This window comes from Electrona antarctica (genome assembly GCF_951216825.1).
Source record: "Electrona antarctica genome assembly, chromosome: 14".
NCBI classification, from domain to species: domain Eukaryota; kingdom Metazoa; phylum Chordata; class Actinopteri; order Myctophiformes; family Myctophidae; genus Electrona; species Electrona antarctica.
Window position 1 is genome coordinate 9,183,608 of NC_136795.1, and position 72,089 is coordinate 9,255,696.

At 44.7% G+C, this 72,089-nt stretch overlaps 2 protein-coding genes across 2 annotated transcripts in view; both read right to left on the reverse strand.

The window, feature by feature from the left end:
• Positions 1–5,712: 5,712 nt before the first annotated feature.
• On the reverse strand, positions 5,713–35,492 carry LOC306936983 (uncharacterized protein). The gene is given in 21 exon segments (XM_079520650.1): positions 5,713–9,788; positions 10,601–10,739; positions 11,280–13,553; positions 14,811–14,948; positions 16,494–16,622; positions 17,245–17,468; positions 17,470–17,608; positions 17,765–17,807; positions 18,440–18,506; positions 18,836–18,947; positions 19,227–19,378; positions 21,534–21,713; positions 23,566–23,669; positions 24,045–24,226; positions 24,447–24,592; positions 24,705–24,801; positions 24,965–25,053; positions 26,938–26,982; positions 29,833–29,878; positions 32,218–32,323; positions 34,722–35,492. Coding segments are annotated over 21 exon segments (7,449 nt in total). The 5' UTR covers positions 34,888–35,492; the 3' UTR covers positions 5,713–6,917.
• Positions 35,493–60,681: 25,189 nt separating this feature from the next.
• The window catches only part of LOC306936315 (voltage-dependent calcium channel gamma-3 subunit-like), a gene marked incomplete at both ends in the record, with an annotated part of 25,185 nt that continues 13,777 nt past the window's right edge, over positions 60,682–72,089 (reverse strand). The window contains 4 exons of the mRNA XM_079519804.1: positions 60,682–61,211; positions 66,599–66,739; positions 69,995–70,078; positions 70,425–70,462. Of these exons, the coding sequence (XP_079375930.1) occupies positions 60,682–61,211; positions 66,599–66,739; positions 69,995–70,078; positions 70,425–70,462 (793 nt within the window). The remainder of the gene's footprint in view (positions 61,212–66,598; positions 66,740–69,994; positions 70,079–70,424; positions 70,463–72,089) is intronic.

Here is a 72,089-nt window from a genome sequence, read left to right on the forward strand (position 1 = left end):
TGGTAATTTTAACGTGTCGGACGGCTGATTCGAACTAGGAACCTTCCGGTATCAAGACCGCGCCGCTATCCGTTCGGCCACCGCTGCCAATCTTAAAGTTACATTGTGGGCGTTTTCTGATTTTTCTTTGCAATCATCCCCACAACTCTAGATAGAATCAGAGGGAAGATGACAATACCATGCATTATGACTGCAGCCATATTGTCAATATAGAAATGAAAGCTCAAACTGACCAAATGTGTTCAAATTGCTTAAAAAGCAGACTTTTTGCCATAACGGTCAACTGTCACTGTAAAAGTCACAGTAAAACTCATTTTTGTGTGGCGTCCATCTTGGAAATATGCAAATTAGGGGTCCAGACACACCCAATCATAAAGGTAAGCATTCCATTGAGTTTCCCATGCTCATAAATTATGAAATAGACACCAAGTTTACATTTCTATTCCATCTGGTTCAAAAGTTATTGCCAAAGCTACTGTACTCTGATAGGGGCCAATATTGAGGCGGCCATATTGGATTTCCAGCAGCAAGTTGACTGGTTTGTCCATATAGGTTGTGTTCCTACTGGTTCATAGATATTATTTCTGGTGGCCAACCTTTTATAGCAGGGCAAATGAAGAAATCTAAAAAAGGGGGTTACCCAAGGTGGGTATTTTGCATTTTTACATGATATATCATGAAAGAAATGGCAACAAACATTTTCTGATTCGGCTATAAGGTTTCCAAAAATATATAGTTTTAAAAATCTTCGTCTTCAGCCTACAAAATTACATAAGGAACCGTGTCACCACACGTCTGAAATGAAATGATTACTATATTTACCCAGGGTATCTGGGCTAAGCTCAAGAACTTGTTTCCAGCCAGGCCCTGCTCATAGAACATTTCATCGTAGTGGTTCAATGCCTTGTTCAAGGGCACTTCAGCGGTGGTCATTTTAACGTGTCGGACCGCTGATTCGAACTGGCGACCTTCCGGTATCAAGACCGCTCTGCAATCCGTTCGGCCACCGCTGTCTCATATTTGCTATCGACAATGAAAGGAGAAATTAGGTCAAATGTCCACCAAATGTAAATTTGTGGCAACAGGCATTCTGATTGGCCAGTATATCTTGAGATGATGTATAATGATAAGAGAGCCCCTCACTTCACATGGGTGTGATTTTGTAAACTGAAACAGGGCATCACAGACGCAGTAAAATACAGCCCAATAAAACCACTGTGCTTGAATATTCACTTTTGAAATTTTCACTTTCACACAAATTCACAGTAGGCTGGCCCTATTTGAAAGTAGAAAGTAGCTTTAGTAGATGCAGTCGAATTATCTTTATTTTGTATATGTGAGTGCAGCGTGCATGGTTTTTGATATGCTTTAATGCTTGTTAATTGCCGACTGCTCTCAAGGCTTGAGAGCAGTCGGCAATTGAGTACTCAATTAACAAGCATTTTATGGTTTTAAAAAAGAGATCTTTTTTAAAACCATAAAATCAGTATCAGCTGTGGACCAACAACGTGTTGACAGGCGTGACTAAAATGTATTTTAATATAAGATAAAGTTGTGTTTCTGAAACAACTTTCTCCACACAATAGGCTACATTTTAGTATTGTATTGTTTTTGCTACTCGTAGCGGTAAAAAGACAGCTCACCCATTTTGCACCTCCAAGTGAGTTGTCCGAACATCTCACCCCGAAAGTCCGGAAAACTCCGGACAACTCACCAGACATCTCACCCCGGGCTGCCATCTCACCCCCGTGAGATGTCTGCCCCAGCGGAAAGTACAGACAACTCACCCCACCATGTCAGAAAGTGAAGACAACTCACCGGGGTGAGATGTCCAGTATTCCTAGTAGCTACTAAAAACGCACAGGCCTACCTAATTAGCTTCTAATTGACCGCTAATTTGTGATTCAAATAGTAAGACTAAGTTGATAAAATACTTTGTCTTACTAGAATTACTAAAATTACTAGGTTAGGTTTCTGGTTTAGGTTTATTCTAAGTGGGGAACAAAGAACCCTTTTTGCATGGTGGGCCCTTTTTCTTCTTTTTGAGTACTCCTACAACTGGCTTTGTTAGTGCAGAAAAAATGAGCATGGTTGCTATGTTCACCCTGTTCACCCGGGTGTGATTTCAATTTCATACAACTGGCTTTGTTAGTGCAGAAAAAATGAGCATGGTTGCTATGTTCACCCTGTTCACCCGGGTGTGATTTCATTACGTCAGACATGATTTCATTACGTCAGACAGGCCTTACACCACTCAGTTCACACGGGTGTGATTTTCACCCGGTTTGATGCAACTTTGCAATAAGCGTCCAAAAAGGGTTATTTTTTTAAATATATTTTTTATGATTTAATTTGATATTAACCATTTATTTAACTTTATTTAAAAGTAGCCTACATGCTTCACACCATTGTAATTTGGACTTTGGAAAATCTATACGATAGAGAAAATAGGCAGACCTACAAGGTCTACATGCTCATACAGGTCATACAAAGATGTTTGATTAAATCTCCTTCTTTCTTTGTAAAACACAACATATTTGCATGCAATCTCCTTGCAGTTATGAAGCCACAATTTCAAACAAATGTTTGCAGCTGCCACTGGCCCCAAACAAACCAATCTGCATATTCCAACACACACACACACACACACACACACACACACACACACACACACACACACACACACACACACACACACACACACACACACACACACACACACACACACACACACACACACACACACACACACACACACACACAGACAGACAGACAGACAGACAGACAGACAGACAGACAGACAGACAGACAGAGACACACACACACACACACACACACACACACACACACACACACACACACACACACACACACACACACACACACACACACACACACACACACACACACACACACACACACACACACACACACACACACACACACACACACACACACACACACACACACACACACACACGACAACATAGGGCTGGGTGGTAATCGGGCAGCATTGGCACAGTGCCCTGAATGAGAATCTAATGCACATCACTGGCACACAAAAGGAAACCCAGATGAAGCAAGGAGAGAGAGAGAGAGAGACAGAGAGAGAGAGAACAAAGCGAAGCAGATGGAGGAAAAAGGAGAAATAAAGATGGAGAAAGCATACCTCTTCTGAGCTGCGCATCATCATGGGAAGCGTCTTCTTATAGTTTACTTCACTCACAAGTGATGGATGTCATTAATTTGTCCGTCTCTGAGTTTAATCAGTCTGTACGTGCCTGTCTGCAAAATTCGGACCCTCTAGGTCTACCTCTTTCTGTCTGTAATGCATCAATTTGAGCCCATATTTGCATCACTGTATGTCTGTATCCTGTTTGTCTCTCTATAACAGACTAGAATGTGTTCATGTGGTTCTCCCTGCTTGAGTCTGTCTGTCTGTCTGTCTGTCTAGCCAGTAGAGGCAGCAACACAAACATACACATGGGCAGACACCCAGACAGCCAACCATGTTGGGGTGAAATGCGCCACACCAGTCAGACATGTGCGTGGGTGTGTGGTACTGTGGTACATGTTCTTAATCATGTGTCAAACAGCTAAATGTCCCCACTATTGACCCCCAGTCTGCCCATCCAAACTGACCCCCAGTCTGCCCATCCAAACTGACCCCCAGTCTGCCCATCCAAACTGACATATACATTCTACAATAGACCATATAGATCAGTGGTTCCCAAACTTTTTCATGTCAAGGACCCCCAAATTGACACTAATTAGCCCGCGCACCCCCATTTGAAAAGACACACAGGGACCCCTATGAGACCCCTATTTGTACGGCCATAGCAGTGATTCTCAACCCGTTTGGACCTCCAGTTTGACATGTGCATTAGTCTACGGACCCCCATTTAATGGCATTTCTATCTCTGGGACCCCCAATTTATATTGTAAAATCAACGTGTCCATTTGGTTCCATTTGTACACTCTCAGAGTTAGACCCATAAGGGTCCATTTGGTTCCAAACTATCATTTAGCTGGGGACCCCCTGGAACTCCCTCAGGGACCCCTGGGGGTCCCCAGACCCCACTTTGGGAACCACTGATATAGATCATATGCCTATGTCATATTTTGCCAAGGTACCCCCGCCCGGCGCCCCCAACACACACACCTCCCATTCCATTCTCGAAATTCAGTCCCATCGTGCCTCAGTTCAACAATGGCTGGCAGTGTTTGCAGCCACAACACAGCTACTGTAATGAACAGAGATGGAGAGACACAGAAAGAGATTGGAGGAAGACAAGACAGAAAGAAAAGGGGGAGAGAGAGAGAGACACACATAGACAGAGAGAGAAAGGCTGGATCTTTGCCATATCCTTCCTGTTGTGAGCTAATGAAGCAAGCAAAGGTTTGGACCTACTTCAAGCACCAACGCGCACACACACACACCCCTGTAACCAGTTCTGGCAGTGTGCCTATAGTGCACGTGCTTTGTGACGACTTCTAACGTGTACACACCTCCCACACAATACAAACCCCATGCCCCCGCCAAAAGCACATAGGCCTATCGTTGCTATCGGGACTAGATATCAGTGCTATTGAACACACTTTACGTTGTGTGTTGTTTCGAAAATATTGAACCAATACCTCAACTCCATTGGACCCTCAAATTGTCTGCTAAAACAGCTAACTCTACCACCTCCCCCCTCTCATGCAAGTAATTGACAATATATAAAGTCACAACACCAACTTTGATGAGGCAGTATTGATTTTTTTTCAAAATATAAGGTTTTCTTCATTTCCTGAAAGTTTCATATTTTTCATTTTCTGAAAAATGAACATTTTGGAGTTGGGTGGTTTCTTCCAGACAGCAGAGACATGCCAAATTGAAGCCTTTCACCTGGTCCTGTGTGTTGTGGGTTCACAGGCAGACTTCTGTATAAAAGGGGTGTCGAGGAGAAAAGGGAAAAGGAAGGCAATGAAGAGAGCATGAGAAACTAGAAAAAGTGCCCTTCTGGGCACAGGTCTCCACCAGGAGGATAGGATTGTGTGTGATGTTTGGCAAAATGTTTAGGAGTAATATAAACTTTTTTTTTGGTTTGTTAGTTTTTTGCAACAATTTTCTTCATTTTGTTGAGGAAATGCAGAGTGCCTTGTGTTTTACAAAAGTCAGCCTCCTGGTGGCGCTATAAAAGGCAGATGCGGAAAATGCAGGTCAAAGATTTGTCCTTGGCCTCTAGGGAGTGTGCATGCAACGTTTCACGCAGATCGGTGCAGTTTGAAAATCTGCCTCATGGTGGCGCTATAACAGGCCGTTCTGGAAAATGTGGGGCAGAGGTTCATCGTTGGCATCCAGGGAGTGTGTGTGCAAAGTTTGGCATCGACCGGGTTAACGGTGCCGGAGATTAGCTGGTAACAGACGGACGGAAGGACGGACGGACACACGGACACACACACGGACACACACACACACACACGGACGGAGTGCAAAACATACTCTCTCCCCATGCCTTCGGCCTGGTGGAGACAATGAGAGAGGTGATGGCAGGACAGAAGAGGAAGATAGAGGTGGTGGTAAGATGTGAGAGAGGAAGAGGGATGAGACAGCCAGAGGTGGTGGAGAGAGGATGAGACAATATGGAGGAAATGGTGGAAAAATATAGATACAGGTTCTATGATATTCTACTGAAGATTCTGGAGGAAAATTAACACATGTTTGGGGAGGGCTGACGTTTCTTTATTATCATTACCTTCAAAACAAAGAGAAACTAAAATTGCCCACCAGTAAACTACTCATCCACTCAGATACGTCATTTTTAAATTAAATTACATAAGCAAATTTGAAAATAAAAAATGCAACACTGAGGGCTAAGGGAGACATTCAGTCACAAACCCCTTTTTTTAGTTTCCAAAAACATGTTTATGTGTCCCTTCATACTCCAGTGTGAATTCACCCAGTTGGCATTTCATAAGTAAGCAGGTTTCATTCTTTTCAAGATGGAATATCAGGATGGCAGGTTCAGTTCCGCAGCCCTGAGGGAGGTTTCTCCAAGAACTTCAAAGCACCCACACCAGACATGGCTTTGATCTGTTCCAAGGTGTTTGTGTGGGTGTGAGACACCGGTACTTTGAACCATTCAGGAAACCTAAGCCCAGTGTTCACATTCATTTCCATAGTATTTATAAAGTGCTTTCCCCATTTTGTCTTTATTTTATCCAACCTGGTCAAAAGCAGGTATGATGTGCAAGGTGACCGTAAGGCACTGCAAAGCGAGCCCAACAACCAGCTTAGAGAGAAAAGAAACCAAAAGACATCAGGCAGATTTGTTTTGGGGCACCAAAGGAAGGAAAAGAAAAGAAAAATAAAAGAAAAAAATAAATCATTCAAGTAATTTTTTTAAGTGCTAAAAAGCTCAAGCATCTCAGCTCAGTAAGAGCTAAGAAAAAAGGCTTGCGCTTTACATCAGCAGTGGGCACCATACTACTGTATTATACAACTCAGATTTTCTCTTTGACATGAAGTCAATTCCTATATGCTTTTCAAGTAAGATTAGATGGAACCGATGTAGGTCCAATGTCTGAAAGGATTTTATATATTACATTTCTATTATATTAATTGTGTAATGCTCGGGCTCATTTCATGGCATCATTCATTGTAAACATTGCTAAGGCTGACCTCTCTGAGGCAAAGAAATATCTAACTCCTCTCCACTTCAAGTACATTAAGCGATGGCAGTGCTTGTCAAATGAAATGGTCGATAACAGATGACAGCTGACAGGTCTGTTTGCCTGCCAGGGCGGGGGCCAATGGCATCGATCCGTCGCCGGCTCAACCAGTACTCTAACAACTAATTTAGTGAACTTCACTGTGATTGGTCAGTTGTCATCTTGGTAGAGTTGAGAAAGGACGAGTGGACCGAAAATGATCAGACAAATTCCCTCTGAACGCGCTGTCTCTCTCTGTCTCTTAGTGACGCGGGTCCTCCAGAGGTCTGTCTCTCTCTGTCTCTTAGTGACGCGGGTCCTCCAGAGGTCTGAAGCTTTCTGTAATCCTCTTTCCAACCATCCTCCTCCTCCTCCTCCTCTCCTTCATCTTTGTTTTTCAGCAATTTCTTCCTCTTATGTTTGTGTGTCTTCATCTCTCCCTCCTCCAGGCTCTTCTGCTTCTTATGCTTCTTGTGTTTAGTCTTTTCCCTCGTGCCGTCCTGGCTGGTGGGTGACCTCTCTCCCTCCTCCATCTCTCCCTCTCCAACAGCCTCTCTTCTGCCTCCGCTCCAGTCTCTCCCTTTGTCCCAATGGTCACCTCTCTGCCAGCCCTCTCCTTTGCCTGGCTTGGGTCTTTCTCCGGCCAGTTCCTCCTCCTCCTCCTCACTTTGGCTGAGGTCGGGTAGGAACGCTGCGATGTCCATCGCTCTCACAGGCTGTGACACAGCTCTCTCCAGGCTCCCCTCCGTCTTTCTATCCCTCTCCCTCTCTCTGCCCTTTGACCTCCCTCTATCTTGGTCCGCCTCCTTCGCCCTGTCCCTCCCTTTGTCTCGCTCTGTTCCTGGGGCCCCAGTTCTGTCTGTGTTCATCAACGTGCGTGTGTCTGAGCTCTGGGGGCTGGCAACACTCCCAAAAATCCTGTCCCAAGATCTCCAGGGATCTTCCTGATCATCTTCCCTGCCCGCACGCGAGGCTTTTACCCAGTGGTTGTCTCGCCCGGCTGACCCCTGTCTCACCCGGTCTTCCTCCACTTTATTATTCTTTATTACGATCTGTGTTGAAGACCACCCGGGCCTGCTCTCTCTGGGCTGGTTGGGTTCTGGCCGTCCCTGGAGACCCGTGGGGGACTTGAAAGGGAGCAGGTCTCTCTCCCTACTCGTGCTATAGGAGGGGGGCAGTAGGGAGTTGTGGGCTGAGCGAAGGGTACCGGGAAGTCCATCAGGAGGTGTGTGATGGATTTTATGATCTTGATGAGGAGGAGGATAGTTATGACGATTGCGGTATTTCTGGCCTTCCTCTGGGTCTACGGGTTTGTCGTAGTGAACGTCCGGAGTAATGTAATGAGGAACTGGTTTGGATTCAGCAGAATGTCGAGGAGAGGAGTCTGCATACGAGGAGGAAGAGGAGGAGGAGGAGGAGGAAGAGGACGATGACGACGACGACGACGAGGAAGAGGAGGAGGTGGAGGAGCAGCGTTCCTTCTTGCTGGCTCGGTCAATCCATTGATCCTGAGCGCCCTCTTCCTCTCTCCTCTTTTGCTCCGAGCAGGTCGAAGAGGAGGAGTAGTGAGAGGAGGAAGGAGCTTTTATGTGTCGGTCGGGGGCCATTTTGCTGCTCTCCCTCTCCCTGTCGCTCTCCTTCCCTCTGTCGCTGCTGCTGCAGCACTCTCTATCCCTTGTTCCGTCTTTGAACCACTCTCTGTCCTTTTCCTTGGCTCCGTCTTGCTCCCTCTCCGCCGTTCTCTCCCTCTCTTGTTCGATGGCTTTCTCCCTCCCTCTGCCAGCAGGGGAGGAGCTGGCTTTAGACCCTTTACCGTCAGGTCTACATTTATTGTCAGATCTAATTTTACAGTCAGGCCTGTCTTTGCTGTCTGACCTAGTTTTGCAGTCAGGCCTGTCTTTACCGTCTGATCTAGTTTTACTGTCAGGTCCAGCTTTACTGTGAGATCTATCTTTACCGTCAGGTCCGTCTTTGGCGTCAGATCTAGACCTACTGTCAGGTCTTTCTTTACCGTCAGATGTCATTTTACTGTGAGCTCTGTCTTTGCTGTCAGGTCCAGTTTTATAGTCCGTTGTATCTTTAGGATCGGATCTAGTTTTACTGGCAAGTCTATCAGTACTGTCTGGTCTAGTTTTGTAGTCAGTTGTATCTTTAGGATCAGGTCTAATTTTTCTGTCAGGCCTTTCCTTACTGACAGGTCTATCTTTACTGACAGGTCTATCTTTACTGACAGGTCTATCTTTGCTGTCGGGTCTATCTTTGCTGTCGGGTCTATCTTTATTGACAGGTCTATCTTTGCTGTCGGGTCTATCTTTACTGTCGGGTCTATCTTTGCTGTCGGGTCTATCTTTGCTGTCGGGTCTATCTTTGCTGTCGGGTCTATCTTTGCTCTCAGGTCTATCTTTACTGTCGGGTATATCTTTACTGTCGGGTCTATCTTTGCTCTCAGGTCTATCTTTACTGTCGGGTATATCTTTACTGTCGGGTCTATCTTTGCTCTCGGGTCTATCTTTGCTGTCGGGTCTATCTTTACTGTCGGGTCTATCTTTGCTGTCGGGTCTATCTTTACTGTCGGGTATATCTTTGCTGTCGGGTCTATCTTTACTGTCGGGTCTATCTTTACTGTCGGGTCTATCTTTACTGTCGGGTCTATCTTTGCTGTCGGGTCTATCTTTACTGTCGGGTCTATCTTTGCTGTCGGGTCTATCTTTGCTGTCGGGTCTATCTTTACTGTCGGGTCTATCTTTGCTCTCGGCTCCATCTTTGCTCTCGGCTCCATCATTGCTGTCGGGTCCAGTTTTAGTGTCAGTTTTAGTTTTATTGTCAGATCCATCTCTGCCACCAGAGGGAGCCAGAGTCCTGTCTGAGTGCAATAGAGGGGCGGACCTCTTCTCTTTCTCCCTCTCTGGCCTCTCCCTGATCTTATGTCTCTCCTGCGTAGTCGTCGTCTCCGTCTGTCTCTTGGCCTCACCCTCCCTGACCTTTGCCATGGGGACGGATAAGGGAGGGGCCATGAGGCCACTGGGCTGAGCTCTGATCTCCCCCTCTTCCTCTTCATCAGATTCTTCTCTATCCCACTTGGAACGGGGCATCTAGGGGAGGGGGGGTGGAGAGATATGGATAGGGGAAAATTGGTGTGATTTAGACAGGGCTGACCATTCTGTTGCCCCACGCATGATATGTTTGTGCTGCCCACATCGCCCCACCCCACCCCCCCTTCCACCCAAATTTGTTTGTGCTGCCCCCTCCCGACGAGAGCACCGTGTTTCTGCATGCAGATCGACTACTTTTGCCGCTAGATGCCGTTTTGTCCTAATGTTGGTACTAAATAACCAGGGCTGCACACAACTTTTTTGGTCTAGTACTCAGAGGAGCCTGTGTGCAGCCCTGTAAATAACACTTAAAGCCAAATTCCAATACCTAAAATCTCGGCCACTCACTCACCTCACACTCCATTATGGCGGTGTTACAGTGAAATTGGTGACCTGCCAAAATATGTGACCATCTTGTGGACTTCACATACACTTACACGGAGGTCTTTAAATACGTACGTTTTACGTTCGTGGTTTACGTTCGTGATCGTGTAGACACGTAGATCACATAACTGACGTTATGTGATGTCTACACGATTGTCACATATTTCAGCAGGTCACCAATTTCACCGTAACACCGCCATGCAGGAGTGACCAAGTGTGAGTGAGTGAGTGGCCGAGATTTGGGGTATTGGAATTTGGCTCTTAACTCACTGCCCGACCGAACGGGGAGGAGGGGCCGCTTCAGCTCTGAGCAGATCCACATGGGCACGCATGCAATTCGAGGACGCACGCACGGGCAGAGAACATTATTATGAGGATTTAGACATTGCTCACTAAGAGCAAAAGGAATGGAAAGTGTGGTAATTCACCTGTACAATAACTATTTCGTCCTCAGCAGATCTGTCTTGGGAGTATTCATCCAGAGTCTTCACCACTGTCTTCCTGTGCTGGTGTTCCTCCCCGATCACGCCTCCTCGACGCACTGGACTGCCCCCTGTGGAGCTGGTGCTGCATCACATGCCAGGCAGACAGGAAGAATAGGAGGAGGACGCAACGGAAGGCGTTATTAATTGTGAAAAACATTAGTACAACCTGAGCTCATTCACACTGAACTTATTCTGATAAAATGTTTTGGTGTGAATGACCGGGCCAAAAGATCGGATTTGAGAAAAATAAATCTGATTTGAATTGGATTTGACTTTATGTGACTGCAGTCTAAAGCCAGCCTAAGTTGTCTAATTACAGTATATACATCATCTCTGTCGGGTGGAAACCTCATATATCCTAAACTTAGGGATGTGTAAAAGTGACCAAAATGAAAATCGATTGATATATTTATAATAATTATATATATATATATTTCTAATTATTATTCGAATAATTGACAGAGTAATTGATTAATCAAATAGACAGACTAATGGATTATTTAATTATTCCTCGTTAGCCAGTAATAAATGAATGATAGTTAACCTCATGAATCCTAGCCTCCCTGGTCTGGGCATGTAACAGACGAAGAGTTGACGAAAACAATTCAATGAGGACCCTGACCTGGCATAGTCCACTATGTGGTCTTCTGGACCCTTTTCTGGGTCTGGATCCCTCTGGTGACTCCTGCTCCTCGGTGCCTTGGACTCATATGACATATTAGACTCCTCCCCTCTGCTCCTCTTCCTCCTCTCAGCTCCCGCCATCTTCTTTCCTTTTCGTTTGGACTCCATCACCATCTCCTCCTCTCCCCAGGCCCTCTGTCTCCTCTCTCCCTCCTCCTCCTCCTCCTCCTCCTCACGCGCTTCACCAGCTCTAGGTTTTGATCCTTCCTTCTCTTGTCCTTCAAATTCCTCCCTTCCCCTCTTCTCTCCTTCCTCCTCTCCTCCAGGGCCTCTGCTCCTCCTGCTGTCCTCTCCCCTCTCCTGCTTTTCAGTCTTGTCCAAAACACTCTCCTCTGTTGCTCTGGTACTTTTGTTCTTTTGTCCGCCTCCGATAAAGGAACTGGCCCATAAATCAAGGTCTTCGTCCCCGAAAATATTGACTTCAAAACTCTCTCTTTTCACTTCTTCCTCCGCCTCCTTTATATTGATGCCCCCACGCATGGGTCTCTCCTGTCCCCAGCTAGATCTCTCACTCTTCTTTCCTGCCGTCTCTCCTTTGGGCATTTCTTCAAACATGGTCTCCTGTTCTCTGGCCACCTCCCTCTTTTTATCGCTTTTGAGCTCCCGTTCTCCTCCTCTGCTCTCCTTCTCCCATTCCTCTCCTGCAATGGTATTCTCCTTCACTTCTCCGCCTCCTCCTCCTCCTCCTGCCGAGGTCTTCCTCTTGTCCCCCCGTCTCTCGCTGTCATCCTGCTTTTTTAGTTTCTCCTCCGGCCGCCTCCCGTCCAGGTTGATGTTGATGCTTATTTTCTTCTTCTGAGGCGTCACCATCACCCCTCCCTCCCAGATCTCTCTCTCCGTCAGGGGCTGGGCCTTCACCCACTCTTTCTTCTTCTCCTTCTTTCGTTTCTCTCTGTTCGGTGGACTCGAGGAGAGACTCTGGAGGGGTTCCGCCTCCTCGTTCAGAGACTTGTCATGGCAGATCTCCTCGGAGACACTCATCTCTTTCTCCCTGCTTTCCCCCTCCTCTTCTCTCGTCCTTTTCTTACGCTCGGGCCTACTAGGTTCCGGAGCTTGGCTACCACCAGGCAGTCGGTCAGCATCTCTACCCACCCTGCCTGCCTCTGTCCTGGGCGTGTCTCGCCTCACCGTCTCCCTGCCATGCATCGAGTCAGGACGTTCTCTCGTCATTCTCTGTCTGTGCTCTCCCTCACCGTCCTGTCCCATTTGTCTGTCCTCTTTTTGTCTGTCCTCCACCGGTTTGACGGGAGGAAGGGCTGAGGCATCGTTGGTGATCGGTTCATCACACAGCGGAGTGCTGCCGCCATGGCTGACTCGTCCAGCGGTATCAATCCTCTCCTCCTCATGGACGTTGTCATTCGACTCTGAGGCACTGGGGAATGACGACGAAGACGACTCCTCTTCTCCGGCCCCTCGCCCGTTCTCCTCCTTCGTCCTCCTCATGTGCTTCTTGCGTTGCTGGGCCTCGAGGTCAGCGGTTGTCTCGTCGGTAACAGTCACAGAGTGTTTCGTGACCGGCAGGCTGCCGTACTTTGCGGCGCACCTCTGCTGGTAAGTGGTCGTCGGCCTGGTCATGTCTCTGGGAGGCGGGGAGGAACTGCGTCTGCTTCTAGACGAACGGGCATGCGGCGGGGAGGGGGTGTGCCTCCTCTTGGTACGCCTGTGGCCAGATCTGTGGCGGGAGGAGCGCGACGGGGACGGGGGGCTGCATCTCCTTTCTCCCCGAGCCTCCCTCCTATCGGGGGGAGGAGGCGGCGGCGGCATGGGAAAGAGCGGCGTGAGGTGCTGCAGGTGGCTGAAGTACCTCTCGTACCACTCCCTGTACTCCCGCTCCCACTGCCTGTGTCGGTCGTGATCCCTTCCGTCGGAGTAGTGGTGGTTAGCGGCCGCTTTCACGTTCCTATAGGAACCTCCCGCAGAGGGCCTCTGCTGTTCCGCGTCCTGCCAGCTGCCTGGTGGGGGTCTCCTGCTAGGAGGCTGCTGCTGCTGCTGGTGGTGGTGTTTGTCGTGGCGTTTGTTGCCAGAGTGCGCTGCCGCCGCCGGCAGCGGTGGTGATTTAGACCTGGAGTGGTAGCTGCCCCGCTGGGACGACGAGGAGGAGGCCGTCGGGGAGCGTGACCGCCGGTAGCCGCGGGGAGGAGGAGCGGGGCGACCGCCGCCGCCGCGTGGAGCTCGGCTGGCGTGCGTCCGCTGACGGGAGCGAGATCTGGGCCTGAAAGGAGACCACGATAAAGTAAAAAAAAAGAAACAACATTATATTTATTATTTATTTATATGAATTCATAGAAAAAATATATTGAAAATATGCAGTATAATGTAGAGCTCTTCACCGGGTCCCCCCGACTCCGAAAATACCAGAGTGGACCCGAGACCCGCTCGGGTCGGAGCCGTGTTTTATCGTAATCACGCGGGCAGGGTCGGAATCGGTCGTATCCCCTAAATCACACCCGTGTGAACTGAGTGGTGCAAGGTCTTATATAGCCTGATCAGCTGTGGTCTAACGTAATGTCAGTGACCATAGTAACCATGCTAATTTTTTTGGGTCCCACGTACAGGTACACACACGTACAGGTACACGGGTACATACACGGGTACAGACAAAGCTGGTTGTTGGAGTGGTTTGCACCACTCAAAAACCTGAAAAGTGTGATAATTTAGGCTGACCTAGGATCAGGTTAGTGTTTCAGCGACATCACTTGTGTGATGATTATGCTGGTTTAGGATCAGCAGCGCAAGGCAAGCCTCGTCCTGGTTTGCCTTGCGCTGATTTGAATGAAAACACTGGCGTGCAATTATACTTTATATCACGATCACAGATCCCGACAACAGTGTTGACCTCAACGAGGTGAAAGCAAACTAGCAAAGCTCAAATCAAATTAATATATTGGGTTAAAGCAAGTAAGCAACCATGACAACTCTCCTGTGTATCCCCACACGTGGATTAAGAAGAGAGCAAAGTAGGAGCTGTTTATAAGTGCATTGAGTGTCGTGCCTTGTTAATTCACCGGTATATGCACCTGCTAAAACTGAGGAGAAGAGAAGAGACAAGTCTCTCTCTCTACGTTTCGGTCAAAGACCTTCTTCAGGCGTGGATGCCTTAAGAAGGTCTTTGACCGAAACGTTGCCTTTAAATAAAGTTTGTATTGCAAGTGCAGACGGTGTGCGGGTCTTTGTGCACTTCATGTGCATTCTTCTGAGTATATTGAGCCCTGCCTAGGCACCCGCTTCAGAGCATATAGGTGTGCATAAGACTTTGTTGCCTATATGAGATGAGATGACATGACCTCTAGCCTAAGGGACAATATACTGTATCATTGCAACCCCCCTCCACGAGATTTGGCAGGAGCGGTGTTTGAAATTAGGCAACAGCATAAATAAAGCATGCAGACACTCATGAATGTGTGTTATTCTGATGATACATGGCACTTGGCCTTCAACAGAAGAAAAAAAAATGAAGTTGCCATAACACCTGCATCTGGTGGTCCTGCCATGGGATGGTGAAGGAGATCTAGAGCGGCTGTAGGAACGGGAGCGGGAACGAGAGGAGCTGGAGCCCGAGTACGAACGGGAGGATGAGCTGCTGCGGGACGGACCTCGATGTGGTGACCTGTGAGAGAGAGGGGGAGAGAGAGGGGGAGAGAGAGAGAGAGAGAGGGGGAGAGAGAGGGAGAGGGAGATGGAGAAGAGCAAGAGAGAGAGAGAGAGAGCGAGGGAGAGAGAGAGGGAGGGAGGGAGAAGAGCAAGAGAGAGAGAGAGAGAGAGAGAGAGAGAGAGAGAGAGAGAGAGAGAGAGAGAGAGAGAGAGAGAGAGAGAGAGAGAGAGAGAGAGAGACGAGCAAGAGAGAAAGAGAGGGAGAGGGAGAAGAGCAAGAGAGAGAGAGAGAGAGAGGGAGAGGGAGAAGAGAAAGAGAGAGAGAGAGAGAGAGAGAAGAGCAAGAGAGAGAGAGAGAGAGAGAGAGAGAGAGAGAGAGAGAGAGAGAGAGAGAGAGAGGGAGAGGGAGAGGGGGAGAAGAGCAAGAGCGAGAGAGAGAGAGAGAGAGAGAGAGAGAGAGAGAGAGAGAGAGAGAGAGAGAGAGAGAGAGAGAGGGAGAGGGAGAGGGAGAAGAGCAAGAGAGAGAGAGAGAGAGAGAGAGGAGGAGGGAGAAGAGCAAGAGAGAGAGAGGGAGAGAGAGAGGGAGAGAGGGAGAAGAGCAAGAGAGAGAGAGAGAGAGAGAGGGAGAGGGAGAAGAGCAAGAGAGAGAGAGAGAGAGAGGGAGAGAGAGAGAGGGAGAAGAGCAAGAGAGAGAGAGAGAGAGAGAGGGAGAGAGAGAGAGGGAGAAGAGCAAGAGAGAGGAGGTAAAAAGAGAGAAATGCGTCAGCAGCTAGACCAGCATTTTTGAGACACATTCCCTGCCATGTATTAATTAATTAATTAGTCACCCCTGCCGATGACTTTTTTCTTGAGGCAAAAATTACCCCAGGTCATAAACTGGACGTTAGCTCCAAGATAAGCAAACCTATCCTATTGCGACCGTGGACCACCCGAGGCATGATTTTTTTAACCGCGATCAGAATCTGCCGTAAATAAAGCTTGTTTTAGAATCGGAATCTGGGATTAGAATCCGAGATAAAAGGGTGTTAAGATTTTGACGAGGGGGAACCTTTTTACTGACTGACCAACCACTTCCGGTTTATCGCCTAGACACGAAACCCTGATAGACGGTAGTATGGTGTGATCTAAAACGGACTCAATATAAAACATTAAAAGACGAGTTATCTCGTCCTTAGCAGTCAATGTGTTATACTGTATGTAATATGGTATGCCTGCCAGGTTTTTCTAGCATATTCAATATGTCAGTGCAAGGCATGGAGTTGCACTGCTCGTCACAGTGCTCTTTACAACCAACAGCCAACAGGCTAGAAACTACGTGCATATCTTGAGCAAGGATTCCCAACATCCATAGAAATATGTACCTAGCTTCACCAGTAAGTGGCAGTGCATAATTATAAATAAGCTAATATGGGTAATTAAGCTGGTTATTACTTTGACATCCCTGCTTTGCAGTTTATGAAAAAGGCACAGTGGTAGGCTCAATTTCCATAAGGTTGCAATGTACAGTATGATAATGTCAACCATTTCATTAAAGCGATTCAGACTGAGAGATATTGTGTACCTGGAGTAGGAGCGTCGTCTCTCCTTCTGGAGATTCCTGTATTCCAGCAGCTCTTTGGCAAAGTCGTTGGTCATGTCCTCCAGCTTGGATTTTTGCCTTGGCACACGGCTGGAAGGATGGCTGGAAGGACTGAAAGACACACGTACACCAATACAATTGAATTGAATTTGCTGTAGAGTACACGTTTCACACAACTGAGGTGACAAATGTGAACATGCATAAAACATACGTGAACACGAGAATTCTAAAACCAACTTTCTGCCACAGATGCTTAACCGATGGCCCGATAGCAATGGCAATATGGTAGTGAAATAATACAATATTTGGACAACAATAGCCTTGCATTCCTATCTAATCCAGGGGTTCTCAACGTTTTTGGCCGGGGACCCCCGGAAATGCTTTGGCAATGTCTCGGGACCCCCGCCCCGCCCCCTCCCGACCCCCAATATAAATTGACTGCTACAATAACCTTAAACCATTTTGGGCGGGAACCCCTTTTGGTGTTTTAAGCATTGTTATAATTTAGCTATTGAAAAATAGCAGATCTACAAGCTCATAGCGCGCCACCGAGTGGCGCGCTACAAGCTTGTAGGTCTGCTATTTTTGAAAAAAAGTGAAAATAAAATTTAAAAATAAATCTTTTTTTTTTTAAATAATTTGGGGAACCCCTAAAATAATTTGGCGACCCCCCGAGGGGTCGCGACCCACGGGTTGAGAACCCCTGATCTAATCTAATGACACCTCCATTCACCTTTCCTTCAGCCTCCGCTGGTGTCTGTAGAGCTCCTCCTTCGGGATGAGGGGACGAATGTTAGAGGTGGGACCAGCGGAGGACAGTGAACCTCGGAAGGGGGTCGCGGCGGGAGTCGGGGGCGCCCACGGGGTCACCATAGGGGGTGGGTAGCTGGTCAGAGGAGGCTGATGTCCTCCGGGGGGATAGGAGGGGAAGGTGGAAGGGAAAAAGATGGGTGGAGGGGGAAAGGAAGGAGGATGGGCAAGGAGGGGAGCTGGGGAGGAGGAGGCGGAGGAGGAGGGGGGGGGCGTGGGGGGGAGGGAGGCGGTGGTCATCAGAGTGGGTCCAGCTACGGACGGGGTGGTCCGTGGTGGAGGAGGAGCTGTGGAGAGACCAGACAGAATACATCAGAAAGGAAAGAGGTTGGGTACATACTGTATGGAAGACAAATACCTGAACACGCACACACAGTTACACACACACACACACACACACACACACACGCGCACATACGGCGCACGTGCACACAAACACAAACCTCTCCCAGGTGGGTGGTGGGCCAGACTGTCTGAGAGGTGGACCTGTGCATTCAGAAGAGAAAAAGAAAATGGTTGAATAAAAACCTTCCCTCATAATCATCTTCATTTTATTGATAGTATCAAGTGAAAGAGGGAGAGAGAAATGCAGCAAAGGTCGTCATGAACGGGACTCGAACACGCGACACGCTGTCAGGCCAAAGCCTCTATGTGGCATGCGCCTGGACCACTTGGCCAGCGGGCGCCCCTATGTGGCATGTGCCTGGACCACTTGGCCAGCGGGCGCCTGGACCACATGGCCAGCGGGCTCCCCTATATGTGGCATGCGCCTGGACCACTTGGCCAGCGGGCGCCCCTATCATTGTTTCTTCCAAGACTAAAGGAATGTGGATTGTTTGGCCACCGTGTTCACTTCCTATTGCTTTCTGTCGGTTGTAATGTCATTGAGCTATGCAAATAAGCTTCTTCTATGGTTGCAGATGTGATCCTCCAGAGGCAAGTGGATTTAGCGCCTGAGCTATACTTGGTTGTGCATTGTGTCATGCACCAAAAATAGCAAATCTGCCCGCTCACAACGTGTGCATGCCGCTACATGTTGCGAGCTTGTAGATCAGATATTTTGAACCACACACTGCTTGTATGTGGTTCGTCGGTGGTTTGGTCAGTCGTTATCTCACCTGATGTTGACGGCTGTAGGTTCAGACCGGTAGACTGGGGTTGGCCTGCCATTGGAACTTGGTAACCCTAGGAAAACAAGAAAAAAAAACATTTAAAAGAACGGACCACACAGACGTAGACACTGTACGAATCAAAGTCTGAAAACAGACTGCATTTATGCAACTACAATTTTTAAAAACGAAAATTGTGGAAGTGTATTTATAGAAGCAGTGACTGCTGCAATACTAATGGAGCACAGATAAGAGATGCTGCATACATTACAAAAAGCATGGACTGCTAGAAAAGGTACCACTGCAGTGTGATAATATCCAATATATATTGTATCTGACTGTGTGCACATTGTACGGTGTATTTTGTGTGTGTGTGTGTGTGTGTGTGAGTGTGTGTGTACTTACCACAGGTAGAAGTGGTGAGGAGGCGGCACTGGGTGCGTCTGTAGCAGAGACCACGACAGATGGGACAGTGGCAGCGGTAGCCATAGTAACAGCTGTCTCCGCCTCAGCATCTCTGGAGAAACATTGCACCGACACAATTAACAGTCACACTTTCACTGTGTCCAGATCCGTGTGAATTCATACGGCCACAGATTGCATGGCAATACAGAACATGTGTCAAATACAAAGGAAAGATTATTCTCTCCATGGGATGTTCTCACAGGGTTATTGTGTTGTGGGGTATATACATTATATGGTTTTATTGTAATTTTAGTCTAATTCATTCTGTAATTCATTATACACACATGTGTGCATGCTGTGTGTGTGTGTGTGTGTGTGTGTGTGCACATACATGGCAGGTGTATCCAGGTGATTGTGCTGGTGCTGAGGGGAGGCCACAGGTGTGCTGTAGGAGGAGGAGGGGCCTGTTGCTATGGGTGGAGTTTCACCCATCTGAGCCAGGGGAGGGGTGTCTGAGGGTGGTGGGCGGGGCATTAGAGGGTCCTGAGGACGGAATAGAATGTGTTATAGAATATGTTATGCCACTGATGACACTCAACTGTTTTTCTCCTTTCCCCACTCTGCCACTCGGGTTGAAGAGCATTTCGCTGCATCGCTGCACAGTGGATGTCTTCCCACCACCTCAAGCTGAACGCAGATAAGACCTGTAGGGCTTCTCTTCTTCCCAGGTAAGTTCTGCCTGCCCCATCTCACTATTTCCATGGACAACTCTCTGGTGGCTTCTGTTCCAACTGCCAAGAGCCTGGGACTTGTCCAGAGGGCAGTCAGCTCTCATTCAAGGCATACATTGCTTCGGTTATTCGCTCCTGTAGTTTAACACATTGTTTTTTTGTTTGTTTTTTTACACATTGTTGTCTCCACCAGGCTGAAGGCATGGGGAGAGAGTATGTTTTGCACTCCGTTCGTTCGTTCGTCCGTGTGTGTGTCCGTCCGTCCGTCAGTTTACAGCTCATCTCCGGCCTGTGGCTCGGCAGATGCTAACACACACTGCACACACACTCCCTGGATGCCAACGACGAACCTCTGCCCTAAATTCTTCAGAACGGCCTGTTATAGCACCACCATGACTCGTACACATTTTAACCATACATCACGCAAATCAGTATACACTATCTCTATAGTCATGTGATCAACACGGATCTGTACCATTTCCCATATTCCATCCCGATTGGCTAAGATTGCCTTCCAAAGCTTGCAGGATTGATCCGTTTCGAACAAAATGCCACAAATCATGAACACAGTGTGCAATTTCTGTGAAATTATACATGCACGTTCATGGCAGAGGATGAAATGCCACTTTCTTTTCTTCAAATCAGCCTCATGGTGGCGCTATAACAGGCCAATTCCTGTTTTTACCTATAACTGCACACATCTGTGTACAACTTTGTATGCGCACTCCCTAGAGGCCAAGCAACTACCTTTGCCCTGGATTTTTCGCATCTGCCTGATCATACCATGAGGCCGATTTCTTTACATTACTCGTACAGATTTTATCCATCACAAACACTCCTATCCTCCTGGTGGAGTCCTGTGACCCGAGGGGCACTTTTTCTAGTTGACATTGGCAAGATTAGACCCTTCTGTCTACCCAGCTCCTCATCCAGGCCTCAGTCATCTCAGAACTTGACAACTGTACTAACTCCCTCCTTACTGGTATCGAAAAACCACTACAAAACTACAAGGAGACGTGCACGCGGCACCCGGCTTCAGAATGCAGCATGCCTGGTCTTCAATCAGCAAACATAACTCAATTGACCGTCAGTAATAAAACTTCGATACACATATGCGTCTCCTCACTTTCGTGTTCTGACTTTTGACCTCTGACCTTTAGATCACCCACCATTTTGAATTATATGAAAAACAGTTCAAATCGATCTCCTCCCGGGATCTTTGTTCAAAATGCACGAAAGTTTCTACATGTCAACTTTGGACGTATATCGCCAAAAAATCAGGAGTACATTTTTTTTCGAGTAATAATTACGCTTTTATGAGCTAATGAATATTGCTATAATAAAATTACATGCCCAAGTTACACAAGTTTTAAGTGGTTAATTCCTTCATCGCTCTTTTTTGTTAAGATTTGTTACACATTCAAACAGCTGCTAATATTTAACCGTTTCCGTCCGTAGGACGGCTCCACGCGTCCTAGGGAACCCAATCGACGCGTACATAGGACGCATCCTCAATGATATCAGGCGAGAGAAGAATATTCTGAATTCTTTCCTTTTTTTTTCTTTTTCAGTCCGACTCTCGGCCACCGTCCTTCGCGCTCTAGGGTCATATTAGCTTACCGTTCGATTAGCTGTTAGCGCGGCAGAAAGAATGCCTCGTCCAGGGCGCTCTCCGTGGTTTTGATCTGATGGATATACTACGCGCTTCATTTCTGACTTCAACATGCCTCTCGTTCAAAATATGAATGCTTTGGAGCTTCTAGCGATATAATAGACTCGAGACCAAGGTAAGCTAACAAAATATTTCTCGGGTTTTCTTCCGGATTGTTTCACACTGTAATTATTTCTCAACAGCTTCAATGACATGGGTCTGAGGCTGTTATTCTTTGTCGCAATCTAATCCTCCTGCCAAACCCAAACCTCAAACATTGTCATTAGAAGCCTCTAAGTGTTATTGTGACATTAACCTGCTGGCTGCGGGTTGGCTGGTAGGCCCTCGGGGTTCGCAACTGTGAGGACGAAGGCGGGGTAGGGGCAGGGCTCGGCGTGGGAGTCAGGTTGGGCGTTGTGGTTTGGGACTGGGAGTTACTAGCTGGTTTCTTCTGGTTCTTGGCATAACCGCCTTCATTCTTGTAGTTGTTCACGGTCTGTGAGGGAATAGATGGCAAAACAAGGATATTAGAATGGATTTAGGTTCAAAAGCTCAACCCAGCAGCTAGCAAATGTGGGCTTTAAGAGGTTCTAAATGCCAAGTCAGTTTCAGTTTATTTTCATTTATAGTGCAACATCACCCCAAGGGGTCTCTGTGCACTTCACAGCAAACACACAAGACACATCAAAAACACAAAAACATAGCAAGAAAACACAGTAAAACGTAGTAAAATGTGCATATCTGTAAATCATCAATAAAAGAAAGAGAAAAGAAAAATTACAGTATTTTAAAATCACAGGCAAGACAAGGTGAACATAATAGTTTCAATGAAACTAGAGAGAACCGTAGTGTAGGGAGAAAAGATGGGTTTTTAGCCTAGATTTAAAAATAGCCAGAAAAATATCCAGTCAAAACAATCCATCAATCCACCTTTCCTTCCATTCATCCAGGGTCCAAATTTAACTTTTTGGCCCAAATGCCAAAGGAAGGAAATCTGAGATTTACCAGCAAAAAATATATTTGAATGGCCATAAATGCAATTATGTGTGAGCAAGTTAATCTGCAGCCTATACACTAAATTATAAATTATCCAATTAAGATTGGATTCATTAAACATTTATTTTAAACTTGAAGCATCATAGTGGTGCCACGATCTCGGGGCTTCAGAGTTGTTGGAATGCAGACCTCCTCTGTGATTCTTTTGTCTCCTTTTTTCCTTTTGATGTATTCCAAATAAAATAAAGATGTTACTGGGAATCTCATCCAGGGGGGAAAGTGGGCCGGAAAGGGCCGGTACAGCATTCCGCTAAAAGGTGATGTGCCAGTAGGCCGGTAAGAAGAGGGGACTGTCAAAAGTCCATATTATAACCTGCCACGAGCGCATGTCCAGCAACAAAACAGTGGTACTAACATTAGTTCAACATAAGTGTTGTAGTAAGTTTTCTTATAAAGTGCTATCTAGTAACTCTGGCGGGCCGCAGGCCCGCAACGTTGAGTGAGCATGCATGCACGACTAGACTGGACTTTATTTTATTTTAAATGTGCTATACAAATAACCTTTGCCTTACCTCTGTTGTACGTATACTCCATTGTGTGAGAGTGCCAGTTGCCAAAATATATAAGCTAACAACTCGTAATATTTTTGACAGTACGTTAGTTCTTTTTGGCAAGCAACACCGGTGACCATTGCACTATGGAGAATAAATTAGATTTTAGTCCTCACTCCTCACTACTAGACTCAAACTGTCTTGTACTTCTGTCTAGACTGTAGATGGTTGAGAATACATGACTTTAGCTGCGATTGATCGGTCAGCTGCAATATCATAAGTCAGGGGTTTGCACCCTTACTTAGAATCAACCTGGGGACCACTGCTGTGTTGCTATGCATCCCATGTGTATACTTCCCACTGTTTCTCAACCAGTGGTCCATTGATGACTACTACTAATTTCCTAATAATAATAACGAAATTAATTTTTTGACCTCCGACTACATGGACGGTCATCATAGGTCATTCACTTCACGGTTTCGCAACTAGTTGAAAGAAAATGAAACAACAAATCCCACATTACTAAATGCATGGTCAGGGGCCACATGCAATACCTTCACAGACCACCAGTGGTCCACAGACCACCTGTTGAAAACCCCTGTCCTGGGTGGTGTAAATCTACAAGCTCACCTTGATTTGATTCACATCATTATGCCGTTATCGTTCGGATGAGTATGTTTTCTTTTTGCCCATGTTTGGCTCTTAGTGGCGGGTGTCAATTTTGCACCCCGCTTTCATCCAAACGCCGTCCCATTTACGAGTCCAGCCAACCATCCAACTATCCACTCATCTCTCGCTCACCTGTCGAAGAAACTTATTGGCTATGAGGGAATCAGGGGAGACATCCGATTGGCCACATGTGGGGCAGACATGCTCATCAGACTCCAGCAAGGCGGTACGGATACCTGTGGGGTGGGAGAGAGACAGAGGTGGACACACAGAGACAGAGAGTGAGAGAGATATAGCAGGGGAGAATATGTTGGGTTGACAGTTTTAAAACAGAAGGACTGAGATCGCAGAATCTGTGGCCCCTTTTCCATCAAAAGAACTTTGGTTGTAGAACTGGTTACGTTCTAGATTCTTGGAACCATGGTGCTTTCACGGAACCGGACGCCATGTTTTTGGTTCCAGGTCTGAACCAACTTGTAGGGTTCTGAACCAAATCATTTTCAGTGGAAACACTCTGAACTGGTTCAGTATTAGGCGGGGAAAAAAAGAACCGAACCGGTTCAACGCCGGTGGAAAGGGGGTGTGAGAGAGGGTGGGGGCGTCAGACTCACATTCATCACAGTAGCTGTTCTCACAGCAGGGGCTGACCACGGCGTCGGTCAGCGTCTCCCTACAGATCAGACACAGCAGTTCCTCTGGGATGGGTTCCCCTTCGTCCTCCTCTTCCTCAATCTCGGCCTGTGGCACAGGGACGAATGGAGGCCTCTCCTTCTTCCCCACAGCATAGGCCTCACTACGCCACACACACACACACACACACACACACACACACAGGGATCATTCACAACCACACAATAAAATGCACACACGGAAAGTACATACAGAAACCAATTACAGACAAGAAAATAATATCAAATGATCTTTGGACTACATTGTGGAAATCTCTAGTTCATGTCTGAAGGGGAGTGTCTCTCACACACACACACACACACAACCCCCCACCCAGTACTCACGCGTCTCTAGGGTTGATAGCATAGCGCCCAGTGCTGGTGAGCATGGCTCCTCTCACACTGGGGTCATCCACTTCCACCATGAAGGAACGAGGGATGCCTGAACTTTTCTTTATCTTGTTAGTTGCCTCATAGGTTTTATCCTGATGCTACACACACACACACACACACACACACATTTTATTGCAACTGGTTTCCAACCTACAAATACTTGAATGCAGGCGACTTTAACAGTGTAATGACGAGAAGTCTTCATCTTACCACGTGGGTGGGACAGTTCTTGATGTGGTGTCCGACCTTCCCGCAGCGATAACAAGTGTAGTTGGCAGACAACACAGGAAACCCCTTCTTAACATAACTAGACATGGCGACAGAGAGAGATAGAGAGACAGATGGAGGAACAGATTGAGAAAGAAAAGGATGGCAAAGAAATGAAAACAGAGGAGAAGGGAGTAAGATAAAGGACTGAACTAAATTATGTCAGGGTTTAAAGTTCACACGGGGTCTCGATTTGAACTCACTTTATGGGGTCGTATTCGTGGTTGGACTGAGACATCATGGCTCTGATCTTGTCGTCCTCTGACCCAACAGCCTCTGCCAAATTAGCAGTCTACACACACACACACACAGTACACACAGTACACAAACGTCAAAAGGGCCTACGTCCATGGTCATAGATATAATAAAGCAATGGCTGTATCTCAAATCTCTCTCACACACACACACACACACACACACACACACACACAATCCTAGCAGCAACCGATGCCTTGGCAGTTCTTTTGCTAGCGGACAGTCGAACAAAGAACACTGTGTTGGTTGTACTGGAGGGTCAGACAATGCCTTACGACAGATAAATACTGGCAGAGAAGCCAGTTCACATTGCACTTTACCCACAGAATAAGGCTCATTTGTTTCCTGCCTTTCTGCTAAGAAAAAAAAAAGACTACAGACTGACAGCCTGCAAAGCATCTACTGTAGTACAATATATACACAATCCCCAGTCAACCACTGACCAAGGCTGGTTGCTCCTGCTATACCCAACCTCCAAACAATCATGTCAAAGATCTACCATTATAACCCAGTCCAGGATGCCTATTCTGGGGCAAAGATTTGGTCCAAGTAGTCAGGCTACAACTACATGATAAAAAAAAAAAAAGAGGAGTGGCCAAGTATGGTCCCCTGGGGGACTCTGGTTAATGAAACATGTAATGTTTAAGTGGATAATAGCAACAAAAAAAATCCCACCCAATTGATGAGTAGCAATTCAACTACACATGGCCAGTATTTCTAAAGGTGCATGACTTAATTAACTTTAAAAGCATGATGACGACTTGAAATAGAAGGGCAAGAGCTAACCAAGTATGTTCAACTTCAAATAAGAATAACTTGTAGCCAAAGCGATGCAACTGAGCTCTGGGGTTGATTCAGTGATTAGAAGAGGAATCCTTGGAACAATGCTATGAGATCAGTCCACATGCTATGAGATCAGATATGAGATCAGTCCACACATGTTCTAAAACATTTGCCAAGTTTTATTGACCAAAACAAGTACATAAACATTACATAACAGAGAAAGCAAAACAATCTTTAATTTGAAAAGCACAAGCCGTTTGTACAAAGCAGCCTTTTGGAGCCCACTTCGACAAACAAACATACAATGTCCACTAATGACTTTTGATAACAGAATAGATTTATTTCACATCCATAACATTTCAACTAGAGCTCATTTAAAAATGGCTACAGTTTCTGACACGGAGAAGACAAACACAAAATCTACAGAAACGATAGCTTTTTCAGATTTAACACATGAACTGTTAAAATGAACAACATTGGACAAACAGTACAGTGTAAACATTCCAAACTGACCAAGTTGTATTAGAAAACACACGCATACTGTAGTTTAGTCACCCACAACATAGGCACCTGAAATGAGGTGTCACACAGCACACACACACACACACACACACACACCTAAATGTTAGTCAGACATTTGTACACTTTCTGAGTTAACCACATGAACCCTATTGTCCCTATTCTGGGAATGTCAGCATAGGCGAACATTCCACTAAAATAGGAGAACATTAATAGCAGATGTACCATTTTATTTAGATTATATTATTAGATTACTACTTTTGGCTAAGAGATACATTGTAGAGGGGTCAACAAGGTATATCAGGTTTAAGTGGTTAACCCCTTTTGGTGTTAGCATTATGTTATGCTTTAGCTATTGAAAAATAGCAGATCTACAAGCTCATAGCGCGCCACCGAGTGGCGCGCTACGAGCTTGTAGGTCTGCTATTTTTTTTAAATCGAAGAACGACTGACATAGAAACATAGCTTTTTCAGAATCTGATCTCAGGTCAAAATGGGTTAAACTAACACTGAGGTATAGTAGGAAAAGGAGAATGGCTGTAATTGGATCCAAAAGGAAACACATTCTCATTAACAACTATGTTCGAACTAAATTTAGCAAAGAAAATGAAGAGTATACCTTTGACAGAATAGCCAGAGATGTTGAGGCGGTGTGATCATTTGCCTGTTTGAATTAAGGATAAAAAGAAAAATATAAGTTTCACTGATGCAGCAATCAATCATTAGCAATGCAGCAATCATTACCATTACATATCACACACAGATTTCCCATTGGAAATATAATCTTAATAAGGACCTCCAGCGTTGAAACATTAGCACACAGCGACAGATGTTCTGACCCCTCCTGTCCTCACAAAAACACATTAGTTCAAACACACAGATTGTACTTGGGTCTTTGCTTGAATGACCACTGCCCCCTTTAGCCGACACCATGCTTTCATGAACAGCTTCCACATGAAACGCTGCACTGCATTTTAGACGCGTGGGAGGTGAACTCATGCATTTATCATACTTCTACAGTGCCACGGTCTTAGTGAGAGAACATTAACTGAACCATCTGGTGATGGTATTTACAGAAATGATGGCACTACAACTAAATGATACTACTAATGTTAAAAGCCAACATACATAACCCCCCTAAAAAGACAAAATAAAGCACATCAAAGGATACGAATCTTCCTTTTCACTCAGGTGTCAGGCAGCATATGCTTGTGAGTCTATGAGTGGGTTCAGCAATAACATTTGCATCACTGACAAATTCTCCTCGACCAATTAACCCATTTTAACACAAATGTTCTCTTCTGTGGGTACCTGGCAAAAGATATTTTCAGATGAGGGTCCGCGGCCAAACAATTTGGGGCTGATCTACATGAAGATACTATTTGTGTAAAGCAGTGTAATACAATAATGGGTATGCGCATGCATAAAGTGAGTGGCAAATTGAGTGGCAAAGTGAGTTTAACGAAGTTTAATGCAATCAGATAGGACCTTTCTGTTTGCATGTATGGGCTGTCAAGGCCAAAAAGTAGTTTGACACCCAGTCAGTATGCGTTCCCACATAACTTCCGGGTATGATGAGGTTGTCACGCGCATACCCTCTAGTCTATACTGTATACTCAAAAACACAACAGAAAGCTGCTTTCTCTACTCCTGTAGCCTCTGTACTCCTGTCACTCAAAGCCAGGGAACGTGGGAAACGCTTTTGGCTACAGTCTGTAAGATGTATGCCCTCTCATGACAGAGAGGTAATTGCATTGCAGCATTGTCTGAAGTACAATAACGATGGCGGCGTCACATCTAGTGTCCAATATGGTGCGCCATCTGCTTCAAATAACTTTATGCCCAGTTGTGTCCTACCCAGTTGTGAATAAAAGAGTAGGGACTTGGAGACCATCTGCAACCATGGCAGATGTGCTAGCTCAGGCGCGGAAAGTTCTTATAACGGCAGTGGGTGCCCTCCCGCCCCCCAGTGCGGGAGCGCACTCGCCTTATTAGTTTGCATTGCTCAGTGCGCTATTTCCGAACACGCCCATTGTGTCAGTGGGTGCTTCAGCCCTCAAGCACCCCCGGACTCGACGCCGCTGTGCTAGCTACAGTATAGTGCAGTAACACGCTACCATACAGATTGGTTAAAAGAACACATTAGATTCATTACAATAATTCCAGGATTGTAGCTTACATAATGTCACACGTTATCTACACAGTAAAATGTTAATTTAACTGAGAATCTTACTGTGAGTCAATATTGGTATCTCTTCAAATGGAAGACATTTTGACTTTCACTGTGTAAGGGCATCCACTTATCAAAAGATAAACACATTGCTCATACACAACATATTTTATTGGTTTGAAACAATTATATATTAAAAACGTTATGTAATGTCCAACAACTCAATAGATTCATAATCGAATCAAGACATCAAACAAGTGTGTTCAGATGGTTCTTTAACGAGAACTAAGATTAGATTATTGCATAGAGAACCATTTTGTCTATTGAGTAGCACTTTTAGCAAGAGTGCAATTCAATACGAAACAACCAAAGACCTACAGTACAAGATTAGAGAAATAAGACAACCTCTGCACTCTATCTGCAAAGTTAGCAAGTCTAAAGTTGCTCTCATGTTGAGAGTCTTGAGACATGAGCAAGTGATGACAAGCCTTGTGTTGTGTGTGAGCTCAATAGAATGAACCTGATCTGTCTGCTGACATGGCACTCTATGACAGTTGGTTTATCAGTTCTCATAGCTCATCTGTGTCAAACACGACAATGTGATATGAGTCGTTCCACCCCAATCGGTTATCAGCTCTCACAGGGAGAAATCTTGCACAGTGGGCCAGTCTCCCACTGTTATGTAATAACAAGCACAGACCTGTTGAACAAACAGCTGACTCATAAGGGAGAATGAACACTTTACTTTGCACACAATTAGGTTAAAAAAGTCCGCCACATCCCCCTCAGTTCTAATGGCGTAACGTTACTGTACAATGTACATGATGACTCTTTTGAAAAGGATTTCAATGTGAAATATAACTTGTCTCAACCCAGAGTAAAAAGCTCAGAGATGAAAGCAAGCCTTGAAACATTAGCAGACGCTAGCAGAGTTACTCATTATTTTAAATGTTAAAAGTTGGAATATTACATTACGCCAAGCAGTGCTGTCACTCCATACGTCAGCAACTCAGAACGGGTCTATTGTAGGGGAATAATTGGTTAAATTGTCTATCTTTGGGCCATGAGCTATGACAAGATACATTTGCATTTCTTGGAGTCATCGAGGTCTAGCAATTTGACACTCTGGAAGTAAATGGAACTAATTACACGTTTTAACAGCAGGTGTTGGCATTGTGTGCTGTAAGAGAGGTGGTTAGGTGTTGGCAGTGAGGTGGGTAGGGGGTTGGTTAGGTGTTGGCAGTGAGAGGTGGTGAGGTGGGTAGGGGGTTGGTTAGGTGTTGGCAGTGAGGTGGGTAGGGGGTTGGTTAGGTGTTGGCAGTGAGAGGTGGTGAGGTTACATACTGCTTTGGAGGCTCTGAAGGCTTGGTGGTGGTGGTCTGAACGGGCACTGAAACAAATGAGAAACAACGATTAGCCAAGACTCAGCAGGTGAAGGTGTTAGGCCTTTAAATTTCACCTAATTTGGAAAGACACACATATATACAGATATTCTTGGCTATCAACGCCATGTAAAAAAAAAAAAAAACGTTTGTACCACGAACCACATACTTATGGACGCGGGGGAAACAAAAAAGCATTATTGCCCACCAACAATATCATATAATATGAATTAGGTGGATATCAAAAGCAGAAGCATGGATGCAGAATTGTATTCACTACCTAAGCCTACAGGTATATGAATTCTGACCGAGTAATCCTTGTACATAATTGCATACAGCACATTTAGCAATACATCTCCCTCCTTTCCGGTCAAGGGTGGAGGAAGAACTGAATTTCATCTTTGAAATCCCAATGCGAAAGCCTGGAAAGGTGGAAAAGGTTCCATTAACATGGAACAAGTTTATGCTAGAAAAAGCAAGCTTTTCCACTGTTAGGAATGTTGACCTATGAACATGTATGTGGGTTACATCATGTCTTTATTTAAATCCAATACTGATATGTACTGCAGTATTTGTCATGTACAATAAAAGTCAGTGGTTACTGAAACTAATTCCACACGCTTAGTTGAAGTTGTGGTGATAAATGCTAATTATACAATGCGGATAAATGTTAGTTACGTGGTTCACGTGTTTTGTTAGATTAGTTTTTGCCTGACCTCAAATGCTAAGAATGTTATTTAGATAGCATGTTTAGACATATGCTAGGTTTTACCACCTGCTATCCTAGTTTATTTGAAGCACTAAATTGTTTTTCTTGTGTCACCATTTACGCCTGACTTCATCTACAATCTCACAGATCTACATACTCAAACATGACACGTTGAGAGCTTGTACGATAGATGGGCTATTTTTGTTACGTGACGCAACAAAGTATAACAGTGCTTTAACCCTGTCATTTGTTGATTAGGCTTCATGCCGTTTACTCTAATCTCCCACGTGTAAGTCACTCAGGATGAGAGCAACCGCTAAATGCCCAAATTGTAAATTGAAAAACTGAAATGGGAACACGACACCGACCACGCCACCACGACACCGACCACGCTGTGCAGGTGGCTGAGAGCTGTGGTTCAACATCTGCTCATTTGAATAACTGAACATTTCGACCGATTCACAAGGAAAGCATGTCAGGTTTCACTAAATATGTCAAACATGATGAGAGTTCATTTAGAATCACCACTATTCTCATGTATGCCCAGGACCAGATGTACAAGGTTGTTTTCAGTAGACAATGGAAAACAAATGATAAGAATGGAAAACAAAAGATAACAAATTAAAACAAACTAAAGGAGATAACGTACAGCAGGCAGCTTACACTAAAATAAACCCTAGTTGAACAGAGTCCCCAAGGGGTCCATACTTAAAGGAAATAGCGCAGTTCACCACATGGACACAATTGAAGACATTCAGACCGCTGCCACCTTGCCAGCAAGGTGCTAACTAGGTGCAACTTCCCATAGACAGCCCATTCATCCAAACAGAAAAGTCCTATCTAATTGTATTAAATAACGTCACTCACAAACATTGCAGCTGTATGGGAAAAAAAAAAATCTGTCATTTTTTTGTTTCATAAAAACCCACTGTAGACTTGTTATGAGCTACTTACTGTCAATAATTTTTTTTTCCTAAGTAAGTATTGGGAGTTTGAAAGCACTCGTTTTTAGTAAAGCAACCTCCTGCATTATGTGCAAATTCAAAACAGGTGGTATGCAGGGCAGGACACTTAGAACAAAATAACCTGCACAGAATTTCTTGACAGTTAGTAGCTCATAACATGTCTATGGTGGATTTTTATGAAACAAAAACTGTACAGATTGAAAGAGGATAATTCAAGCTTTCCATACAGCTGCAATGTTGGCGAGTTTGACATTGTTTAATACAATTAGATAGGACTTTTCTGTTTGGATGAATGGGCTGTCTATGGGAAGTTGCACCTAGTTAGCACCTTGCTGGCAAGATGGCAGCGGTCTGAATATCGTCAGTGACATCAATCCTTGTCAAAAGGCAATGCAGTTGAAGGTAAACGTACTGGTCGTGAATCCAGAAACAGTCCCTTTGTAGGAGTGATATTTCAATGTTCCCCCCTTTATGGTAAAGTCAAAAGTTTAATAACAAATCTTTAATTATATCCATGTTGCGCCGATTCTGTTCATTAATTTTCAAAATGTCTGCCCTATTCTATAATAGTCCCTGTCCCATGTTGGGACAGGGACGGGGACGGGGGACGGGGGACATCTTCATCAATGCATGCAGTTTAGCCCAGTGCTGGGTCCTAATATATTTGACTTACGTCATGGTATACGTCTTGCCACTAGAGGACTTGACTCCCCCCATGGGAATCCTCCGGATGATGACAGAGGAGTTCTTTGAAATGATGGCCTCGTCATCTGTGTACTCTGATGAGCAAGAGAAATATGAGAGAGAGAGATTGATTAGTACACAGATCCATAATGCTGAGGATGGTGTGGTAACGACGTGTCACATCAGTTAAGTGTTAGATCTTATCTACAGGATGCTACCACACATTAACGTGATTTTATCACCCGTGAACATGGAAGTGGAAGTGGTGCAATTTCCTCTGTGCGCATGTCGTCGAAATGACACAGGTGTCCTCGCTGATCGTGTGTAGAATCTACATGTTTTATATACACACACACACGGTGATCTACACTGTAGATCACCGCCACCGTGTGTGTATATAAAACATGTGAAAACATCGCTTTGGTTTGCATTTTTAGCCAACATCTTTCCCCCCCGTTAGTTTTCATAGGCCAAAACAGTAAAATGTTCAGTGTTCATTTAAGCACATGATGCAACTCAGAGAGAGTACAAATGTAAATGTGTAGACAAGTAGTAGCCTTGCTGAGGCAGAGCAGGAGCCTCTCTCCCGTTTGTGTAGCATGAGGCAGCTTGATGGACATGACACGGCTAGTATGTCGTGAGGCAGCTTGGAGGACATGACACGGCTAGTATGCCATGAGGCAGCTTGGTGGACATGATGACGCCAGTATGTCGCGACTCGCAGGGACTCGGGGCAACTCGGAGTCTTTGGCATGACCCCGGCCGGAGATGGAACCCCAGCCTCCCGATCTGAGGGTAGACACTAACCTCAAGGCCAGCGGGCTGCTCTAAATGTACAATTTGTAAATGTGTACTCCAAGTTGAAAACCTCCCTGATTTTCAACCGAAATCACACCGTTCTGACCACCAATATAGGAGATCACCTAGTGTGGCAAAACACACCCTATAGGATTTCTATGTTCTTCTTTGCAACACTAGTATATAGCATAACTGATCTCCTCACATCAGACTACACCATTACAGGACCACGATTAAGTCAGCTCCCAACTAAGGCTTTTTATGTTATCCTTTTAGCATTGCTTGCATAATTGTACTTTTTTTTTTTTTTAAGTCTTAATTTTTAAGGCAAACATTACTGAAATCTTTGCTTCTGGGTGTCCCTGGAACAAAGTATTTTGAGATGGGGGTGCGCGGCAGAATAAATACCGGTAGGCCTATTATTTAGGTGTGAGAACCACACTGATATAGCAACAAGAATTATTTCAAGACATTTAGAAATCTGCCTCAGTAGTAAGTGAAATCTATGAAAATCTGGGAACTAAATCGTTACCAAGAAATTTCTTCACCAATGTGTTTCTAAAGGTGTCTAATAACATGTACTAAAAGTTTGAAATTCAACTCCCGTGGGAAAATTGAGTTATTAGCATAATATGTGACCATACCCATAACATCCTATATAAGGCAAAAAAGTCCAAATTTCATCATTCTTTAAGTAGCATGTGACATATGAAACTAGGGTGTTTGCATGATTCTGAATCCATTCCAAACATTAGTTTTGCACAAAAAACACTCCTTGGGAGGAAAACGGCCACACAAACGTGATGAGGTCAGCACATTTGGTCAACTGGATATGGCCTAATTTAGCCCAAGGAGTGTTTTTTGTGCAAAACTAATGCTTGGAATGGATTCAGAATCATGAAATCACCCTAGTTTCATATGTCACATGCTACTTAAAGAATGATGAAATTTGGACTTTTGCCTTATATAGGATGTTATGGGTATGGTCACATATTATGCTAATAACTCAATTTTCCCACGGGAGTTGAATTTCAAACTTTTAGTACATGTTATTAGACACCTTTAGAAACACATTGGTGAAGAAATTTCTTGGTAACGATTTAGTTCCCAGATTGGTCAAATACCTGATAAAATGCCCTTACTACAGGTCTTCTTAGTGGGTTAAAAAGTGATTTAGGTAGAAAATCGTTCAGTTTTTTACCGTTTTAGGAGTGCATACATGTAATTCATGAGCAGGAAAATCATTCAGATCATGAACAGCATGTCAGAAGAAGCTCCGGAGTGGTAGGTAGGTAATGCAACAGGAATTCTGTCCATTCATGAGGTCCATTGTCCTGAGGTGACACTTCTACAGAAGTTGCTGCCATCATCATCACCCCCCACCCCTCATCACCCCCAATCCCCCCCCTGCGCCGTGACGTCAGCAGCCAGCTAGACTAGACAGCTGTCACGGCTACACCACGTGTTTTAAAGGTTATATATATGTAGGATTTGTTTTAAAAAAATGTTTGGAAACTAATAATAATAAAAAGAAACCAATACATCCACAGAGCTATTAAAAAAAAAAAGTTGCAGAATAGAAGTAGGCTAGATAACACATACACATGCTACATAACACATTTCAACATGTCATTCTGTCAGCCTTAACATCAATACGGTATAGTTCGTTATAAACGTTACCAAACGGTTGTATACCTTCTTTGGTCTGTGCGTTGGTGATCTGCAGGTCGCAGTCCCCGGGCTTGAGTTTCTCCCTGCCCATGATCTGTCTCTTCAGGTCGCTCAGAGTGATGTGCAGGCCGTCAAACACCACCGTGTCGTATTGGAGTTTGGACGAGAATTTGTAATGAATGACAGCCATGTCGGCTGGTCGAAAGCCTACACACGGCGGACCCACGAACGCTGACAACCAGGGAATAAATGGGGGATGATATTATCTATCTACGCACTTTTTTAACGTGCGATTGCAGCCAGGCAGGGCCAAGACAGAGTGTCTGGCAGGCAGCAGCCACGGGCAGGTTGCTTAGCTCGCTACTAGCTCCGGCGTTAGCATCCGGTTTCCTTTTATAACGCCTCGCGCTGCTGCCAACTGAAAACTGTTACAATGTTGCTTACTTGCTTCTTGGTGGTCGCAACAAAATTACATTTAAACATGAAACACCCGGGGCGCGTGCTGTGCTGCCGCGTGCGCCCTTCCTTCCCCACCACACACACGGCCAGGGCCAGGGCAGGGCAGTACAGGACTGGACAGCAGAGCAGAGGCTTTCAAGGCAATGTTTAAATGAGTACGACGAGTCAAATTCAGAATGTAAACTTTTCTTTTATTCGTCCCCCGCTCCGATCAGCTGTGTCTCCATGTTGAGACGCTCGTCCTCTCTCTCTAACTGTTGGCTGACAGAAATCACCAGCTGTTTCCACCAGCAACGACTCGTCATCGTCATGCGTGTGATCATCAACACAGCACGGTGCCGCTGCTGCACCTGTTACGTTAAACACACACAAAATCCTCGAATCATCGGTATTATTTGACATGCGTAGCCCTGGTCTACTGCTAAAATATAATGTCCTCGTTGAAATAACATTCTGAGTGCCAACTATAACTTATGATGAAAGTTTAAAAAAATAATAATGTGGCATTTTCACTTACTTTTTATACACAGAGACAGAGTGTGCCGTTGGATAGTATTATTGTCTGGATGGATGCATTTCATAATTTAATTCGGTAATATTATTTTAATCAGAAATCGTGAATTAATATTGTAAACTAAGATTGATTCTGTAATTGCAGACTGACAGTACTAATGTTGCCAACATTGTCCACAGTCCACTAGGTGGGGGACAAACACCATTTATGGATGGAGATTTGTCTCTCGACGTGTTGTCAGGGCTGTGGACTCGACCAGTATAGTAGGCCTGGTGAGGCCGGGGAGAGAGAAGGTACGTTACATTATCTTGAAGGACCCCCTCGAAAATTAGATGATGCGTCTCAAGGCGTTTATCCTTCTAAAAAGTTACTTTATACAAGGTGATGAGACACAGAACCTTTTTTTCTTATTGCATAGACAAGATTTTGTTTGGTGTCCTCTATAGCTAGGCTGTCTTTGAATGTTTTAGTAATGAATTGGTGATTTATTTTACATTATTATAGATTTTCAGGCCACATGGCTATACATCCTCTCCTATATTATGCTGTTCAGAGCAATGGTCACCGAGTTATGGTCATTTGAAATGTTACTTTAGAAACCGCTGTAACACTTCTGTACTGCCCCATAAAAGTGCACATTATTATCGTATCTTTTCTTTGTTGTGACTATTGTGACGGCAGATCTCGGCAGATGTTTGGTGATGATTGGACCAACAGCGTGCCCAAATGGCCCCCGGGGGACCCTGCCATGTCTCATGGTGTGAGTATTGTGATCATGGAAAACCCCTGAACAGTGTTTGGTGCTAATAGGAGCAACGGTGCACTTGCAGCACCCACGTCCACTGTCATACCAGGCTGTGCGACCTTGCGTTCGGGAGGTAGGGGCAAACATTAACAATTTATCAGAGTTGTTGTGGGAAATATGAATATAGTATATTGTTCCATGCTAGTCTGTCTGGTCGTGTCTGTGAGCAACGACACCTTGGCCTGAAAGCCTGTCTTAATCCAATCAACCCTTTGATCAAGCTGTATGTAAAAGACCATGTCACACCTATTGTTTGTTATGAGACCCTGTTGGGCCTGAATAGGTATCACTAGGTAGTTCCTGTCTCAGGAGGGGGGCGACAGCCAAGACAGTCAGGGCGTCTGTATTGTATTGTACCTTTTGTGAAGGTCATGATTATCTGTGGACCTGCTTCTGGGGTATAAGGGAGGACCTACGGAGAAGCTGAGGGGAGGTAGTGGGATGGAGACGACGAGAGAGAGATGTACTGAGAGAGAAAGTTTGAGTGATACAGGCTAAGCCTGCTAGACTGAGAGATGTTGTTTGCTTGTTGCTGTTCTTCTGAATAAACTTCTAAGATATACATTCACCCGGATGGACATATATTATTTCCATAACAGTGGAGGACGAATCGCAATTCCTGATTGACTATATATTACCGGTCTTTGCCGTTGGATTCCTTGTACCCAAAAATCATAATTTTGGCTCTCTATGACCACAGTGTGTGGGTGAAGTTTCAAGGCAATCCGACAAACCAGAAATAGGAGCAAAATGAAGGAAAGGAAAGGAATCAAGGATACAAAGACATCATGGGAATTAAACCAGATAAGCAAAAGATACAAGAGAAGGGAATGAGTAAGGAAACATGAAGGCAATGAAGAAGCTATCATTACCCCAATGACATTGTGACATCACTGTAGAGTGTAGACTGGTGGGGGCCAACACACACACACACACACACACACACACACACACACACACACACACACACACACACACACACACGCGCGCGCGCGCACGCGCACACACACACACACACACACACACACACACACACACACACACACACACACACACACACACACACACACAGGCATCCTGCCTCTTATGAAGAAAATGGTAATGGCATACAGTATGCTGTCACAGAGGAAGCTAGAAGCTGCTACTTTACTAAGAAGTGTGAGCTGATTGGGCATTATATTCAGTGAGAGAGAGAGGGGGGGGGGGTATAGAGAGAGAGAGGGGGGGGGGGGGGGGGGAGAGGGAGGTGAAAATGTGAGAGGGGAATGAGGGTTACTGATTCATTCTCAGTTATGTCTTTGTCCAACCACACAAACCCTACCTTCCCTGTTCTGACTGGGCCAAACATCCAGCAAAGAATAGCAAGCTCACAACCCATTGTGAGCGTGTAGATCTGCTATTTTGGGCAAATATATTTAGTGTAGTGGAGCTGGAAAAAGCAGGTGGCCTAGTATGGTCCCCTGGGGGACTCCGGTCAAAGAAGTACATAGGATTTAAGCAGTTACACATGGACGCGGGCACGTGCACTGCACAGACCCGTTCTCTCCTGCCTTTTCAGCACAGAGGAGGGATTTGCCCTATCTTCCCTGGCTTAATGCACCATTGTGAGAGCAGTGGGAGGATGGAGTGAGACGGAGAGAGAGAAACACAGGAGAACGAGAGAGAGAGAGAGAGAGAGAGAGAGAGAGAGGATGGAGAGAAAGAAGGACTGGGAGACAGAGACTGAGAGGGGGAAGGTGGAAAGAGAGAGGAGGGGAGATGGGGAGAGAAAGAAGCACAATGCTGTGGCTTTTAAAACTATGATGATGTTCTTATCATGATGTGATAGAGGACATTTTCCCTGACTCACCCATCAAAGGACTGCTTCAGAACAATTATACTCACAGCTCGGTGTGTGTGTGTGTGTGTGTGTGTGTGTGTGTGTGTGTGTGTGTGTGTGTGTGTGTGTGTGTGTGTGTGTGTGTGTGTGTGTGTGTGTGTGTGTGTGTGTGTGTGTGTGTGTGTGTGCGCGCCCGTGCGTGCGTGCGTGCGTGCACGTGTACACCTGTACTGACTGACTGACTGACTCACTGTCTGACATCTTTTCTTTATCCCTCTCCCATTACCCCCATCTGTTTCTCCATTCTTTCTTCTTCTCTTTCATCCTTCACACGCCCTACTTCGCTCAGCTTGCTGTCATCTTTGACTTTCTCTCTCCCCTTATTCTGACTACTATCTCGATCACCCATCCTCTGATGCTCACTCAAGATGCGCACGCACGCACGCACGCACGCACGCACGCACGCACGCACGCACGCACGCACGCACGCACGCACGCACGCACGCACGCACGCACGCACGCACGCACGCACGCACGCACGCACGCACGCACGCACGCATGCACGCACGCACACATGCACACACGCACGCACGCATGCACACACACACACACACACACACACACACACACACACACACATGAGACTGCTGTGACGGCAGCTCAGAGTGCTCTCTACTCAGAAGCACAAGTGTCTCTTGTCCTCAGAGACTCGACTTAGAAAAGGGAATTATCAGATTGTCTTTTAGCGAGCCACTAGTCAAGGGTTCAGTCCTTATTGGAAAGGTCATATCCTGTTACAGGCAGCTGTGGCCACCTGGGACTGTTTTTTAGATCTGTGTTTAAGTGGAAACAAAATGAAAATGGTCAGACTAGGCGTCCGGATGGGAAGCCACCATTGCAGAAACAGGCCGGGCAGTGGGCACTCCAATGCATTCTTTCAATATTAAGAGCGAGATATTCGCCAAAACACTCTCTTTGCCTGAATGGCGAGGAAGTGGACTGCTTATCTTGAATAGCCAGGGCAGAGGGCGGTGGTCAGTATCATGACAGTATCATGTCAGTATGTCTTGAATGTACATTAAGGCCCGGCCCAGGTAGGGCCGGGCCTTATTTTTCTTTGAGAACTCTAGTTCAGTCAGGACAACTCAAGAATGGATGTAATATATATTTATTGAATATAAGATGAGCAATATATTTATTATGGTTTGGCGATGTATAGGATCTGCTTTTTAGGTACTCAGATAAAGCGCATCAGTCCCGACCATAGGGACTCCGAATCCCCCGTACCTAAACAGTAGATCTAAAACGACAGGTGGTAGCTGGGGTGGAGGTGGGTGAGCAGCAGGTTTGTATACAGCAGCAGCAAGCAAGCAGGAGGAGGATAACGTAACGTTAACGTAGCCGGTATGAAGATGGAGTGAGTGTGTGATTGGCCGAGTGAATCATGTGGACGAGAGCGTGATGCTGAGGCGGCCCAATTAACGGCCGGCAGCGACTGCAGTGAGGTTTCCTGACTGAACTTGCTCTGCATGCGCATGTCTACGACAGGTACAAATGCTCATTTTTAATTTTCGTTGAGAACTCTAGTTTTCACCGGCTGCCGGGCGTGGCTGCACACATAACTTTGGGGCAGGCCCGTCTAGAGTTTAAATGGACAGGTATCAGTCAAAAGGGAGACATCGAAGATGAAGGATGGATGGGAACAGGGGAAGGATAAACATGGAATGTCAGAACAGGTTCTGACATATATCCATATACAAATATTGATGATATCATCGATCTCCATATATGGGCTTAATTGCGACAGCAGATCGCATTTACTATGACATCAGGGATCTCCATCCCTGATGATGTCACGTGATGTCACGAGACCTGGGCACCATATATGGGGGCTTTCCCCTTGTATGGGGATTTTGAGTGATACACTGACGGGAAATGCACGATTCCATAGTTAAAATCAAGTGGCAATTCTTCTGCAGCCAGCAGGGGGGAAATAGCGACACTTCTAGGCCGCTAATGAGAACTGCAGCGTGTTAATAGGCTTCCTCATTGGCTTCATTTTCAGTGCACCGCTCAGTTCACACGGGTGTGATTTTTACTATAGTTTTGGGTCCCGGGGAGACGTCAAATTTCTCTTTTACATCTCGATCTCAAACGTTTGGGAAGCACGGGCATAGACTAACAGTGTGGGTGGCAGTAACATGGAGTTGGAGTTGAGGACTATGCTTTGGGTCAGGAGACAATTGAGGAAAAAAGAGCAATAAATAAATGAATTGAAAAGTAAAGAAAGGACATTTCCATTCATAGCAGTGCTGCTGTGTGTCAAACACGTTAGAGGAAGCAATCAATCCATTGGGGCTTCTGTGACGCATTTGTTCGACACAGAATTATACCATTGAGTGGTATCCATAGCAACAAGCATCGCCGGGTCCCCCAGCAGAGTAGAGGGCTGTGAACAGAACACGTCATAGCGGGCATAAGTATAGCGCAAAGTTATGACCTATACTATTTTATATTTATGGAAAACATCAACTTTGGTTCAGATTGCTGCGGGTGTGAACCGTGTGAATGTTCAGATTGTAGATTTCAGATGTCCAATGCATTCAAATTGAGGTGAAGAAAATGCCAGCACTCTCATTGTATGTCCTTTTGCATGATTTTTATTTACCTCATAACGCTGAGGAAGGCCATACAGGCCGATACGTGTACGTTTGTTCACTCTCGTCAGAAGTAAATAAAAATCATGCAAATGGACAATGTACTGTACAATGAGTGCTGGCATTTTCTTCACCTCAATTTATATCTTCGTGCCTTGCACCTACAGTAGAAGGATTTTGTTTTAATCTGGAGTGCTGCGGGTTGTCTGCTACGGCAGTACTTCTTTCTCAATGCATTCAAATGAAAAGGCCCTCTTCCAGTATGAGTTGTGATGTTGTTGGTTGTTGGTTATTGATGCCTTTGTGTGTTTTTAAACTTGAAACTTCTTGTATAGTTTGGGAGGGGAGGTGTCCCTGATCTGAATTATTTCATTGTTTTATTTATTTATTTGTAATCTATCTTCATGACTTTTTATGCCATGTACTTGTGTCAAATATAACAAATATAAAGGATGTTGCGCACGCGAGTGAGTGCACGCACGCACGCACGCACGCTCGCGCGCACACACACACACACACACACACACACACACACACACACACACACACACACACACACACACACACACACACACACACACACACACACACAGGGAATGTATACTGTATATGGCAGTACAGACTATGCCTAGATAGATAGATAGATAGATAGATAGATAGATAGATAGATAGATAGATAGATAGATAGATGATTCATTAGGACATCAAAGTGAGCTTCACCTCTCCCTCTGAGACTCATTCAGATACACAAACAGATGTTAGCAACGATCACTGGGGACACACACGCGCGCGCAAACACACACACACACACACACACACACACACACACACACACACACACACACGTGTGTGCGTGCACTCGTGCATGTCTGTATTGTGTGTGTGCATGTGCGCGTGCATACACCACTAGATAGATGGGGAAAGATAAAAGAGGCCATAACATCAACCTGCCAGGAAGTGCTTGGACCAAAGAAGAGCCAGCAGAAAGAATGGATATCACCAGAAACACTACTAAAGGTCCTGGAGAGGAGACAGAAGAAGTCCGACATCAACAACTGCCGAACACGGTCAAGCAAGGCGAAAGCCCAGAAAGAGTACACGGAGACCAACAAACAGGTGAAGAAAAGTGCCAGAAAAGACAAGAGGGTCTACATCGACAGCCTGGCAAAAGAAGCTGAAGAGGCAGCTGCGAAAGGAAACATGGCGGAGCTGTACAACACCACCAAGAAACTGTCAGGAAAGAGGAGCCAACCAGAGCGACCAGTGAAAGACAAGGAGGGAAATACAAGCAAAGAACCACAACAACAACAGGAAAGATGGGCAGAGTACTTTGAGGAGCTTCTAAATCGACCAACACCACCTAACCCTCCGGATATACAAGCAGCAGAGACAAACCTCCTCATCAACTGTGGAATCCCAACCAAGCTGGAAATAAAGAAGGCCATCACTCAACTGAAGAACGGGAAGGCGACAGGACCAGACAACATCCCAGCAGAGGCACTGAGGGCGGACACAGATGCTTCTGTAGAGATGTTACACCCACTGTTCAAGGAGATCTGGGAGAAAGGGGAAATTCCAACAGACTGGAAGGAAGGATACCTGGTCAAGCTCCCCAAGAAAGGAGACCTCAGTCAGTGCCATAACTACAGAGGAATCATGCTGCTGTCAGTGCCAGGAAAGATCTTTAACAGGATTCTCCTGGACCGAATAAAGAAAGCGGCGGACCCGCTACTAAGAGACCATCAAGCAGGCTTCCGGCAGAATAGATCCTGTGTTGACCAAATTACAACTCTCCGTATCATAGTTGAGCAAGCAGTGGAATGGAACTCTCCACTCTACATAAACTTCATAGATTATGAGAAGGCGTTTGATAGTGTTGACAGAGACACCCTCTGGAAACTGCTCAGACACTATGGCATCCCAGAAAAACTGGTCAACCTGATAAGGAACTCCTACGAAGGGACGACATGCAGAGTCATCCATGGAGGTCAGCTCACTCGAAGCTTCCACGTGAAGACTGGAGTCAGACAGGGCTGTCTACTGTCCCCTTTCCTCTTCCTCTTATCCATCGATTGGATAATGAAGGTCACAACAACACACAGGAGAAACGGGATCCAGTGGACCATGACATCACAGCTCGATGACCTAGACTTTGCGGACGACATCGCTCTGCTCTCACATACTCAAAAGCAGATGCAAGAGAAGACAAGAGTGCTGGCAGACACCTCATCACAAATTGGCCTCACCATCCATAAAGGAAAGACAAAAGTCCTCAAGGTCAACACAACACACAGAGATCCAGTGACACTAGAGGGAACAGCGCTTGAGGAAGTAAAAGCCTTCACATACTTAGGCAGTGTCATAGACAGTCAGGGCGGCACGGATGCAGACGTCAGAGCCAGAATCGGCAAGGCAAGAGCCGCATTCATCCAACTCAAGACCATTTGGAGCTCGAAACAAATCAGCCAGCGGACAAAGCTCAGACTCTTCAGCTCAAACGTCAAGCCAGTACTATTGTACGGATCAGAGACGTGGAGGACAACAAAGGCAACAACAATGAAGGTGCAAACTTTCATCAACAGCTGCCTGAGGAGAATTCTGAGCATCCGCTGGCCAGACACCATCAGCAATAAGGACCTCTGGCAGAGAGCGAGACTACCACCAGTGGAAGAGGAGATTAAGAGAAGAAGGTGGGGATGGATCGGCCACACACTTCGGAAGCCCAATACCAGCATCACAAGACAAGCCCTTAGATGGAACCCGCAAGGCACAAGAAAGAGAGGGAGGCCAAAGAACACCTGGCGCAGGGACCTTGAGACTGACATCAAGCAGTGTGGACTGACATGGAAACAGCTGGAAAAGAAGGCCCAGGATAGAGGAGTCTGGCGAACTGTAGTCAACGGCCTATGCTCCATGAAAAGGAGCGATAGGCATAAGTAAGTAAGTAAGTATGTGCGCGTGCGTGTGTGGTAAAGGTGAGGTAATGGCCAGGTACGACAGCTTGGCTGGGTTGGCATAATATCCACACTGCCACACTACCAGATGTGAGTGTGTTTGTGAGAGCGCGGAACTCGTGGGTGTGTCTCAAGACAGACTCTGAGCCTTGATCATACAGTAAGTCCTGTTCCCATGTCGTGAAAACACAGAATTTACTTTTTTTTATAAACATCCAACACACACAGTAAAATCCTCAGTGTCTTTTAATTTTCTCCTAGTTTTGTCGTTGACTCGTTGTGCGAAGGAGCCTGCCAAAGATCCAAACAACAAGTCAAGGACGGTATGTCCCCCACAGTGCAATTAGGATTAGCGACATGTGTTTCTTTCTACATATCATACGTATGTGCATTTCAAACACCATGAGTCAGGGTTCAGTGGCTCGCTCAATGACACACTGGCTGTTGCAGGGGTCAAATTTGTTCTGGATGGATGAGAAGAGGGATGGCGGGTGACAGGTCTTTCATTTATGAGTCTGTCTCTGGAACAACCACCAGTGCACCCTGCCACTCCTATCTTTATAGCTGTGTGGTACAACATCGTAATATAATCCCGTTCCTGCCAGGCGAGGCTCTGTGCAGTTTATGGGCTATTAGCATAAAGAGACGTTTCCTCTCATTGGCCCAATGGAGCTGAAGAATGCAATTACTACAGTGCTATCCAGCTCACTGGAGAGGGAGACGGGCAGAAAGAAAGAAAGAAAGAAAGAAAGACAGAAAGAAAGAAAGAAAGAAAGAAAGAAAGAAAGAAAGAAAGAAAGAAAGAAAGAAAGAAAGAAAGAAGATGTGGTCACAGAAAAGAGGTGAAGAAAGAAGGACAAATATTAGAAGAGTGATAATGAAAGGCAGATGTATCCATCCATGAACAAGTTTTGAAAGAGAGGGAGACTGATCAGACACAGAGAGAACGAGAGAGAGAGAGAGAAGTGAGAGATGTTATAGAGAAACGAGAGAAAAGGAGTGCATGGACAGATGTTCTCACATCCAGTATACAGTACACAAAAAGTGTATTGACAAATTTCAGTGCAGTGTACCACCACCCCACCCCATAATCTCCACTTCCTAATCTCTGACAACGCACACAAATCATGATCCTCTCTCTCCCCTCACTCTGCTCGCCCCTTTACCAACTCGCCCCGGGCGTACAGCCGGCGGAACAGCGCGGCCTGGTATTCCTAAAGTAATCTAAGTAAATTATGCTTAAACGGTTAAACCTAACCTTATTCCTAACCTCAACCTCAGTAAAACGATGCCTAAACCTAACCCTATTCCTAAACTTAACCCCAGTAAAACTATGCCTAACCCTAAACTTATTTCTACAAAATAAAGAATACAAGAACCGCCGCACCGAGCTGTCGGCGTGAGGTCGGCGGAAAAAATCTGGGGCGAGATGGAATTGGGGCGACCTGACCTGTTACCTCTCACTCCACTCTTCTCTCTGTCTCTAATTTTGGCCTTTGACCCCCCCCCCCCCCCCACCCCCTCACCAACCGTGAGTTTCACAACACCACACACAGTCAAGTTCTATAGGGTGCAAGTCAAAAGAGTTTTATGAAAGAATTAAGCCCTGTTTGTACAAATGGCAAACATAGACTATCTACAAGCTTGTCTCGCAGAATCAGATTATCGCAACTGAAAAGGTTCATCTATAAAGGAAGGACACCATGGGTTGAAAGTGGACGAAGGAAAGGTTTAACGAAGACGAGGAAGGGGGTTTGACACAGGGGTATTGTTCCACTATACTCTCCGTCTATATTACCAAGGTAAAACTGAGAGCAGAGATCACATTTATTGATCCATTGGATGGGCACACCTTGGACTGATCAGCTGACCTGTAGTCCTATACCTACTGTATGTGCTGTCCAGTGTCCGTGGTGCAGGCGTCTTTCCCTGGGCCATGGCTCCCCCTGCTGGGCCAGTTTATGTGGTCAGGCCCAAAGTGACACCCCACAATGTCCATCTCAAGAGTGTGCGTGTGTGTGTGAGCGCGAGAGAGATATCGACAGAGTGAGAGACACCATATGCACTCACACGCGCACTCACACGCACACTGATGCACGCACGTACGCATGCACGCACGCACACAATAGTGTTCACTTTGTTTTGTTATGGGGATGTCTGGATTATGTTCCTACAGCACTCTTTAGCCCTCAGCCTTCCCCACACTTAAGAATGCTGAATGAATTTGCACAAAGAAGGATATCAGTTCCCTATTGTCTTCACTACCTAAGTCTACACGTATATGAATTGTGACTGGGTGGGTAATCCTTGTTCATAATTGCATACGTAGCACATTTGTGTTTTTCTAAGAATAATTTCTGAGAGTGTTTGGAGCAGGCAGCCAAAGTGTTTACCAGTGTGTGTCAGAGCGCAGGCCAGAGTGACCTTGTTATATTGTCGAAAGCTAGACAAGAACTAGCCTATATGGTACGAGACTGAATCTGAATGCACAATCAAACCTACACAGAGCTGCCTCTACGCATTCACAGACAGACACCAAGATACTGACCATGGGTTACTGACACCAGGATACTGACACACACACACACACACACACACACACACACACACACACACACACACACACACACACACACACACACACACACACACACACACACACACAATAAACTGACCATGGGCACTTTGAAAAGGTGATTCTTTATTTTTCTAATATGTTACTGTATATAATATTCCTTCTCTCTATGGATATATGCTTTCATATTCATATTATGTAAGTCAAAGTGTGCTTTTACCACAGCTGGTCTGTCTCCAGGCCAGACTGCTGATATAGTTGATACTTGATAGGAGGTTTTACATCAGAAAGTATACAGTGAAACCACACGGGCCAAGTCCCTCACTGTTCACTTTGAAGAGTCATTTATACTTCCCATGGCGCTCACATCACGATGAAGAGTCATTTATACTTCACATGGCGCTCACATCACGATGAAGAGTCATTTATACTTCACATGGCGCTCACATCACGATGAAGAGTCATTTATACTTCACATGGCGCTCACATCACGATGAAGAGTCATTTATACTTCACATGGTGCTCACATCACGATGAAGAGTCATTTATACTTCACATGGCGCTAACATCACGATGAAGAGTCATTTATACTTCACATGGCGCTCACATCACGATGAAGAGTCATTTATACTTCACATGGCGTTCACATCACGATGAAGAGTCATTTATACTTCACATGGCGCTCACATCACGATGAAGAGTCATTTATACTTCACATGGCGTTCACATCACGATGAAGAGTCATTTATACTTCACATGGCGCTCACATCACGATGAAGAGTCATTTATACTTCACATGGCGCTCACATCACGATGAAGAGTCATTTATACTTCACATGGCGCTCACATCACGATGAAGAGTCATTTATACTTCACATGGCGCTCACATCACGATGAAGAGTCATTTATACTTCACATGGCGCTCACATCACGATGAAGAGTCATTTATACTTCACATGGCGCTCACATCACGATGAAGAGTCATTTATACTTCACATGGCGATCACATCACGATGAAGAGTCATTTATACTTCACATGGCGCTCACATCACGATGAAGAGTCATTTATACTTCACATGGCGCTCACATCACGATGAAGAGTCATTTATACTTCACATGGCGCTCACATCACGATGAAGAGTCATTTATACTTCACATGGTGCTCACATCACGATGAAGAGTCATTTATACTTCACATGGCTGCTCACATCACGATGAAGAGTCATTTATACTTCCCATGGCGCTCACATCACGATGAAGAGTCATTTATACTTCCCATGGCGATCACATCACGATGAAGAGTCATTTATACTTCACATGGCGCTCACATCACGATGAAGAGTCATTTATACTTCACATGGCGTTCACATCACGATGAAGAGTCATTTATACTTCACATGGTGCTCACATCACGATGAAGAGTCATTTATACTTCACATGGCTGCTCACATCACGATGAAGAGTCATTTATACTTCACATGGCGCTCACATCACGATGAAGAGTCATTTATACTTCACATGGCGCTCACATCACGATGAAGAGTCATTTATACTTCACATCACGATGCACTTGGACTAGTTTAGTGAAAATCAGCCATAACACACTCAAGAGTTAAATTAACAATGAGGATCTGACCGTGTTGCCAGCTGGCAGTACATGTATGTGTGTACCCATGTGTGTGTGTGTGTACGTGTTCATGGTGTGTGTGTGTGTGTGTGTGTGTGTGTGTGTGTGTGCGTGCGTGCGTGCGTGTGTGTGTGTGTGTGTGTGTGTGTGTGTGCGTGCGTGCGTGTGTGTGTGTGTGTGTGTGTGTGTGTGTGTGTGTGTGTGTGTGTTTGTGTGTGTGTGCATGTGCACGTGTGCGTGTGCACGTGCGAGCGCGTGCGTGCATGCAAGTGTGTGTGTGTGTGTATGCGTGTGCGTGTGTGTAGAGGCATATATGTATCGAATGAAATGAAGGGAACTTGGAGGAAGATACAATTTGACCCATAACCAACTGATTTTAAAGTGAGCTAAACCTCACCTCACCTCCTCTGAAACATCAAAGCAACATAAATAAATAAATAAAGGAGGTAATTAAATGCTTTTCAAATCATTCTGAAATGGCCACTCTGCTGCTTTAAGATGCCAATGAACCTGACAATGGCTGTAATGCCAGTCCAGTGCCGGTTTCGGCACTGCCTGAAACGTTCTATGGCAGCCATACGTTAGATCCAGAAATTGTTATTATTATTATACACCAAGATGAGGACGGCTCACCTCACAATGGCTTTTATGCAGCTTCATCCTTCACAAAATGTGGCTTCAATACTTCAAAGTAGTGGTTCCCAAACACTTTTGCTCAAGACCCAAATGAGACATTTTATGTCTCTCCGGGATCCTGCAGTGAAAATACCTGAACGTGCGTCGCTTCCAGATCTGCTATTTTAAATTATACTCTTTAACTATACTCCTGAAAAGCAGGTTTTAAATTTAAGATATTTCTTAATTTATTATTTTATTTTAGAAATTCTATTGAAAAGGTTTGAATTTGTTTAATTGTGAATCATTGTGAACTTTTGGGGATTTTTGTTGTTGTTCATAATAAAATGATTAAAAACAGAAATGGGTCCTCATTGACCCACAATTTGGGAAACAGTGCTTCAAAGGAGATGGAATACTTGTGTTCTGATTCTAGATCTGTGTCTTGGATGAGACTCCCAGAACCAAAGATGTCTCTGGAAGCAGAGAAGGAACTATTTTTGATAATGTATTCCTTTGCACGAGTAATTGGTTACAATTGACAATAAGCAGATAGATTAACTAAAGGTCTATATGTGTTGTACTCTTAAATCCACTTCAACCAGTGATTCTTGTAATTTTGTTCAATGGTGTTTCCGTACCCTACCCATTAATTCTAGGTGTGAATGTTGAGACAATTCAACATAATGTATCTTTTATAATCCCACATTTCAATTAATTCCATTCGGTAAGATCATTTGGATACATTACTTTCCTATTACAGAGAAGTGAGCTGCCCCGTCCGTGACTTCTCCTTCTCTTCTTCTTCTCTAATGATGTCTGTTTTCTAACAGTCCTCAGGTCAGTTTGAAATGGATACAGTGAAGTTACAGCAAAAAAAACAAAAAACAAAACAAAAACAAAAAAACACCAGGGGACATTTTCTTAACCACTTAAGGCCTATCAAAGGAGCAAAATCCATGGTTCTTAGCATTTTAATGAGTAAATGTTCTAGAATCTGTTCCCTTTGGGCTATGGACCACATTCACATCTACAAGCTATACGAGCTTGTAGATCTGCTATTTTTACCTAAATTTTTAAGTCAAATCTTTGCTTCTGGGGGCGGGGGGCTGGAACAACATATTTTCAGATGGAGGTTGGCGTGTGAATATGGTCACTTGAGAGCGTGTTTGCTATCCTCATATGCAGCCAAAGTCAATCAGTTACATGAGCTGCCTGCTGCTGTACTGAGTGATTCCTAGAAATCACACAAATTGTCTGATTCAAAATGGCTGCAGATGGGAGCTCTGGCATCTCTGACCCTATACTAAACCGAACAGTAACTGCATGAGCAGTTACTCAAAGTCCTCAACGTATCCACCAAAAGTACAGAATGAACTTTGAACAGATGTGGAACCTGGATCATCTACAATTCTATAAAATCTTCAGTGTTAATTAACTGCAAGTATACAAATGGAACCTTAATGGACCCATAAAAAGTCCCTTTGGTTCCAGTTGTAAACAATGGAAGTTACAAATGGATAAACTGACACTGAGAATGTTACTGTGTGGTGTTTATGTCTCATAATAGTTAACTCTTAGCTGTTGTGTGTAGGGCACTGCTCTTGTCTTGACCAACATAGTGGCTTTGTAGAAAGTAATGGGTAGTTTTTCTCTTTTTGGGGAATCTCCTTTCAATAGAGGGTATGCGGGTGACATCATCATCATCATCATCATCATCATCATCATCATCATCATCATCATCATCATCATCATCATACCCAGGCCAGTTCTTTATGCAAGAATGCCTAGTGGCAAAAAAAATACTTTCTGGCCTTGACAGCCCATATATTCAAACAGAAAAGTGCTATCTGATTGTATTAAACGAAGTTAAACAATGTTAAACTTATTTGCCACTCACTTTGCCCCCCATTTGCCACTCGATTTGACATTCACAATCACTTTATGCATGCGCATACCCTCTATTGATCCTATAGTAGTCCTGAGATTAGGCCTATACACTATCAGGATGTCACTGGAATTGTCACAAATCTGTAAGAATACATTTGTTTTTAACATAAAGTATATTATAACATTTAAAATTCCCTTTCCTATAGAATCCTATAGAAAATCCCTAATATTTTGCACCGGAACCACTTGCATTTCTGAAAACCAAAAAAACATAAACCAAACAAAATAATTCATACAATTCACCAAAAGCATTAATTCCAGAACTTGTCTTGTACATCAATATTCTGTTTGATGAGTACAAATGGACACTTCTTGTGTTAACGGTTGCTCATCAAGTCATTACCTTTTGTTTTGACAAGCTGGTGTCAGAAAAGTCTGATGAACAATGCTGTCATCTTGGGTACCTTATCCTCAATCAGCCTGGACCAAACCTTGATGAGTTCTAGATGTACTCTGTCTTTGTCTTATATGTTCTCTGTATTGTCAATGGACCCTTGCTTCGCTAAACCCCACCCCAAAAGAGATTGTCCAATGCCACCCCAAATGCTTTCAGCTGGGCAAGCTAGCTTCTGTCACCTCATAGCTGTCAATGTTATTGTGCATGGCTGTGTTGTTGAACAGTAACACATACACAGCTCAACGTCAGGAAAGTTACACCCATGCACCCAGGCCAGGTGATGGCAATACTTATCACCAGTCACCCCAGTGTCTTACTGTGCATTACATGAAACCTCCTGTAGGTGTCGGGCATCAAAGTTGATTGAGTTGGATATAGCCCAGTTTTTCCTTCTAACATTTCCTCATATTTCTAGTTTATTGAAATAATGTCATGCACATTTTTCTGGTGCATAGCCTACTGCAGGCCTTGTTGACTAGATGTATAGAAAACATTTTGAAGCTCTTGCTACTCCAGGTCTGGCAGATAGTGGAGTGGAGTGGGTGGGGCTTAGCGAAGGGTCAGTATTGTGTTTTACACATTACTGTTTACCAAGATCTTGAACTATAACATTGTGTTCCCAAAAAATGCTCTTGGCCTTTCACTGTAGAGATTACCAGGATTTTCAGGGGTTTCAGGGAGACTGTACGGAAAGGCAGGTTAAGCTTCCACTGACTTGAGATCAGCTGTCATAAGGGACTACTGAGTGCACACCTATAGCCCCCTCTGCTGACCCCAAATCAGCCCAACAGACAGCAGTGATTTGGACCAGACCACCAGTGCAGAGTGGTCTCTGGCAAATCAAATGCCACTGGTAGTATACACTGAATACGGTCTTCTTGACATTTGTCTTTCAAAAAATAAAACCATGTCCATTTTGTCCAGGTATATCTGCCATAAACAACAGATTCACAACCACAAAACAGTCCTTGTATGGCTGGGTCTATACTGAGGAATGAATGACTGGGTGTTATTGTTATTAGCTCTACACAGTGCAATGCTCAGTGTTAATCTATCCATTTGTAACCAAGCGTGTACCCAAATGTAACCACATCGTGGACCCTTAATTGGTCCATGATACAGTAACAGTTATACGGTAGCACACAAGACATCTCTTCACCCAAAATGGCAGGCTCGCAAATGCTGCAACATGTTGTATATTGTAGATCAGCTATTGTTTTTGCAAAATGTTCGCCTATGTCCAGAACATATTGAGATGTCAGGTCTCATGTGGTTGAAGGAACTCTGAGGATTTGACTGTGTACAGTAATGTTGACTGTGTACAGTAATGTGGGTCCCAGCGTATATTAAAAGGTCAGAGGTTGTGTGGAAGTGGAGGTTCAACGTTATGAAGAAGACGTACTGTAACCCCCGTGGCTGATCTGGGAGCTGTTCTGTTCTGAAGGCAGAAGAGGCAGGCACTGGATGCATGGCCGAGGAGAGGCTGACTGCACACAGTCACACAGTCACGCACGCACGCACGCACGCACGCACGCACGCACGCACGCACAACACACATAAAATTATATTTTAAAATACACAGACATGCAGATGTACCGTTAGCCGACTCCTCAGCCCTCCTCACAAAGCAAGCGTGTGTGTGTGTGTGTGTGTGTGTGTGTGTGTGTGTGTGTGTGTGTGTGTGTGTGTGTGTGTGCGTGTGTGCGTGTGTGTGTGTGTGTGTGTGTGTGTGTGACCTGTGTGAGTGTAAAGTGTACAGTGCTTGGTGTGGGTCTCCCAGAACGGTTCCTCTATGTTGTTGTTTCTCAAAGTGGGGTCTGGGGACCCCCAGGGGTCCTTGAGGGGGTTCCAGGGGTCCTCAACAAAATTAGTTAATATAGCATCAAAATCTGTAAAAACAAAAAACTGGGTTTTAACAACACAAATCTTGTATGGTCGTCCCTGCATCATGGCACAAGATATGTTCAGATGGGGGGGGGGGGGGGGGTACATCATTAATGTGGGGGTCCTTGACATAAAACAGGTGTGAGAACCACTGCTCTATTTATTATTTTGTCAGGAACCAAAGAGTTCTTTCCTTCCTCCAAGCTTGATTGGCTGGTAGTTGACTGGTCCAAACAACTACTGTTGTAGTTCCACCCACATGCAGGACGCTCTGCAGAAAGGCCACGAATCCGTGACAATTGCAGCAGTTTCTTTCCATACCTCTTCTTATTTGTTTGTTTGTCTGTTTGTTTGTTGGTCTGTTTTTCTCAAAGAAACACTCACAATGATTTTCCAGAACGCCACAGTGATTTTTCTTCAATGTTGAGTTCTCTCAATGTGAATGTTTACACACCTGTATGGGAGTGTCTTTTTTATGTGTCTATCTGTGTTTACTATACTAGTGTGTGTGTGTGTGTGTGTGTGTGTGTGTGTGTGTGTGTGTGTGTGTGTGTGTGTGTGTGTGTGTGTGTGTGTGTGTGTGTGTGTGTGTGTGTGTGTGTTTGTGTGTGTGTGTAAGTAATGTATGATGTGCTTGTGTGTGTGTTACCCTGTATGTGAATAATACATGTGTTTGCAATTGCGTGCGTGCGTGCGTGCGTGCGTGCGTGCGTGCGTGCGTGCGTGCGTGCGTGCGTGCGTGCGTGCGCATGTGCGTGTGTGTGTGTGTGTGTGTGTGTGTTTGTGTATGTGTTTGAGAGAGAGAGAGAGACTGCAACACTAAGATCCATTAACAGACAGTTTTCTGGCCTCGTCAAGACAAAGTTAACGTCCACGAAAGACGAAGGTCTCTCTCTCTCTCTCTCTCTCTCTCACTGTCCCTCCCAACTGTTCACCCCACAGGGGAGTTCTTCAGAGCCAGTCCAAGCAATACAAATTCACAGACCACATCAAAATAGAAAATAAAACATTACAAATACTATACAACCCCCGCTATCCCAACTCCTTTCCCCATCACTCAGAGCCCCAATTAGAAGAAGACTAAAGAACTAAGAACACACAGTAAAATCCTGAATGTTAATTCAACTCAAAGAGTGTACAAATGAATCCAAAATGGACCCTATAACCCATTCGTACACTCTCGGATTAAATGAACACTTGGGACATTTACAGTGTATGTGTCAGAGTTTGTCATTCTCTGCACACTGGCACCTTTAGAATAGAATAATTTATTTTATTTTATTTCGTTTTTTATTTTTTATTTCATTTTTTTTTTATACTAATAATACTATAATTTGTCTTGATAATGAGAGTTCCAAAGCAGTCATGATGGCAAGAAGGAAGGAAAGAAGAAGCTCAAGATAGGTGCTATAAAGTCTTCATCTCAAAACGCACCCTGTGTCCTATAAAAGTAAACTTCAATAAACACCATAACAGTCCGCACGCACGCACGCACGCACGCACGCACGCGCACACAATCACACACACACACACACACACACACACACACACACACACACACACACACACACACACACACACACACACACACACACACACACACACACACACAAGACCCACGCTTATAAGGCGTCTTAAATGTAGTGCACTACAGTCTAGGATTCCTACAAAGTACATCATGGCTATAGGGTGCGATTTGAGACATGGTAGTGAGAATGTCAGCGTTGCAGGAAGCAGATGGATGTGGCATGCATGGTTGGCTATAAGGTCAATGGCTTATGGATGGCAGTTTGAACCCTGGCCCCGGGGTGGCCCCTGGGGCCCTAAAAGGCCTTATACAAAAGACAGTGCTAATGAAGCACACACTACTAGCGACTAACAGTTGAGGTCTTTTTCTTTTCATTAGTATAGGCTATACTGCAGCAAATCTTGTATAAACAGAGTACTTTACTTATAGAGCATTAGAAAAGGTAGCCTAAATGCTCACCTAAAGCTAACCTAAGGGACATGATTCACAGGGATTCAGTTTGAGGCTTTGTAGATGGGAACATTTTTGGCAACAGTTAATGGCCAACTGTATTTTATCACTATAGGTTACAACTCGGCAGCTACAATTTTAAATGGTCCTATTTGTTAAGCTCCGCGCCTGCTGAAGGTATAGTAGTATATATACGCCTCTGATTGACTCAAAACAGTTGCTCGGGTGACCGTTCAAAACTAAAAGATAACCTGTCGCTATCCTAAAGCTAACCTAACCCTGAAGCTGAACAGAAACAAACCTGAAAGCAAAGCCAGACCTAACCAATACGCTTACCTTGGGTTAGCGTTTAGGCCTAAAGGCTCAAAGTCCTAAAAGCTGAAGCCTAGATTAAATGATACCCAGGACATCACTGGCAAAATCCTTGGTATTCTTTTATTCTAGCCTGAACCTTAGAAACCGGGCTAAATGGTAACCTAAACGTAGCCTGCATGGACAGACTTCTGTATGTATCATCTGGCATGATACTTTAGTCTGGATGCAATAATATGCTGCATGCATGCACCACAGCATCACTGGCCAGATACAGCAAGGCATTTGGCGCGGTGCAGGGTTACTGTACCTGCTCACCAACGCAGAGTATAAGCGCTTTGATATGGTAAAAGGCCATAAGGTTAGGTTATAATAATAATATGGTTATGTAGGTATAACTCTGGCCATGAACCATGGCCTTCTGTGTAAGGCTATACGGTTTTACTGTTCACTGCTTATTATGCTGTCTGGTCATTTCTTCACACACACATACATGCATGCACACAGATCATTTCTGTATCCAGTCTAGACCGAATACGCAAACAGCAAAGCAGGTGACTGTATCTGGAACTGATGCAGCAGTTAAAGGGGAAAACCACCCATTTTCAACATTTTACTATGTCATTAAGATACCTTAGCGCTGTTGTGTGGAAATAATAAAAAGGTCCCCCCATTCTGTGTTTCCTAGAACTGTAAGTATGAAAAAAAATCATTAACATGGTGAAACACATCTTGATGACGTCATCAAGATGTGATTCACCATGTTAATGATTTTTTTCAGACCTCTAGTTCTAGGAAACACAGAATGGGGGGACTTTTTTATTATTTCCACTCACCAGCTCTAAGGTATATTAATGACATTGTAAAATGTTGAAAATGAGTGGAATGCCCCTTTACTTCATTTTTTGCATCACTGCTGTATGTTTTTAGAAATTGCGTGTACTTCCTGTATCCAGACTTGAGTATCAATCCAAATATATAGATACTAGTATGTCCAGGCTATAACCTAACCCAAACCTATCCTAAAAGCTAACCTTTTGCGGCAAGATCGGCAGAGTGGAATAAAGCCATCCTAGTTCCGTCCAACTCCACTGTGAGTTGTCTTTTTTTGCATAAAGCAATTGTTATGTTGTTTAACTATTCAGCCTGTTTTGAAAAAAACAACACAAAAAACAATGTTGTTCTTGTGCAAATGTACTTTTCCTCTGCCTTGTCTCCCCCCCTCCCCCAGTACGCCCCCGGACCACAACTATGTGAAACGCTGAGCATAGAAAGCCCTTGTGTGCTCCCGTCCTTTAAAAATTAAAGCCCTTGCTGGGAGAAACATGGGAGAGGGCAAAAAGAAAGAAAAATAATAATCCCCCCCCCCCTCCCTCTCAAAAGTCCACCTCGGAGCGGCAATGGCCGATTTCGTTGCCATTTGCAAAAAATTCATATGTATTTATTGAGTCGCCGGGAGGGCTTCCACAGTGCTGCGAGGTTGTCCCTCTTTTGGCTCCCTTTTATATGGCATTACAAAGACAATAGGTAGAACAGCAGCATCATTCATTAAACAGTGTGGCTGATGATTGAAACAGTTTTTATTTTTTATTTTTATCATGGTTATAGTTGAGTAGGAAGTGTGCGAAGAATCAGCTCCTTTAATGTTCCATTCATACACACAGTGTGGTAAGTGGTTTAGGGAGGTATCAACAAAGGACGAGAAACAACACCAATGCAGTATTATATATATATATATATATATATATATATATATATATATATATATATATATATTGTTTTAGTTTTTTTTCTTCTTTTACTTTTCCTCTTCGATCGCCGCATAATATCTGGAAAGGCTTGTAAAACGCTGCCATGGGGCTTATCCACTACACATGCTTCCCTTTCTCCTCTCTCCCTCTCGTCTCTCCTCCTATAATTATTTTCTTTCACTGGCCTCTCATTTATTTAAAGTTTTCTCACTCATGCCGTCAATTTAGCCTCACCACTGTCACCAGCCTCTCATTATCCCACACCCCCCACACTGTGTGTGTGTGTGTGTGTGTGTGTGTGTGTGTGTGTGTGTGTGCGTGCGTGCGTGCGCGCGCGCGCGTGTGCATGTGTGCGTCCGTGTGTGCGTGCGTGCGTGCATGTGTGCGTGCGCCGCGTGTACAAGAGGCACCATGTGGAACCAGGAGACATTCTTAATAATTCTTTTTTTATTATAGAAAACCGCCAATTCTCTCGCTGTGTTGAAGTAAATGTCTTGCTCTTTGGCAAAGAATGAGCCAGTTCGACAACACTAAACAAGAGCTCCATTTATAAACTTAGAGCCATTGAATTATAGACGTCTTCAAGGTGACTGGCCAATGTGCAAATACTGTGTGCGTGTGTGCATGTGCGTGCGTGTGTGTGTGTGTGTGCGTGTGTGTGTGCGCGTGTGCGTGCGCGTGCGTGCGCGTGTGTATGTGCGCGCGTTAAAGAGAGAAAGCGAAGGGGAGGGATGTGCGATAGAGCTTTATGTATTTCTAAAATACGACGCAGTCTGTACAGGTGTTTGAAATATGATGACACTGACTTTATGTGTATGGGACAGCTGGAGTGACACAGTAACGATGTAAGCTAAACTGATGGGCGCAAGCAATGTTCTCTCACCCCCTGTTTTGTACTGTATGTGTGCGTGCGTGCGTGCGTGCGTGCGTGCGTGCGTGCGTGCGTGCGTGCGTGCGTGCGTGCGTACGTGCATGCGTGCGTGCGTGCGTGTGTGTGTGTGTGAGAAAGATAAAGGGGAAGAGAGGCTGTGAATGACAGCTCAATAGATGGTGCACAAATCCTGTGAATAATGCATAGGACCTGTTCCAATTCTCTGAACATCTGTCTCTCCTTATCATGGGCCACATTCCAATAGTTTTCAAACGCATCCTTCATCCTGCTCTATTGGAGAAGAGGGGGTTTCGACACTAGCAACCTTTCATATAAAGGTTAAATTAGCTCGTTTTTCCCAGTTTCAGCTGCCATTCACCTACATTAATTTCTAAGTTCTTAATTTAGGTGACGAATACATATAGATTTTGGTCACTAGCCCATATAATGTATTTGGTTGCTATAACTTCACAGTTTACAATTCTGACTTTGAAATACTTTTAGTTTTTTGCTTAATGAGAATTTTTTTACTGCAGACCTCATAATTTTAGCCAACAGCTATAGCTAGCTAATTTATTACGACGTCCATCTGTGTTCTTACTGAGTAATCACTCTGTCTACTGCATGTTTCGCTTCATGCTCCAACATATTCTCACAGTTTTAGCGGACTCCTTGCTAAATGACCTTCAACCAAACCACAGATTCCAGCTAGACTAAAGGTGACAGAAAGAAGGAACATGTTGCCAGTGGTGGACAGTAACAAAATAAATGTCCTATACTGTACCCAAGTACATGTTTTTTGAGTATCTGTACTTTGTTGGATACTTTCTGCATGGATGACTTTCACCCCACTACATTTCAAAGACAAATATTGTACATTATGAATGAATCACTTAATTTCAAATATAGTGAAAAGAACAGACCTGTAAAATGTACTTTTGAATACCTTAAGTATTTTGTAAAAGCAAGTGCTCCCGGTACTTAAACTCAAGTACACATTTGGCCCGAGCAACTTCGACTTGCGGTGGAGTCCTATATTTGACCAGGAGTATACTATACATGCACGGTGACTCTAAGTAACCTGTCCACCACCGCATGTTAGACGAGAGGAAAAGAAGGGAGGGTAGAAGAGAGCGAGGATACGAGGAGAGGAGAGGTGACTAGTGGTGTTACAAAATGATGGCAGTGGGGATGGGAGGTGAAGGCAAGACAGTCAGACAGACAGACAGACAGACAGACAGACAGACAGACAGACAGACAAGATAGACAAGACAGACAGACAGACAAGACAGACAAGACAGACAAGACAGACAGACAGACAGACAGACAGACAGACAGACAGACAGACAGACAGACAGACAGACAGACAGACAGACAGACAGACAGACAGACAGACAGACAGACAGACAAGACAGACAGACAGACAGACAGACAGACAGACAGACAGACAGACAGACAGACAGACAGACAGACAGACAGACAGACAGACAGACAGACAGATATATTTGATAGTCTTTTAAAAGTTCCAGGTGAAATAAAATATAAAAAATAAAATAAATAAGACCTTTTGTGTGACAAAAAAACAAAAACAGGATTAAAAGGAAGCACCAATAATGACCACCAGAAACATTTACCATCTAAAGAGATTAAAATACTACTAACATTTTGAGGCACGACTTGCCCTCCCCACCCTGCACCCCCAAACGGCAGATCTGTGATCAGTCCGTGGCAGCCTCACTGCGTGTGGGGAGGGATAATCACTGCCACCAGATCAGGGTTACTGGTCTGTTTTGTACCAATAAAGGAACGGTCTCGATTCGGTCTCAGTTGAATCGATTCAGGAGGTATATATAGTGTAACCTCTTACCACAAAAAAAAGACCCTTTGATCAGATTCAACGAACCCTTAAGAAATTAATATTTAATATCAATAGTCGGCAAATGCAGCCTGCAGAAACATGCCATGAAAGATGAACTCATTGCACTTCTCCGTCTGTGTTTCTGAACCGACTGAGCTGAAAATGAACCGATCCCGACCCAGTGGTGCCTCACGCCATTCGTTTTAACTAGTATCGTTATAATAGAAACAGCTGGGGGCCCGAGGCGGCTCCCTGGGCAACACCAACCATGCTACTGTCCAAGGAGGTCAGGGGTAACAAACGTCAAAGTTCAAGTCTCTTACAAGTGACCCCATCTCCCACAAACCTCCTGTAGTTCACATTATTCTCCTTTGCTACTGATTGCTCCTCCTAGACAATGGGATATACACTGTTATAATCTAACCGTTTAGTTAAAATGGTGGCTTCTGTTGTTCACACCTAAAGTAAGGTCAGTAAGCCAATTTATGAACATAACGTTTATGGACATAAATTGAACCAACAAAATATGCCTTTGCATGTAAAGATTCACAGGTTTGCCTAGCATGAATTGATATGTAATAAACAGGAGCTGGAAACAACTTTTCCATGGAAATCAACCCTGCTTCTCGCACGCACGCACGCACGCACGCACGCACGCACGCGCGCACGCACGCACGCACACACGCGCACACGCACACACACACACATGCACACACGCACAACCCTAACAGCGCTCAGGATATCACAGTTCAAAGGCTCAAAAATCACAGTTCAAAGTCCACAGCTGAAGTTTTTCCACCTGAACTATGCCCTCTGACCCTGCCTGGTACCATACTGCTATTGGTCAAAATTCTATTGAACTCCTCCCCCTTCCCACTGCCTTCGCCACCACCACCACCACCATCATAACCGTCAACCTCCTCTAATATGCTCAGGCGATATTTGTGGCCAGCACCTCTCAAACAGGCGTGGTCCTGCGGTTGGGGTCCTTGCTGTATTCCTTAGTGAGCGTGCTGCTCTGGAGGAAGTCCCGCTCGGAGTTGAGCAGGCCGCCCATGCCGCCGCCGCCGCCCACCTGGGCCGCCTTGCCGCCGCCAGCGTTGCCGGGCTCGCGCGGATTCAGCGTGTACATGGGCATCTCGGAGGCGGCGGGCCCCGTGTAGCCACTCTTCCCCAGCGGGGACGTGTCGCGGCTCGGCACCTCGGACGAGCGCACGCTGGAGCGGCGGCGGAAGCGGTAGCGGTAGGACGGGATGCGGCTGAAGGCGGACTTCTTGATGAGCTCGGTGCGGGACTTGGCGCGCTGCTTGCGGTGCTTCTCGATGAACATGTGCACGGCCAGCACGCCCACCATCTCGGCCATGATGAAGGAGAGCGCCCCGAAGTAGAAGGACCAGCCGTAGGAGTAGGACTTCTTGCTGTCGCTCTGGCCGGGGTCCCCGGAGTTGGCCGAGATGTAGACGATGATGCCGATGATGTTACTGAGGCCTGGAGAGGGGGCAGGAGGGGTGGTATGAGAGAAGTAGTTGGAATTTAAAAACAGCTTGCTATACAATTACGGATCCCAACCCTGGATAGGATGCAAACCTGGACTTTCTTACAGAAGTAGCTATAGTGAAACACTGGGAGTAGGGATGGGAATTATCAATTCATTCATTAATTGATAGTTGATTGAAGTTTTGATAACATTATCGATCGATTAACCGGTTAGTTGATAAGCAGCGTTTTTGTAAAAAATCTGAGAATCTTAATTTCCCTCAATGTCTAACATAAAAATCTACATTTTGCTGATACACAGAAAGAATATAAAAGGCATATTATAATTCTTTAATCAAATATTTATTTGACCATTGACAGTGGCAATACAGTGGCAGCTTTACATTCACAGAAAACCACCCAATGATAGAACCACAGACTTTTCGATTAATTACAATGAATTATTAAATGTTACAGTACATTTAATTGACTAATTTCTTAACGGCGATTAATCGATTAATGATTCACTATTAACATCCCTAACTGGGAGACAGCGTTCACACTCAGCATTGTTGATATGAAAGGGGAGAGAGCTCTTGAAGGTGCACGGACTCAAACTGTCTTATTATATTCATGGCTGTTCAGTAAATGCCTGTTATCTTTTCTCCCTTTCTTTTTCTGAAAACGTTTGAGCAGGGACGTGCACACATAGACATCAAAGGGGGGCATTGCAGCCCCTGCCCTTTTACCCGTCTGTAAAACAAAGCTGCCCTTTCCAGACCACGAATGCAGCATTTACTATGGTGAAAGAAATGCAAATGCCACTCCTTTCCATGCCACGCCGGAAGGCAGCAGCGTTCAGGAGAATTGCTTTTTTTTCCCGCCGAAGTCTCCTGAACTTGAACGCAGCATTTTGCGTTGAACAAATGTGTTTCTAAATCCATGTCGTACAGCGCATCTCCACTATAGCTAAAAGAGTGCTGGGTTGCGCCCCGAAAATACACTCACAACGCGTCGCAGCGCGACACGTTGTGAGCTATTTTGTCCAAAAGTGCCCTCTTACAGGATTTCACTCTCTGCACGTCTACTCTCTGCACGAGTATGTGGGGCCATTTACTGCATGAGCTAATGCTGGGATATGCTAAATATCACCATCCAATGTTGTGTTTACTAGGTTTAATACATGGTTAGGGACAATGTGATGGAAAAGAGAGTGAGTTTTCATTCCGCTTTCATCCATGGTCCAACCGTCTATAGAAAGAGAAGAGAACAAGAACAGGTGGAACTATTTGAAATAGGGCATAGCAGTGGGCGTGGTTTTCTGGTTCCACTTGAAAATCGGCCATTATTTTTCTCCCATATAGATTTATAAAGATATTTGTATAAATTATTTTAAGTCTATAGAAACAAGCCATCCAGGATCCTGGTGAATCATGACCATAAAACCTTTGATTCTGTGAAAAAATGAAAATGAAAACCGCTAAACAAAGAGTATACATTTATTAAATGTAATGTACCGTATTTTTTGTAAATCTCTATGGGAAAAATGAATGGCGATTTTGATACCAGGGGCCACTATTTACCAAAACTAAAGATTATTTTTAGTTTTTGTCCACAATTCCATGCTGTATTTAGGAGAGATAACAGGCAAACGTTGATCAAAAATAACAATTCTTCTACATTTTCTAATTGTGTAGATTCTTGAAAATTATGTAATTCAGATGTTTAACAAAAATGTAACTCTTGTGAGTTACAAATGAAACCAAATGAACCCGTAAAGGGTCCATTTGGTTTCATTTATACGCTCTCAAGAGTTAAAGATCTATAATAAGGGTCCATTTGGTTACCAACTCTCCATCATTTAGCTCAGGGGTGGGCAACTTTGACGATGGAGAGGGCCACTATATTTCCACACTCACTCCCTAGGGCCGTCGTAGCAAAAATAGCCGATCTACAAGCTCAAAACGCGTCGCGCTGCGACGCGTTTTGAGCTTGTAGATCGGCAATTTTTGCTATATTCGAATTGAAATCTTGAATTTTTGCTATTTTTGAATTTGAATCCTGAAAATTAACATGTTTATGTCATTTCAAATGCCTTTTAATTATACTTGTTTTGAGCATTGAGCTACTAATTTAGACTGAAGTAATTACAGCGGGTCATGTTGGCATGTTGTGGAATTGTAACAGCTGAAACCAATATTATATCAGTATTCTGACATTAACCTGAGGGCCGCATTAAGTAAAGGTGGGGGCCACATGTGGCCCCCGGGCCGCCAGTTGCCCACCCCTGATTTAGCTGGAGACCACCTGGAACCCCCTCAAGGACCACTGGTGGTCCCCGGACCACTGGTTGAGAACCACTGCCCTATATAGAATGGGGGAATAAAAGAGAACGCCGATCTCATAGGAAGTGATACACATAGTCACAGTCTCACAGAGCAACAATGAAAACTGATGATGACAGAGAGAGCGATGGAGTTGTGAGAGAAGAGAGGGAGAGGAAAAAATACCAATGTGAGAGAGGAGAGGGAGAGGAAAAAATACAAAAAAAAATGTCTTCTACATCCTGACAGTTTTCTGAAAAAGCTATGTTTCTATGTCAGTCGTTCTTCGAAGCTCGTAGCGCGCCACTCGGTGGCGCGCTATGAGCTTGTAGATCTGCTATTTTCCAATAGCTAAAGTTTTTTTGTACACTTAAAGGTACTGTAGCTAGAGAGAGGATATACCAATGTGAGAGAGGAGGAAAAAAACCTGAAGAGGTCTAATTGTGCACAGCTAGCCCCTCTCATCCCATTAGCTCAGAATGCGGTGCTCACGCAAGGTGGCAGAGTGCACGGAACAGGAACAATTAAACTACACCTGTAATTAGTCAGACTCAACCGTGCTACTGTTGTGGTAAATAGTTATACCTATCTGGTTTCATGAATTCACTACAAGACCCAATGGGACACTACATTCCACTGAACAGCAATTATCGCGCCGTGCGTGCGTGCGTGCGTGCGTGCGTGCGTGCGTGCGTGCGTGCGTAGGTGCGTGTGTGCGTGCGTGCGTGCGTGCGTGTGTGTGCGTAGGTGTGTGTGTGCGTGTGTATGTGTGTGTGTGTGTGTGTGTGAGAGAGAGAGAGAGAGAGAGAGAGGTAGAGAGACACTGTAAATGTGTATTTACCAGGATGTTGCAGCAGCAGCATGGTATTCATGTTGATTGATTATTCTGCCACATGCACAGACTACATTTTTAAGACTGCCGCTTCTGTATGCTTTGAGCATCTAATGGGGTCCTTCCACAAACATCTGAGCCCGACGCTTGTCAGTCTGACAAATTCCCCCGGTCACACATAGACAAACATACATGTTTACCTGTGCATGCATGGGCTTCTCTCCCGAGGCGCCAGAAGGCGAGGAATTATTCACAGTTCAAATATAGCAGCGGCCACAGTGTTTGTGTTTCCATAATGACAACAGGAATGTTTTCTAATTCTATTGAGTCATTAGGAAGTGAATCTCCTCTCAGGTCTCCACTCTGGAACATGTCTTTAAGCCATTTTGACCTGAGATCAGATTCTTAAAAATGTCTTCTACATCCAGACAGTTTTCTGAAAAAGCTATGTTTCTATGTCAGTCGTTCTTCGATTTTTCATAAATAGCAGACCTACAAGCTCGTAGCGCGCCACTCGGTGGCACGCTATGAGCTTGTAGATCTGCTATTTTTCAATAGCTAAAGTTTTTTTGTACACTTAACGGTATAGCTAGCACAGAATGAACTCTTCTCATATGGTCTGATTACAGCAACAAAAACTAATTTTGACGCACTGGAAAAAGGAGGCGGCTCCTGCATTTAAGCATTGGCTAAATGAAATGACTAGTACACAACAGGGAGAGACAATTTGATAAAGTTTGGCTGCCCCTTGTCCATTACTTGAGTATAGAAACAATTAATAGACAGGATACCACTGATATGGTTGACTGTACGCCATTTTCTTTTCAGATGTTTTCCATTTTTTCAAATTACTATTTTATTCTATAGTATGCGGTGTCACTGAGCAGTATGGGTGGGAGGGTTGAGGGTTTTCTTTCTTTTTTTTTTTCTATAAAAGAAAAATGTAATTCATATCATAATGTTTGTGTAAAAATGTATAATCTGTACAGGTACTGTAGCTAACTAGCTAATCACATAATGTTGAAATACTGTATGGTGTCGTGGTGATAATGATTCATGCATTCCAACATTCTATAGCTCTCCTCTTCATAAGAATTGACATATAGGGAGAGACAACGGTCATCTCTGTGGCAACACAGCAGTGTATTACAGCAGCAACTCTTCAGTTTTACAGATGCAACTGAAGAGATAAGAGATGTACTGTATATAGCCCAAACCAGTAGTCTTCAAAACCTTTTTTTTTATGCATTATAGGCCATGGACCCCCAGAACTTTGAGATTGTACAAATGGAACCCAAATATTTGGTTCAATTTGTACACTCTAAGTCAGAGGTTCCAACCTCTGACTTAGGTACGCAGGTACGCAGGACATGTCCCACTGGTACGTGTACCAGTGGTGGTACGCAGGACATGTCCCACTGGTACGTGGTAATAGAAAGGTTGGGAATCCCTGCTTTAAGTAACCTGGCACCAGCCCTGAATCGCTATAGCCATGGCCATTAAAACAACATGTTCTGGCGATTCAGGTCTGGTGACTCTGTCTATGGCGGTGTAAGACAACAAACATGGCTGTCCCCACTGTGGTAACTTGCGACCGCATCGATCTGGCTATCATATCGGCCTAGATTCTTTACAGAAACGACAGGTTTTAGAACAACATCTTCTGACATATTTTACCATGTTTGTTTACATGCTATAGTAGCGCTCGTTGACAGTGTTTGTTTGGTTAGCAACCGGGTTAGCCACAGTGACAATGACAACATCTGCTTTGCTACTATTTTGATTTGTTGGTGTGAACCAATCGTCGAAGACTGCCGCTTTGGCAACGCCCCTCCCAGAAACTGCTGCTGTGGGAAGGGCTTGAGTGTCATGCAACATTTTCAGGGTTCCCGACTTGTACGGCTTCATTTGGATCCTAACTATCAATCATTTAGCTTGCAGACCCACTGGAACCCCTGGGGGGGTCCCTGGGGGGGTCCCGGAATCCAATTTTAGAACCACTGGCCTAAACAAGATGCAATCGATTAATGTTGAAGCCACTTGCTGCAGTTGGTGGCCATCTTGCTATATGCTGTAATCACTTAAGCCCTTATATATATGTTGTTGTGTGACAATTAGTGAACAATCTACAAGCTCTCACACACACGCACGCACGTACGCACACATACATACACGCGCACACGCGCACATACACACACGCACACACACGCACACACACACAGCGAGGCTGTGTAGAGCCTAACCTGCGGAGACAAAGAAGATTCCAGCGCTGAGGATGACGTTGTGGCGACTGCGGTAGAACTCACTGGCGGCCACACACAGCCCTCCCAGGAACAACAGACCCACGCTCATTATAGGGAAGATACTGGAGGCACGCACCGCACCTGTATGGACACACACACACACACACACACACACACACACACACACACACACACACACACGTGTGTGAGAGAGAGAGAGAGAGAGAGGAAGAGAGCGAGACCCAGACGGGGTGTGTGCACATGCAGTGTTACATACAGGGAACTGGAGTTACAGGACATGCTTAATTGAGCCTGAATAGCTCATTTTAAAGCCTTTAGAGCAGCACTACACACAGCTGTGATATCTGTCTGTCTGTCTGTCTGTCTGTCTGTCTGTCTGTCTGTCTTGTCTGTCTGTCTGTCTGTCTATTTAATTTATTTATCTAATTAATTAAAACATATAATATATAGGCTATATACATATACATAGCCTATATATATATATATATATATATATATATATATACAACACATGAACACTGTGTGTGCGTGTATGCACGTGTCTGCTTGCTTGCTCGTGGATTCTTAAAGGTGTGTGTGTGTGTGTGTGTGTGTGTGTGTGCGTGCGTGCGTGCGTGCGTGCGTGCGTGCGTGCGTGCGTGCGTGCGTGCGTGCGTGTGTGCTATGATGTTATGAAATCGAGAAGGATTCATTTGTCATTTCCTCATACAGAACCAAGCAGTGACATGTGCTAGTGTTAGCCATGAGGAAGCTCCGCACAACACTGTCCTGTTCGCTTGTTCTACGCAACAGCGTACCAGCATGATTGACAGTTTCAAGTGGCCAATGGCCCTGTGAGGCCCCTGTGAGGAGGATAAGCCCCACCTCCGTGCATGGCCCACACCCCTGGGCAGTATGAAATGCCGGTCACTGGGTCCCTGCTCCCCATTGGCTGGCCAGCTAACTGGCCTGTGATCTGATTGGCTGCCTCTGGGGATGTTGCCCTGGTGTTCAGTGGAGCAGTGAAAATAAAAAGAGAAGAACAAAAACAACAACAACGCAGCGACTGCATTATTCCTCCATTTCGTCGCGGTCGGGGGGAAACATTGTATGTCCACAAGACTTCCTTTATCATCATTATGATTATTAGTAGTAGGCCTGGCCTAGTATTATTTCTGCAAATAAAAATAGTGAAAATAGCTGATCTACTGTACGAGCTCAGCTCACTACTCATTCACTAACTTATGTGTGACAATCTTGCACGATGAAGCAGGGCATTGATTTACGAAAAAACACAAAACGTTGATGAATGGAGATACAATAGTTGGGTTATAGCTGATACTTCTGTGGAGAGCGAAGGTCCGTTTCTGAGTGGATTTTGCCATCTATGAAGGTTAAATAACAAATGGAGCTCCCATGCCCCTCGCAAAAATGAGAGCAAAATGTGTTGCATCGCTCCACTAGCCTGGCTAATAAGCCAGACTCAAATCACACTGTCGTGTGGTATTTGAGTCTGGAGATGCTGTGTATGGATCTTGTTTCCCGGGGGGTGGGTTCAAACATTTTCTCTTTGGCGCAATTGGTCAGAGCTACTGTCAGTCAAAGGTCTCAAGCATTGAAAGTCACTGTACCAAAGCCCGCCCATATTGCATACCGTGTCCCGATTGGCCACACCAGTTCTCTGGTGTAGGAAATGGGCGTACAATTGAGCCTCTCCAGACCGTAATCCGCCGGCAGGCAATTTATTTTTGCCAACGGCTGATTCGGTCTGGCTTATTAGCTAGGCTATCGCTCCACAGCCTAGAGGCGCTTGTTGCGCGATCCTCGGTGTTGCACAAAAGTGACACGTCATCGAAAATGTTCCCTGCCTGTTTAGCCGGCGACAACGAAAATCTTAAAACGTTAATAACTCGTGATCTAAATCATCCCGTCTAATTATGAAAAAACATCCTGTGTTTGACGGGCCCCCGCTATCCAGTCGCTAGTCTCGTTAGATTTCTTCTTACTTCCCGTTGTTGTCGATCGCATCGATAGTGTTGTGGCTATTGTTAGCTGCTATACACACACATTCACAACAACATCCGGTCCGTCGGTAAAAGTGGTCCGGGCGCTATAAACGATGGGCACATTGTATTAATGGATTAAATAACCCCGGGCCCTTAAGGTGTTAATTAATGGTGGCCATATGGATTTTCGGCTCTCACAAATGTTGCTCTCATTTTTGCGAGGGGCATGGGAGCTCCATTTGTTATTTAACCTTCATAGATGGCAAATACACTGAGAAACGGACCTTCGCTCTCCGCGGTCATGGAAGTATCAGAAATGAGCCATGCAGCTCCAAGGTTTCTGCCAGACGCCGACACTGCCTTCTGTTTTATCTGTTCAGTGCTCTGAGCATGTTCTCTGCATGCTCTCAGAGAACATAACAGAGAGCATGCAGAGAGCATGCTCTCTGCATGCTCTCTGCATGCAGAGAGCATGCTCTCTGCATGCTCTCTGTTATGCAGAGAGCATGCTCTCTGCATGCAGAGAGCATGCTCTCTGCATGCTCTCTGTTATGCAGAGAGCATGCTCTCTGCATGCTCTCTGCATGCTCTCTGTTATGTTCTCTGTTTCCTGCTGCATTTCATCCGATGGGGTGAACAACACATCCCATCTTTTATGTCCTTCTCTCTGCTTCGCTCTGGAAAACAACAATGTTCTGCCTTAATGCTGCCACATCATCTCTAGGGTGGACCCCTGTCTGTCTGTCTGTCTGTCTGTCTGTCTGTCTGTCTGTCTGTCTGTCTCGATGTGTTGCTACATCTAACATAGAGCACCGAAGTCCTGACGTCACTCGCTCATCCCTCAGATTCCCCCCATGGTACACGGAATTCATTTCTCTATGGAAAATAACATGGGGGCGTCTTAAAATCGTCGTATTGTGGTCCAAAAATAAACAAGCTGTCTATGCGGGGAGGTGTCTCTGTATCGTTGTCTATGCGGGGAGGTGTCTCTGTATCGTTTGCGACAGTCAGTCACTCTAGCGAAAATGTAACTAATTCAGGAGCAGTAACAATAGCGTTTTCTCTCACTCAGTTGATTCTTCATAGAGTGAAACGGCCGGGATGACATGTTTATTTTTCAAACATAGTTCTTATATGAGGAGATCTAAAATCCCCCTATGTGGATTACAATGCAAATAAAAAGTACATGAACATGTGGACTTAGCGCCCTCTACCGATATTGACGTCAGACTTCGGTGCTTTATTGTCTCTCTTGTGGATGTGTGGCTACAATGCAGCCAGCTTCATTGGACTCTCCCTCTTCTTCTCTATGTCTGTTTACCTGTGTGTGTGTGTGTGTGTGTGTGTGTGTGTGTGTGTGTGTGTGTGTGTGTGTGTGTGTGTGTCTTACGTAGGAGGTATTCAGCAGCATCTGCTTCATAATCAGTAGCTTCTGGAAAGTGGTCGATCTTCTTGCACACCCCTCGATACGTCCCTGCGTCCACGCGTGCACGCGCACACACACACACACACACACACACACACACACACACACACAGTAAATATCATAATTGCTATATTTAACCCATCCAATCAAATGATCAATTGTTATTCATTTAAGTTTGTGCGATCATGCGGTCCATTTCTTATTTCACATAACGTGTGTTGTAGGACAAGCCCATTTTCAACTGTTCGCAGCTTAATGGCGTTCTAGTGGAAGCTCTTTGATGTGTGTGACTACACAGTGGGCGTGTGGCCAGCCCTTCGCTGTAGCTCTCTCTCCCCAATGAAACATTGGAAACAGTGGATATAGGACGAGCCAGATAGAAAAGCTCACTCACTGAAGCCATTTTTTTCTTCTCCGACGGATCGGGTGCGGCTGCATTGGAACCCAAAACGAGATCAAACACATTTTTACATCAGCAAAAACTGGGAGAGAATTGTATTAAAACATTGCCCGAGGAGGTGCACTGCACAAAATAAACAAACCCGACCGACATACATCGACGGGAGGCTTCTGCTGTGTGCCGCTACTCGCTGAGGCTGCTGCGTTGACATCAGACTGTTGAACAAGGCATGAACATGAACTCCCTATCTACAGAAACCTTGTATCTGCATATTTCAATTTATGTTTTTGCGTGAACTAATGGCCTATACTTCATCATGAAAGTGTGTCGCTCAAAAGCAGTGAAAATAGCAGATCTGCAAGTTGATCGGCTATTTTCGATCGTCTATTTTCACACTTTTTAAAATGTTTTAACATAATAAAAAAGGAATGGATTCTGACATGGTCTACATACAAGGTTTCCACCCCACAGCAATGCTAGATTGGATTACAGCCCTCATGTAGATTACGTTCACGCTTCCTTACACAGATTTACCTGCCCTGGTTTTTACCCTATTTTATTTTATTTTATTTTATTTTATTTTATTTTATTTTATTTTATTTTATTTTATTTTATTTTATTTTATTTTATTTTATTTTATTTTATTTTATTTTATTTTATTTTATTTTATTTTATTTTATTTTATTTTATTTTATTTTATTTTATTTTATTTTATTTTATTTTATTCTTCCAAACTTCCTCTTGGCAGCATGTTACGCACACATGACACACCTGCTGATGCTAATGTTTCTAAAATAACATTTACACACCTGCATAGGATGCTAATGTCTATAATATGTAGCCTATACAATACACCTGCATAGGATGCTAATGTCTATAATATGTAGCCTATACAATACACCTGCATAGGATGCTAATGTCTATATGTAGCCTATATACACCTGCATTGTTTGGTTATTTATGGGTGTGCGAGATTTGTACTCATAATGAGAAATTATATATTGGGTCAGATTGATTGGAGATTAAGCAGCTCCTCTAGAGTGGGAGAGCTCAGGTCCCCACATTCCATTCTACAAACAGACCGGTGGTTTTCGGGGGTTTTACGGCCTTCTCCTGTTGTAAGACAGGCCATTATTGACTCCTTTTCACAGAGGAAGTCAGCTCAGCTAGAACATACAATATTGAAGTAACCAATCTTTAATTCCTCTTCAATTGTTTAAATGTGTTCTAATAACCTATTATATATTGGGTTGGTAAAAAGGCTAAATGATAAATACCTGTAATAATCTAAACAGTTTAATCTAGGCAGAAGTAGTGGGCATTACAGGGATTGTAATAGGAGCCGGCGGCTGTAGCCAGAGGTGCAGGCAGGATGGTCAGTGGCATATGATTGGCTGAAAGTGTTAGCATGAAGGTGTGACTTCAGTCAGGGCCCACTGTGACTATATGCTATGTAGCACAATATTAGAGTTAGATTCACCAATACCATCGAACGTGATACATGATGTCTAGGCAGAGACCAGCGGTATGTATTTGCTATATATTATATGCTATAAATATGTGATAGTACAGTATTCATAATTGATGTAATATGATGTTTAGATTGTAACCAAATGTCATTTATGTTTCTTTTCTCCATTGACTGAATGATAAGGTAGA